General features: G+C 33.7%; 3 protein-coding genes and 1 long non-coding RNA gene across 8 annotated transcripts; 2 read left to right on the top strand and 2 right to left on the bottom strand.

The window, feature by feature from the left end:
• Nucleotides 1-8,601: 8,601 nt before the first annotated feature.
• Nucleotides 8,602-10,119, bottom strand: LOC105953868 (F-box protein At3g59150). Its single transcript, XM_012977549.2, has one exon. The coding sequence runs from the start codon at nucleotides 10,117-10,119 to the stop codon at nucleotides 8,602-8,604; it is 1,518 nt and encodes a 505-aa protein (XP_012833003.2).
• A 7,421-nt stretch (nucleotides 10,120-17,540) lies between these two features.
• On the top strand, nucleotides 17,541-19,890 carry LOC105953998 (endochitinase EP3). Of its 2 annotated transcripts, XR_016032298.1 has the most exons (3): nucleotides 17,541-18,002; nucleotides 19,268-19,806; nucleotides 19,842-19,890. XR_016032298.1 is itself a non-coding variant. In XM_012977670.2 (2 exons), the coding sequence occupies exons 1-2, from the start codon at nucleotides 17,591-17,593 to the stop codon at nucleotides 19,678-19,680; spliced, it is 825 nt and encodes a 274-aa protein (XP_012833124.2). In that variant the 5' UTR covers nucleotides 17,541-17,590; the 3' UTR covers nucleotides 19,681-19,890. The 2 variants fall into 2 exon arrangements, 1 of the variants encoding a protein (XP_012833124.2); XM_012977670.2 differs by having other exon boundaries at nucleotides 19,268-19,890.
• Nucleotides 19,891-21,966: 2,076 nt separating this feature from the next.
• On the top strand, nucleotides 21,967-68,398 carry LOC105953999 (AT-hook motif nuclear-localized protein 2). 4 transcript variants are annotated; one of them, XM_088820993.1, is made up of 8 exons: nucleotides 21,967-22,135; nucleotides 22,935-23,040; nucleotides 23,535-23,580; nucleotides 23,691-23,798; nucleotides 26,359-26,452; nucleotides 59,098-59,238; nucleotides 67,503-67,655; nucleotides 68,154-68,398. In XM_088820993.1, the coding sequence occupies exons 4-8, from the start codon at nucleotides 23,731-23,733 to the stop codon at nucleotides 68,241-68,243; spliced, it is 546 nt and encodes a 181-aa protein (XP_088677119.1). In that variant the 5' UTR covers nucleotides 21,967-22,135; nucleotides 22,935-23,040; nucleotides 23,535-23,580; nucleotides 23,691-23,730; the 3' UTR covers nucleotides 68,244-68,398. The 4 variants fall into 4 exon arrangements, with proteins under 4 accessions (XP_088677119.1, XP_012833125.1, XP_088677117.1 ...); XM_012977671.2 differs by lacking the exons at nucleotides 23,535-23,580; nucleotides 59,098-59,238; nucleotides 67,503-67,655; nucleotides 68,154-68,398 and adding exons at nucleotides 26,762-26,914; nucleotides 27,435-27,659 and having other exon boundaries at nucleotides 23,691-25,300; nucleotides 26,359-26,505; XM_088820991.1 differs by lacking the exons at nucleotides 21,967-22,135; nucleotides 22,935-23,040; nucleotides 23,535-23,580; nucleotides 23,691-23,798; nucleotides 59,098-59,238 and adding an exon at nucleotides 23,815-25,300 and having other exon boundaries at nucleotides 26,359-26,505.
• LOC105954001 (uncharacterized) lies at nucleotides 49,588-54,209 on the bottom strand. Its single transcript, XR_016032297.1, has 3 exons — nucleotides 53,777-54,209; nucleotides 50,154-51,994; nucleotides 49,588-49,856 (listed from the first exon to the last, which is right to left on the bottom strand). It is a non-coding gene; the product is annotated as an uncharacterized LOC105954001 (long non-coding RNA).
• Nucleotides 68,399-72,089: the final 3,691 nt, after the last annotated feature.

Genomic DNA, 72,089 nt, shown 5'->3' with positions numbered 1-72,089 from the left:
GATTTAGGCCTTCTTTGAACCGTTTGAGCCTTTCAAGCCTACCCTTTTTGTCAAATTTATCCTTAGAACCTTGATTTGAGCCTCGGAGAAAAGGTGTTCTTTCTTTTAGCCAATATGTAGAAGGAAGAAAAGTGGAGATTCTTGAATAATTATCCCTTGGAGGTCGATCGAAAATTCTTATAAGATCTTTCTTCTTCTTCGAAAAAAAAAAAAAAAAAAAAAAAAAAAAAAAAAAAAAAAAAAAAAAAAAAGATATATATATGTGCATCTTTATATATATATCTAAATTCCTCGATTCGAAAAACAAACAAACCAAAAAAAAAAAAAAAAAAAAAAAAAAAAAAAAAAAAGAGAAAAAGAAGAAGAAGAATAGATTAGAAGGGAGAAATAAGGACTAGTGGATGAATTGTGTTGAAAACTCGAGTCATTGCCTCAAGGCAAAAGTGTTGACGTGTGAATTTTGGAGAATCGAGTTTATTAAAGTCCCTAGAGGTGAATTCATTGTTTCAAACGCCTATCTCTCAAATTTTGGCGTAATCACCTCAATTCAAGAAAATTAGCCACACATTCCCATATTACCTACCTCGGACCAAATAGCCTAACAATTGAAAGCCACAAAGTCCCAATGATCCCAAGAGCTTATTGTTCAATATTAGTTGAGTAGAATAATTTGGTGAGTATTTGGAGTCAAATATATGCATGTAAGTATAAATTCTTTCTTTCTTTAACTTGCAAATATTGGATACTTGAAGCAATTGTATGATTTGTGGTTTTTGGTAATAATGAGTGACTAAGTGCCGTTGAATGTTAAGCTTGCGAATACCTATGAATTGTCATCATAATTGCAAGTTCTGAAAACGCGAAGTTGACCCATCGATCTATGTAATGAGATGTATGGTTTTGTTTTGTGTTCTTAATTTGATTTTACTTGAGGACAAGCAAAAGTTCAAGTTTGGGGGTGTGTTAAGTGTATATTTATACACTTAATTGTACCTTTTAATTGGAGTTTTTGATGTGTTTTTACGATAATTGGTGCTTAATATGGTTATTATTTGTATTTTAGGTGCAAATTGAAGAATTGGCAACTTTTGGGGTGAAAACTGCAAATTCAGAGAAAAAGTGGGCCAAAAGTGAAATAATCAGAATTCTGAAGAAGAGAAGGCCGCGCGGCCGTGCGGGTTTTAGATCTTAATCTCACACGGCCGTCCGGATGGGCGTAGGGGCGCAGTGAAGGAAGTTTAATTACACAAGGAAACCCGCCCTATTATATTTTTGCACCCTATTTAAAGGCCACAAGCACACAATTAGACCTATCTTGGATCTTTTTTTACCTTTTATCTTTTATCTTTAGCTTTTATTTTTCATCTCTCGACACGCAATCAAGGAGCACAAGAACGAAGACGAAGACTTGACGAATCTTCATCCTAGTTCTCCTCTTTTATTGTTATTTATAGTTTTATGATTTTTCGTATTTTTATTATGTTTTTCGTAACGAACATGCGTAGCTAAGTTTTTAATCTAGGATTTTGTTGGAACCCTATGTGGGGATTGCGAACCCTTTTTCTTGAGATTATGCAATTATGATTTTATGATTATTTCTTCTACTTGTTATGATTGTTAGTGCATGAACTTGATCAATTTACGTGCTTTATCTGTGATTATTGGGATTGACTCGACAGAGCTATTTTGATAATTAGACGGTAAGTAGAAGAACCTTCGAGTAGTTTTCACCGGATGAGTGTGTCAATTGCATGTGGTGTCGTAGACATACAGATATCACCTTAGGTAGCCATTTACGAGACTTGTTAGTTAATGCTTTACTCATAATTGGTTTGCATAGACATATAGTGAATCGCTTATGAATAATAGACTCATAATACACGCGACAGCGGGTTATGAGTAAATTAGTGTCTCGGGTTAATAATCATGAATCATATATTTCATAATTGAGGGGTTTTGGGTGAGCAATTCTTGCATAGGGGGAAGATAAAATCCTAGGTCCGTTTTAATTGATATTTTCCCGTGTTATTTGCTTTCTTAATTAGTTTAGTTGTTTAATTAATTTAATTTGACAAACTTGCGTAGGCTGGATAAAAATCATAATTGTTAGAATTTGGTACTTAGGATTAGGTAATTTGCGTATTCCCTGTGGGATCGACATCCGACTCTCACGAGTCCACTTTATTACTTGTTTGCGATACGTGCACTTGCGTGTGGGTATTTAGCACCCAACAAGTTTTTGGCGCCGTTGCCGGGGAATACGGCTAAATTATCTATTTATCCTAATATTAAATTTGAGCAATTTTTCTTACTTCAGCCGTTTTATTTATTTTATTTAATTATTTTCTTTGCTTATTTTATTTTTATTATTTTTGTTTAGGTACTTTTTATGCGAATGGAAGAAGAGAATAATCGTAGGGGAGATGACCAAGGGCGCCTACCGAATGCGGCAGGAAATATCGTCAACGAGCAAGAGCAACTTCAGCTAATTAATCCACCACATCGTCAACGAGCATTGCATGAGTACACCGTTCCAACACTCAATGGGTTCCAATCGAGCATCCAGCAGCCTCCCATTGAAGCCAACAATTTCGAATTTCGAGCGGGACTCCTTACTATGCTCCAAAACAATGGGTTGTTCAGCGGATTAGCTCATGAAGATCCGCATCTCCACTTGGTCAATTTTCTCGAAACGTGTGATTCGCACAAGATGAACGGAGTATCACCCGAAGCACTGCAACTCCGCCTGTTCAAGCACTCTTTACAAGGAGCAGCCCGAGAATGGTTGCAAACTCGTGCACCGCACTCCATCTCCTCTTGGCCCCAGCTAGCACAACTCTTCATGAATACATACAACTCCCCAAGCAAAACTGAGAGAATCCGGAGAGAAATACAAAACTTCATACAAGAAGCCGGTGAAGCATTATTCGAGACGTGGGAGCGATTCAAACAATTAATTCGGAGATGCCCGAATCACGGTCTTCAAGAGTGGCGGCAACTGCAAATATTTTATGATGGATTGCAAGATAATTCGAGAACAGTGCTCGATTCAGCAGCGGGCGGTATGTACATGAGCTTAACATATGACGAAGCTTACGAGCTTTTGGAGCGGATCGCAAGGAACAAATACATGCGTGCATCGGACCGGTCAAATAGCGGAGCCAATAAGACGGGAGGAATTTTAGAGTTAGACGGAGTCACCGCAATCACCGCCCAGTTAGAAAAGCTATCAAAGCAAGTTGCAGCTTTGCAGACCCAGCAAGTCCATGCAATCCAAGGTCCCGACCGGTGCTTAGCAGAAACGGAGTCTTTTCATGAGTCTTACCCGCATTAAGATATTCTCAAATATTACATTCGAGCTCCGGTCGATCATTACATAGATTCTCCCCACATTAAGATATCTTATAACCACCAAATAATTTATTCACTGCTAAATAAATTAAATGGTTTCTTTTCATGAGTCTTACCCGCTTAACTTATTTGAGTATGCCGGATACGAAATCCACCTGGCCAGGACTTGGCATAAACAAATCATATAAGCTACTCAAGGGTTATTATCAATCTCATATTTCAGAGATGTGGATTCCTTTCGATAATTAATTTCCACGTATTAATTCTTAATGTCTCTACCCAACGCACCGGGGGCCATTTGACTCAATATAGGAATCTCTCCCATTGTGACATCAAAGTAGAGATCATCAATTAAATATGTACGTTAATTATCTAGGGATTAAGAGAGTAAGTAATCTATTGTCAACTAGAAATAATATAGTTTCATTTTGAACAGTGATGAAACAATTATTTCACTTTGTCCGGTTCAACACATGCCGGGTGTGCTAGCACAATAAGCCAAAACAATAACTACAAAAGTTATTCGCTGTTTACTGTGATCAAGACTAATCACTTAAATATTGTGCTACAATCTTTTACCAATGGTTAGTCCATTTCCATCTAGATTGTGAACGTTTATCTTTATATTCTAAACGAACTTTCAAAATGATCATTATGTGCGCCGTAGCACACCAGTTCGAATACTATTAGAATATTAGACTTATGCTTTTAATTAATTGACAAACAATCAATTAAATGCATTGAATACCCTAGTGCAGATTCTCATAAAATGATAATAAACTATTTTATTAATTTAATAATAAAATTATGTAGTTAAAAGCGAGACTTTTAGTCTACTATCCTAACAATCGTGATTTCACGCGAACAGGGATGTTTTACTCGCGTGATTTCACGCGAGCAAAACATCCATGTTCGCGTGAAATCACGCGAGTACCTTAATTAAAAAAAATTAAAAAAATTACTCCGTGATTTCACGCGAACAGGGATGTTTTGCTCGCGTGAAATCACGCGAGTAAAACATCTCTGTTCGCGTGATTTCACGCGAGCAAAACATCCCTGTTCGCGTGAAATCACGCGAGTAATTTTTTTTTAAATTAATAATAAATTAAATCTGAATAAAAAAAATTGTACTCGCGTTGTTTTACGCGAACATGGAGCTTTTGCTCGCGTAGAATTACACGAGTACATGGTCTCTGTTCGCGTAAAACAACGCGAGTACAATTTCTTTTTTTTTTTTTAATTCCAATTTAATTTATTCAACATATTTAAAATACAAAATAGAAAATAGAGTAATTTTATGACACAATAAAAATAGAAAATCGGATCAAAATAGAAAATTGAGTAATCGTTTAAATCAGTAAAAATAGAAAAACAAGTAATTGTTCCACACAATCAAAATAGAAAAACGAGTAACAATCATCCTAGTACAAAACCAATGAAAATAGAAAACAATAGTGAAATGAAATACAACTGTCATAACCATCCTACTGAATAACCCTCGACCCCCTACCCCTAGTCCTCGGCCCCCCACGACCCCTTCCCCTCCCGGGTACAAGATTGAGATACTGAGCATGGGGCATCATCAAATCAAGTAATTGTGGTTGGATTGACACAAATTGTTCTGCCGCATCGAGCCCATTTTGTCCGTACACGATCGGAAATAGGAGACGAACTATCTCGTTCGCAAACGGCTGATCTAGTGGGGGGGGCAACAACGGGCTGAACTGAAGCTGACGCTCTTGAGGGGTTGCACAAATACTGGTGCGTACGTTTCACATACCACTTCATATAGTTCGGATGAACTGTTTCAGGAGGCCACGCTTCCTCGTAGTTCGATAAGTTAATGAAGTTGGCGTTTTCATTCTCCCACATGCCGCCGAGTGCGTGAAATGTGACCTTGTAGCCCTTAGCATACATACCGCGGTGGTGGGGCTCAGCAGATTCGATAATGCGAAACGGGATCGTCTGGACTACCATATTGCCGTATAACACGGTCTGGCATGTACGGCTCCACTATCTCCATGAACTGTATAGTGCCGTAATACATACTACGAGGAATCTGGTAATGTGCATCAGCCTCGTATGGTGTCCACTGAACCTATACAAGTTTGGCACAAGTTAGAAAAAACATATTACGAACACATGCTCTATCGAAATTATAAACTAACTTACATCTCTTTCTGACATTTCGTCCAGCATCTTCCGGTAATATTGCAATTTCTGCCTACAATTACCGCCAGAGACCCACTTTCTGCACCGAGGCTCGAACTCTCTATATGTCGGGGAAACCTCTGGTCGAAAGCAAGGGAAATACTCAAATATCCAACACTGCAAAAAAAAAAGCAATAGAAAAAACAAGTCCCAATACGTATTAAAAACACCAAATATTGTACAAAAAATAAATAATTAAACAAAAAGTTAGAAGATAGTAATATAATTACCAGAAGGAGAATCGGGCACCCACAAAGTTCGTTCATTCCAGCGCGAGTAGCAATACCCAATTGTCGGTACATGTATGCTAAGCAAGCTACAACCCACGAATACTGGCCGACTCCATCGATATCATTCGTATAATGTATCCACCACGGCTTCATCATTGAAGATGTTTTGTCTACAAACAAAACCGACCTGAGTAGAAACATCAGATATCCTTGCATCTTCTTCTCGTCCGTGGCAGTGGCTCGCTCAAGAGCTCTTGCACCTTTGTCCAATTAATTCCCTTATTTCTAAACATATCAGTCGTAGTCATCACCCCGAGCCCCAACAGAGATGCAAGACTTTGGGCACACTCTAATGCTTGGGAAACTTCTGTCACTAACGGTCCGTCCACTCGCAACCCCATGATGAAAGCAGCGTCGTGGAGCGTGATCGTCATCTCTCCCCACGGCATGTGGAAGCTGTTCGTCTCCGGCTGCCACCTCTCAACGAACGCTAACATTAATTGTTGATTCATATTGGGGAGCCAACAATGTCGTAAGTGGTAAAGCCCGGTTGCCTCCAACCTGCTAATCATCATGTCATCGTGCGGGCCGAGGTAGGTTTCCAGTGCTCTATTTCTTGACTCGACCTGTCCAGTAGCACGACGTTCCTAATTAATTGCATTTATTAGATAACGAAAAACACAAATTATAAAAATATATAAAACACGTATTAAAAACAAACTTACATGTCCATCCCAAATATATATTGCTATATGTGACTTGAACCAACGCATAAACTCCAAATTTTCCGGCCCTCCCTCGCACGGACCCTCTAAATACGGCGGACCATCCAAAACTGTAAAATTTATGCCACGACCACCTTTACGTGTCGGCTCCCCGCCATCATGATCATCATTGCCGTCATCATTATCCATCATCTCTTCATCATCATTAGCCAACATCTCCTCGTCATCATCGGAGGCGTAACTGAGTACGAACATGACCGACTTGAAGATTATTAGAAGGCCCGACTCCGGCTGCAGTAGCTTCTTCCCTCGCTCTCTTTGCTTCTTCTCTTGCCGTCGCTTTCCTTCTACGATCGGATGCAAGAATTCCCCGATCTCCAATACGATCCGGATCATCCGGATTGTTCGACTTCCGACCCAAAGCTTTCATTAAGCTCTTACCTTTTCCCGTAACTTGACTCATTAAACTTTTTCCTCTACCTCCGGCCATCTACAATTTAACAAAAAAAGTTAATTAGTATTTAATTTAAAACAAATTAAAAAAAAATTAAAAAAAAAATTAAAAAAAAAATTAAAAAAAAATAAAAAAAAATATAGTTACTCGTGTGAAAACACGCGAGGAGACCAATTTTACTCGCGTGCAGGCACACGAGTAAAATAGATCTCCTCGCGTTTTTTCACACGAGCAACCAAAAAAAAAAAACAAAATTAAGCTCGTGTGATTTTACACGAGCTCGATGAACTCAGCTCGTGTGGTTTCACACGAGCACAAACTCCTTGTTCGCATAATAATACACGAACTCAATTTTTTTTAATTTTTTTCAATCAAAAACATACGAATTTAAATTAAAAAAAAAAAAAATTACGTTCATCTACTCGTGTGGTTCTACACGAGTAACTCCACTGTACTCGTGTAGAATCACACGAGTAAAACAAAATGATTCGTTTTAAAAAAAAAATCAATAATCGTAATCTACGTAACGAAACAATCAAAAATATGTAGGAATTACCTCCGATCTGTTATTGTCTCGGTCGGGATCTGAAATCGAAGTTCGAAAGCTTGAGAGAGTTTTTGTGGAAATTTACCTTTTGATTTTTCAAGAATGGTAAAAAAAGTTTCTGCACGATTAAATGGTGCCTGGATGACATCATCGAAAAATTAAGTGAAATCTCTATTTTACCCTTTTGACCAAAGTTAACTATACCGATCTTTTCGGGGAACTGAAAAATGCCCTTATAGTTTATTTCAGTTAGAGACACCTCAATTATATTGTCAATCAAATTCTATGTTTATCAACAAACGAAGGCTAAACCGTTGGGCAAAACCGTTGGGCAAAATGACACTTTCGAATAAACCAACAAAGAGAAAGAAAGACGAAGCAGAGTTTCGAAATCAACTGCATACATGATTTTGCACGTCGGCCGTGCAATGTCTGAGTCATTCAATATTACATGATACTCGAATTCGATGATTTTTATTTTTTCTTTCTACAAAGGTTAGAATTTTATTTTATTTTATTTTCTGAATAAGAAAATGCAAAAAATATATCTAATGAGTTTGATTATATGTAAGATTTCATGGCTAGCTAAGAAATCTGCCACTGCATGTTGTTCTTTATCATTAAGATGCATACAGGGGCCGCCCCAGGATCAAAAGTTGGGGGGGGGCGGCTAAATTTTCGGGCTTCTGGGCGCTGCCCTGAAAAATAAAAATTTAGGTTCTTAAAACACTGCAAAAAGAAGTTTATATAATGTACTAATTGTCCAGTTTGGACGAACGATGGATTCTACATTCTTTCTCTTCGAATCATCTTTACCAAATAATTTCCGACCGTAAAATATTAGTGCCTTGATTTCCGAAAACGTAAATGTTTCTTAATCACGGGACGAATGTTAAACCGTTCGTGCATTAAAACAATATCTATCAAAATTCAAAAGTGATTCAAAATGCATAAAAACTGGAATATAAAGACAAACAAATTAAAGCGATTTGTCAAAAATTCTAACAAGGTTGTCGCGCGTGGTGGGTACGCGCGGTAGATCGACTGTCTCGATTTCTTTCAAGTATCTTTCACTAGGCGTAATTATCTCCATTTCAATGCAAAGCGAATAAGATTATATTCCGCTTCTTCATAGTTTGGCAATTCGGACAGACTTGTCGGGTTCCATTCTTTCCGATTCTTGTCATAAATCTCCAAGCCCACTTCCTCCAAATCTCGAAACAACAGCTCCGAAAATTGATCTAATTGGTTTCCGCTTTCCCTCTTCATTAGAATATTCTCCACACACTTGATAACATTAATATGAATTCTGAGGTGGAACGGACCTACGTTTTTTGGACGGCAGATACTAAACGCGCCATTTAAAAGAGACGAAAAAGTGGACGATGAATAAAACCGGAACCCCAACCTCTCCACCACAATGGGTTTTTCACAACCGACAATGTTTTGAATTACGCCCTCGTTGTTCGTGGAATTTTCAAAAATAACCAAAACAATTTTGGATTCGCTCAACGACTCGAGCAATTCTCTTAGCTTTCGGAACCACAAAGACGAAGCGCCACTATTCGAACACAGATGTATCATCGAACACCACTCTCTAGAACTAGTTGTCGCGAACGAGACGGACGGGATAAAGTCTCCTAGGTATCTAAAATGGACTATGTTTGGGGCGTCGATAAATAGCTTGATTTCTTTCAGTTCGTAACAATAGTACATAGTCAACTCTTTCAGGCTCGGGAATTTACACGAGGACAAGTGGTCCAATTTCGATGTCACACGGAATAGATACAATTCATTGAGATTACGGAAATCTGCTCCTCTGTCGAACCGAAGGTTACCGTGCGTAATTTTGACAGTTTCGAGAGACGGCGGATGGATCTCGATGCTACAATCACCCTCCGAGGGTTTCGTAACAAAAGAAAAGTTCTTGAGGTTACGGAGATTCGTAATCTTAACGTTTCGTAACCCTTTGCACGAATCGAGGGACATAGTTTCAATATCCACAAAAGGAAAACTCGAGATCGCCTTGTGAAAAACTCCGTCCTCGGTGTTGACTTTTTTTACATGAAGTTTTTTCAGATGCTTAGAGAATACTATCCTTTCGTATTCCTTTTCGTCGTCGTCCGATGACGTGCGTATTTCCACATGCAAATCCTCGAGCGATCGGGCTTCAAAGACTACGGGAGGCAGATAGTGGATAACACCATCCTCCACACAATTAGAAAGACGAAACTTCTTCATCCCTAAAAATACTAGCGTTCGAATCCATTTTTCGAGAATGTAATAAGATTGGTAATTCAAATAGCCTTTCGATATACAGAGATGGAATTCATCCACGCACAACTTTTGATCGTAGTATCGTTCCAAACTCGCGTCGATAAGGCGTATAAATTCGTCGTCGTTACCTTTGAAGGCGGCGTCCGAGAAACTAAGAACGGGACGAGTGCACCAAATGTAACGCCAGGGTTTCGACAAGACGGATGTTCGGACAGCCTCTTCTTGTGTGAGGAAATACATAATTCTGTGTAGGATGTCTTTCGGCAACTCGGATATCCTGTCCACTGAGTCGGAACTCGTGTGTTCGCCTTTTGCCTTTTTCATGGTAAACGATTCACAAATATTTTTTCCACCTTAATAAAACCCTAGCGAATGGGTTAATGTAATTTGAAGGTTTTGTTGATGGGTTCAAGTTATGATATATTGATATATTTCCGATTAATTAGTTTTGATTATTTTAAATTTCCTTTTTTTTAGGATTTCTTATGATTCACATTAGATTCCGTCTTGTATTTATATTCTAACTTATTATATGAAAGTTTTCCTTTGTTAAAAAAAAAAAAAAAAAACGGGTAACTAATTGTTGACCAAATGTTTTCTACAGAAAAATATATAATATCGATAATGCCACCAAGTCAAAGATTTTTTTTTTAAATCATAAATATTTCCAAAACCCACCTTAGGTATGGTCGAATTTCAAAATAACCCCTCAAATATCCATAATTACTAAATTAAAAAAAACCCATAAGTTTGTTTCAATCTAACAATTTCTCCTTTTTTTTGGTTGCAAATTTCGATCTCATATATTTTTCTCGGACAAATTTTAAATGATATTCCTGCAAATTTCAAATGGCTTTTTGATAACATTTATAACATCATTATTTATGTATTTCAAATTATAGGTGAATTAAAATATGTTATTATCGAATTCCGCTGAAAAAATGCTTATGAATTAGTTAGGGAAAATACGGAAAACCCCCTCAAGACGGCGATCCCCGTAGGTGGGTTTCTTCATAAAGGTCCGTATGTGAATTGGATTTGAACTATATTATTTAGAGAGGGTAAATTACAACCACCCCTTGATGTATGGTCAAATTACAAAAAACTCCCTCATGTTTGGATAATTATAATTACCCCTCAACTATGAATCTTCTTACACGTCCACCCTTATTGTTTCAAATTCAACATAATCTTCCAGATTTCAGGGAATATTCTCTAGTTTGTACTCGCCTTGTGCAAAAATACAGTTTCTGATGCATCACAATCTGATATATACAACCCAAAAAACAGATTTTTCAAAATTAAAATTTGATTGAAATCAATTTCCGTGTATAATATAAGGACCAAAGTGTAATTATCCTTAAATGGGATTTGCACTCTATCTATATATAATATAAAAAGAGGATCTATGCCCTATATGAATGACATGTGGCAAATGTTGATGTCATTTGTTCAAATTGCTTAGTTGGAACTCAATTGCTTATGTGTATTAGTCAATTGCTTAATTGGCATTTGTTATTTTGGTATATATTTAAGTTGTTTCCTATTTAACATTTGCACACTCATTTAAATTTTACCACATGTACATATTAATTCTTTCATAAATTTAATATTTTTATATTCTTCCATTTAATGTTAATTTCATGCATATATACCCATTTATATTTTTATATAATCCCATTTAATGTTTTATGAGTTATTTAATTACTCAACCTAATTTATATATTCTTTCTTTAATTTTATATGTAAAAAATTCGATAAATATTATTTTACTTAATTAATTTTCCAAAAATGTAATATTTTGATTGTTTTTTATTTACATTTGTAATTTAATGAATTATGTCAATAAATTTATTAATTTAAATATAAATGTGAATAATTTGTGAAATATTTAGTTATTTGAACAATTTATGAAATTCGTAGTGTGTTTGAATAATTTATGAAATTGCAGTGTATTTGAATAATTTGAAAAAATATAATAATTTTTTTTCTTTTAAACATTTTGTAATACCCGATAAAATTTGAATAAATTATATTTGAATACTTTATAAAATTTATATTTTTATCTTTACATTACAATTCAATGTTTTAAAAAAAGTTATTAATATAAACATAATATTTTTACAAATCTTTAATAATTCAAATGAATCTATCAATAAATTAATTTATCAAGATATATGAAAATGATTAAATATAGCTTATATCATTGATTAATATATATTATATCAATCATATTTTATCAAGTAATTAAAAGTCGATTGTTCCATAAATTTCGATATCATATTAATTTGCATTTATCCTTGGAAATATAGTATATTATAGACTTAGGTGTTTACAAATTCGAATTTAAATTAATATATTAATTTTAATATATTATGAAATTGTATTTTTTTATTTTGAAAATTAAAATTAAAAAATGTGTGTATATTTCATATATTTTGAACATTATCTAAAATTCGAATATGCATTTAATTTTATGATTGACTTTCTATATTTAATCGGATTTTTTTGCTTTCATTTAAAAATCCGGATTTTTTAATATTTGGTAAGCTATGATTTAACAAATCAATTTTTATTTAAATTAAATAACTTTCCGTTAAATGTGCAACATATTTTTGAAAGATTACATTTTATTATTCAAAAAATTGGTGTAATTAATTATATCAATAATTAAAAGATTTCTTCACCTAATTAAATATGAATATTTAGTTAATTGCATAACTTATTTTTTACAATTAATATTTATTTCCTTATTAATATATTATTTACTTTTATATGTATCAAAAAATAAGTATAAATATCACTAAGTCCAACTCATTCTATCTCATTCATCACCTCCACAATTTCAATCATACATCTCTCTCTCTCTCTCTCTCCCCTCTTTTTTGTTAATTCGTAAATTTCTTTTTGTAAATTGTTTGTGTAACATCGGATTTAGTTTATTCGATTCACGTAATTTTGTTGTATATTTTTGTATATTTTGAAATTCTTTAGTATATAATATTCATATTTACATATATTGTATATTATTATGTGTTCGTTTGATTTTTTTCCCCATAATTATGTTGATTTTATTGTTTTTAATATAGTTAGTTAATTGTTAAAAAAAAATAATTTATGTTTGCATACATCTCACATCACTCATTTAACTCATGGATATATTTTTCTATGTTTTTTATTTTTATTTACAGGGACAAAAACTAAAGTACAATGATCTTTCTTCCGCCGGTTGCATAAAGGGCATCATTCTGCAAGAATGATGTTAGTCGAGGAGCACATGTAACAATTAAATTATTATTTTTTAAATATGAGTTTATATATTTGTCTATAACAAGTGTATTAAATTTGTTTTTAATATATTTTTTTTAGATTTAGTGTTTTTTTTTCCTCCCGTGGTAGAACATCTTAAAATGCCTTGGAGTGCCTCTACAAAAGCTATGTACAAGAAAACAATGTGAAGAATTTGATTTAAGACAAAAAAACTTGAAAGTTTATTTATATGTACGAATATATAAGAATGCATTTGATTACTCTTTTTATTGATGTATTTATTATATAGAAAGAAATGCATTTGATTACTATGATTTCTTTTATTCTATTTTTCTTCATGTTTTACTATTTTTTTTCATTGATTTCCTTCTTAATAAAGAAATCAGTTATTTTATTTAATAAAAAATGAATTTACTTTAATCCTTAAATAACTGAATTATTTTATTTTTGATAGAATAGCTAAATTATTTTGTCGATTCCAATCAAAATTTAATTTTCGAGGATATTTCCAAAAATTTCTTTTCTGAAAATCACTATTATAATATCAATATTATTATATATTTTATATTTGAAGTGCCAAAAAAATTGAAATTTTTCGATTCGTGTTTATTCCTATGTTTGAACTTACTTTGTGCTTATTTTGATCCGAACCGTCCGATTTCCACCCTTATGTTTGAACTTACTTCCATCATTATTTTATTATTGATTTCATCAATTTTATATAATACTATAGATATCTATTTATGATATTAATTTTTTTTCATTGAAGTGTTTCTAAATATATATTTTTATTCAATAAGAAGAATCGCATTACATAGTAACTCCTTTTTAATTTTCTATGTATTAACACTTATTGTGTTATATGAGAATCCCTAATTTAAAAAGCATGTTCATTTGAATTTTGAATAGATTGGTTCTTATATACTAAAACCTCGATTTCTTTTGAAAAAACTAAAATTTTGATTTGACAATTTGCATCTTTATAAAAGTTCAACTAAAAATTAATTCGTGATGCCATTCTTAATGATTTATTGTATTTCGATAGTGCAAAGTGCTATTAATTTTTTCAATGTAAGTTGTCAAAATATTATATTTAACGGGTGGAAAGTATATATATATATATATATATATATATATATATATATATATATATATATATATATATATATATATATATATACATACATATTCGATGATTATTAGGTAGTTTTTGCAATATTTAAATGAAATGAATTACGATTTTATATAATTATTATTTAAATAAGTTAATAATTTATAATAGACTACATCATTACTATTACCATTACTATTACTAATACTAATACTAATACTAATACCAAGTTTGTAAAAAGTGGTAATCGGGTCGGAGGCGGTCAGGCACCGACTCACGATTAATCGGTGCGGCGGTGATTAATCGGTGATAAATCGGAAATTAATCGGTTTTCAAATTTAATATAATATATTTCTAGATATTATTTATAAATACTCAAAACATATATAAAAAAATATTTAAACATGGTCATATCTTCATCATGTATATATCCTAATAATATAATAAAAATTTAATAATAATAAGATCATAATACATAAATATCCTTATAAAAATATAAATAAAAAAAGCAATTTTTTTGAATATACATTTACTCTTGAACATTCCTAGCATACATCATTAGTTCTTTAACAATAACAGTTAACATAAACAAAATAAAGCATAAACTCATTTTTTTTATTAGAATCCCAACTTTTATTTTGAATTATATATATATATATATATATATATATATATATATATATATATATATATATATATATATATATATATATATATATATATATATATATATATATATATATATATATATATATATATATATATATAAACCGATTTTTGATCAATTTTTGGTTGATTTTTGCCACTGAGTTTGACCCGCCTTAAAGGTTTTGACCGCCTCGGACCGCCTAGAGCCGTCTCACAGACAAAAAACCGAATTTTCAAATCGTTACACTAAAATCGTTAAGGTTTGGGATCGCCTCCACCTCGGAGACCGATTAATAGGCCGCCTCGGCCGATTTTTAGAGCACTGACTAATACTAATAGTATTACTATTACTGTTACTATTACTATTACTACTATATTACTATTACTTTTACTATTACTATTGGTATTTGTATTAGCACATTAGTATTGGTATGAGTAATATCATTAGCATTAACATATTAGGATTAGTCTTACTATTAGTATTAGGGTTTGGTTAAAATTAGTATCAAGACTATGATTAATATTAAGATTAAGATTTAGATTATAATTATTATGATTAGTATTAGTATCAGTATTAGTATTAATGTTAGTATTATTATTACGATTAGAATCAATAATAATATTAGAATTAGGAATACGGTTAAGATTAGAGTTATGATTAAGACTATAATTAGTTTAATATTAGTATTATTATTGGTATTAGAATAACGATTAGTATTATAATTGCAGTTAGTATTATGATTGGAGTTAATACTAACATAGATATTAGGATTATGATTAGCGTTATGATTATAATGAAGATTATTAAATTGATTAGAATTACGATACTTATTAGTATTAGTATTAGGATTATGATTATGATTGTGAATAAAATTAGTATACCGATCAATATTATGGTCATAACTAATATTAATATCAGTAATAATATGAGTAATAGTAATAGTAAGTATTAATATTAGTATTAGTATTAGTATTAGTATTAGTATTAGTATTAGTATTAGTAGTAGTATTAGTATTAGTATCCGTATCAGTATAAGTATCAGTATCAGTACCAATATGAGTATTAGTATTAGTATTAGTATTCGCATTAGCATTTTCATTTGCATTTGTAATTGTATTGGTATTGGTATTGATATTGGTATTGGTATTAGTATTAGTATTAGTATTAGTATTAGTATTAGTATTAGTATTAGTATTAGTATTAGTATTAGTATTAGTATTAGTATTAGTATTAGTATTAGTATTAGTATTAGTATTAGTATTAGTATTAGTATTAGTATTAGTATTAGTATTAGTATTAGTATTAGTATTAGTATTAGTATTAGTATGAGTATTAGTATGTGTGTGAGTATGAGTGTGAGTATGAGTACGAGTATGAGTGTGAGTATGAGTATGAGTACGAGTAATAGCATTAGCATCAGCATTACTATTAATATTAGTATTAGTATTAGTATTAGTATTAGTATTAGTATTAGTATTAGTATTAGTATTAGTATTAGTGTTTTTATTAGTATTAGTATTAGTATTAATATTAATATTAATATTAGTATTAGTATGAGTATGAGTGTGATTATGAGTATGAGTATGAGTATGAGTATGAGTATGAGTATGAATATGAGTGTGAGTATGAGAATAGCATTAGCATTAGCATTAATATTAATATTAGTATTAGTATTAGTATTAGTATTAGTATTAGTATTAGTATTAGTATTAGTATTAGTATTAGAGGTGGCATAAAAACATTCATTAAGCCTGAATAGGCGACTAATATTACTTGCAATGTGGTCTATAAGAATGTTTTTCACGGAATATGAATGTACATCATAAAAATTGTATGTTGTGATTCTAATACATATTTGTTTATATTATTTATAGGTATAATTATTTTTGCCGTGTTAAGTTTATTTCCACTTTATGATCATTATAATGTTGATTCCAATGAAGTTTTTTTTATTAAATCAAGGTAGTTTTGTATAAATTATATTTACTTCTTAATATTTTAGGTGGTTTGTGTTTCTGTAAGGTGTAATACTAATTGCATTTAAACTATGAAAAATATGCATTTTACTCGCAAAGTAGTAGATGAGTTATAGACGATGTCAATGCATGTGCTCAATAATTAAGTTTCATGTTAAGGATCTAAGTGTATTGGACGAGATAGTTGAGCCATTTGTGTTACATAATGTATCTTATTTTCTAAATCACAGTTTTCGTATTTTATATTTTCTTTTATCATTTATTTTGTTTATCTCGAGACTTAAATCAAATGGAATTGATATATCAACTATTGAAAGTTTTCGTTCGATTATTTTATCCAAAACACATATATATTTTTTTTATATTACCCCATGCATCGAATTAACATCCTTTTTTCATTCATAAATATGTCTGATTTACATCATCGACGTGTTTTAGTCATTACAAAAACATGAACTTAAAATTAATCTCCGTGCATCGCACGGGTGAGTTACTAGTTATTTAGAGAAGTCAGATCTGCAGTAGTCAATAAATTCATTAAAAATGTGTATTAAAATTTCAACAAAAAACTTAAAAGCCAAAGTCGTTGTTCTAGTTAAATATTTATCTTGACTAAGTCAAAGTCGTTGCAAACCTTTTAAATGGAGGAACAAACACGCTTCCCACGCAAAAACTTCCACCATCTCTTGATTTTTCTTCCCCACGCGCGCGACTATAAATACATCGAACACTTCTTTCATTTTCCACAAAAAAAGTAAACAATAATAATAATAAATAAAATAAATAAAAATGGCTATCGAGAGAAAATCTCTACTAGCTCTCACACTGACAGCAATATTTCTCGCCGCCGCCGCTCCGGCGGCGTTCGGCCAAAACTGCGGCTGCGCGTCGGACTTGTGCTGCAGCCAGTTCGGCTTCTGCGGCATCGGAAACGACTACTGCGGCAGAGGCTGCCAGTCGGGGCCGTGCTCCGCCGGACCGGCCAGCAACGGCGGCTCCGTCAGTAATATTGTGACGGACGCGTTCTTTAACGGGATCTCCGATCAGGCTGCCGGAAGCTGCGCCGGGAAGGGGTTCTACACGCGCTCGGCGTTTCTTGAGGCGGTCAACTCGTACACGGAGTTCGGCACGGTGGGTTCCGCTGACGACTCGAAGCGGGAGATTGCAGCCTTCTTTGCACATGTGACGCACGAAACTGGACGTAAGTTTCTCTAGTAGGCTTCTATATAGCGGTTATGTTTTTCAAACTAACAATTTGAGTATTTCTGTTGCACATTGCCCATTTATATATGTTATTTTTGTTGCACATTACCTCTTAAAAATATTATATTTTTGCACACTGCCCCTTTAAAATGTTATTTTTCTTGCACAATGTCCACTAAAATTTGGCTTATGGGGCAAAGTGCAATAAAAACAATATTTTGAAGGAGAATTATCAAGTTTTTGAATTTTTAGGGGGTAAAGTACGAATATAAGAAATTTGTAGGGGTGAAGTGCATTTTGTCCATCATTAAATTCAATAGGAAAATATTTTATTTTAATGCATTGATCAAGCTATAAGTGCTAGAGCCATCTTTGTCAAATTGACTATTTGGTGAAGGTTGATTTTGGCTAGTAGTTGTGCCCACTAGCTTAGTAGCATGTAGCAAAATTAAATCCATTTTTTTGGGTAAATTGCACTTACACCCATGTGGTATGCTAAAATAATATTAAAGTCTATGATATTCATAATTACAACCACACCCCTGAAACAATTATCAAAGGCAAGATTTCATGTCCTGGGGAGCGATATGCATTATATTTGTTTTCTAATGCTACCATAGATGAAATTTTTATAAACCATATATACAATATAATAAGGATTGAAGAAATGCTAGGGAGCCATGTCACCTCCTAGTTTTATGTTGTCTCCACCACTTCTTGAAATTAATAGTCTGTTAATACCCTAACTTATCCAATGAATTATTCTGTTGGGGTTTCTAATAATATTTCAGGGGTCATTGTTATTACCAGTACCATAGGAACCTTAAGTTATTTTAACATACCCAGGGATGTAGATGTAATTTACCCCTTTTATTTTAATTGAATGGTAAACTAATGGCAAACGCATTTAATACACCCTGCCCGTGTACGTACAATAACCCGTAATTCCTAAATAACATGAAAAATGTAAACAACAGTATGTTAATTAATCACGTGTGACGAACTTGAATTAGACGATGTTAATTTGAACTAGAAACAAATAATCATCGTGCAATGTTGTCACACCGAGTAGGTCACCTCTTAATTAAGCTAATTCTAGTTTTTGTTAAGAAAATACTATGGGTTGATTATTCTTCCAATTTGTATAACAAACTTAAATTAGTACAAATACATTCTGTATTAGTACTATTTCTTTTTAAATACAAAGTATCACATTTTCCTGAAATAGAACCTTGTAAATATGCTTATAAATATTTCATGCAGACATGTGCTTCATTGAAGAAATCGACGGCGCGTCAAAAGACTACTGCGACGAAACCAACACGCAATATCCATGCACGCCAAACAAGGGCTACTACGGACGAGGACCAATCCAACTATCGTGGAACTTCAATTACGGTCCAGCTGGCATTAGCATAGGCTTCGATGGTTTAAACAACCCGGAAATAGTAGCCACGGATAGAATTATATCTTTCAGAACTGCATTGTGGTATTGGATGAACAATTGCCACGACCGCATTATTTCGGGGCAAGGCTTCGGGTCTACTATTCGGGCCATAAACGGGCCGCTTGAATGTGATGGGGCGAACCCTGATACGGTTAGCGCTCGTGTTCAGTATTACACGCAGTATTGTGATCAGCTTGGAGTTGCTCCGGGTAATGATTTGAGGTGTTAGTATAGTGTGATTAGAATTCGTGATTGATGAGATTATTTATCTTCTTGGTTTTTTTAACTTGTTTCACGAATTAAATTATGGATTGTATCCAATAATAAATGATAATGAATAAAAGGAATAAATATAGTGATAAGTTGATTGTTTGTCGTCGTAGTAAATAGCTCGTTCATCATGTATACGGTTGTAGTAAATATTTATTTTTACTCGAAATAATTGATATATAACATTTTCATGGCATGTATAATTGATCTGAAATCCTAAATCCCACATTATTTTTACCAAATCATGCACATAACTAAAAATATTGCTCTCTCTAAAATCTTCTCTTCTCCTTCCCAATCCTTCTTCTGTTTCCATAACTTTTTCACAAAATCACACACTAAAAACATTCTTAGCATTCCAAGTTCGAATTTGACAAAAATCTTCACATATTCAAACTAAAATAAAGTTGGAATTTGAGGAAAAAAATCGAATTCATATGAATTTGAATATTTAAAAATGCTTAATGAAATTGAATAAATATTAAATAAATCAGAACTCATATTTTATGATGATTCACGTAAAAAAATAATAAATTTTGAGTGACATGGATAGACCATTTCAAAGAGAAGTTAGAGAAAATTTGAGTAGAGAGAGAATATTTTTTTAATTTATGCGCGGGATTTATTAAATCTTAGTGTAGGATTTAGCACGCCCCATAATTAATTAACAATGCCCTTGAAAATTGGAAAATATTGTTGATACGAATAATAAGACTAAGCGTTGGGCTTTGAATGAAGGAATAAAATGGCCGTAAATATGGAAATTAAAAAAATTGTATTTGAATCCGACTCATGTATCTTGATTTCTTATACTAAAAGGTGAAATTTTTCAACCCTGGGGGCCCTATCCCTGGCCTTATCCCCTGGCCTGATAGGATTTTTAAGGAGAAATGTAAATCATCATAACTCACGGCCAGTTATGATAGTGAATTTGGTTGTGATGCCCACAAGAAACCAATTTTCATTGGAATTGAAATTTTCACATTGTACATATCAGTACTCGGTCATAGGACCTTGCACTAATTTACGACTCCGAAACCCCATCCCCTAGCCTAACAAATATTTAATGAATAATGTAAAATCATGATGACTTAACGAACCGTTAGAATATATAGTTGAACTAGGCCCCAATGTCCACCAAAAAACCAACCATTGTTGGTGTTGAAATTTCCACAGTACAGCTATTAGTAATTATATTGATCCTAGAATATTTCACCAACTTATTACCATTAGAATCAGTTGAGTTATATCTGTGCAGACATTTATCTTGATTTCTCTTTTGAATATGAAATGGATGATGCATAAAGAACATCAATCTCTCCTTGACGACTATATTGATTGAGTTTGATGAAATGGTCTCTGGATTCCCAAAAGCGTGCAGACAGAAGTGATTTAAGGTTAAATACAAATTGCACCCCTATACTATTATCACCAATGTCATATATACATCTCTGTACTATAAAATGCAATAAAGTGGCCTCTGCCGTTAAACTATGTTGGAGAATCAGTCCATTTTCAAAGTTTACTGACTATTGCACTAGATGTTGGACAATTTCAGAAACAAATAGCCCTATTTGTGTATGAAAAGTGTCCATGTTTCTTTATCTCTTGTACTCAATTTACTCTCAATTTTTTTTTTCATGTTTCTTCCCTAATTTTATTTTCCACAACCTAAAAATTTCACCAAAATTTTCTAAAAAATAATTATATTCTGAAAATTATTTATAATTTCCTATTAAATTTATGAAATTTTGTAATTATGTTCCCAGGTCCTAGGCTAAACATATCACCCAAAATTGATGAGTTTCTTTTATTTGGGATAATATTTTAAAATTCTTTTTTGATTTTTGAAAAGATATTTTTTTTAACTTTCAGCCTAAAAATTCTCAATTTAAAATGTTTCCCGTAATTCTAATTCTCAAAATTCACGTATTTCAATTTTTACGTCCAAACTCTACAAGACATATTACTCTAAAACCACTTGTCAATACCACCAGAGTGGTTACGTAATAAAGTAAAAAAATTGGCCAAATAAAAAAAATAAAAAAATGCCTATTTATATCATATAAATGGAAGGGTAAACATAAACTAACAGTGTTAGGGATTTGACGGTTGCCCGTTAAATTGAGGGGCCATTTTGTCGTATTTTGTAGTACATGGGGTATAAGCGACACTGATAATAGTAATGGTGCAATTTGTATTTAACCCTAGGGATTTATTAGAAACAAGTGCGGCTCACCCCTTTTCTTCAAAACGACGCAGCTTCAATACAAAATTAAACCTAGATTCCCAAATCAAATAGCCCTAATTTATCACAAGATTCATATCTCAAACTCAATGCAAACATTTATAACGCTTAATCTCCCAATTTCCCAAAGTTACGTGGGTCTTCATCTCTATCATCGCACTCTGAGGTACGAATTTCTACTCTCTCTCTCTCTCTCGCGCGCGCGCGCTCTGCCATTCAAATCAAAGAGAATTAAACATTCAATTATTTGTTGATTTCTTTATGTGTTTTCTTTTTCCCAGTTTCATGAACGTTATACATATGAAAATGTAGTTTTTAATTGCAATGTAGAAATACTAGATACTGCCAGCGTGTTTTGAGTTGTGAATTTTACGAGTCATTACAGAAAATATAATTTTTTTTCCCTTTATTCAATGTTAATTATCTCTGGTTTATAATTTTCTGCTGCAAATGCAAATGAAATGATTAAATGGCTATAGTCTTTAATTTGCAGTGTGCTACTTAGTGCTTACATTTCGTTAATTAATTCATCGTAGGTAAAAATCACTGCCAAAATTTATACTCCATAAATTACTTTTAATTTGCAAGATCTAATTTTTTTTTTATTTTTTCTCAATGCAATAGGGATGTTTAAGCCAATTTATTCCGCATTCGTACTTGATTTCAGATCCCGGAATTTTGCATGAGCAATGTTGTTAACCGCAACAGAATCTGCGTTCGGTGAATTTAGTCAAATCCCATTGATTTCAATGGACTTTTATTGGGAATATTAATCTTCCAAATTTAGCTGAGAAGTTTCTCGCATGAAATTTAGTGGTCCTTTAGTTATTTTATTATTTGGAACGAGTGTGCTTTGATGATTGACTAGTTGATCTTTACAAAACATCAGTGTCAATGAACTTGGCGGGCCCCACCTCATTATACGATATATGGTATATTAATATGGCCACCTCATTATTTTTCAGATATGCGAATTTTCTGGTGCCGATTGAATGATGATAGAAACCGCGCATGCTTTGTTTGAAGTTCGAACGAGCACAAACTTCCCTTCTACATGATGAATCCACTGAGGTACGTACTTACATTCAGTCTTCTATTTATTCACTTCGTTGTTGCTTTAGTTGCTATCGTACGTTCTGCAGTGTTTACATATATCGAATTTTCGATTTAGATACTTAGCGTGCCGTTTGATACTCCCTTGTCTCAAATTTAATTTCGAAAAACCATTTTGGAATACCTGAAAAATTATCAGATGATTGCTATAAAACTTTTTAATTAAGATTGTAAGATTTGAAAACAACCAATGATGTAATCCTGTGTAATTCGCAGAAATCGAACCTTCATAATGAATTCATAACAATAAATATTCGTTTAGACATTTTTTTTCTTTCTAATCGTAAATGTAAAGCTACTCCTATTTTGGCACAAATATATAACCATTAGTAATAGTACCTTTTGCATGTTTTTCTTTTCTTTATCTATTCGCACGTAGAATCTGCATGATCGAAAATTTGTTTCGTTATTTGTCAGAATCATAAACAATTTCACTCTTTTTTTTTTCATAGGTTGTAACTGAGTTGGATCTTCAAGTAAAGTTTCTTTATGTGCTTGGTTAGATATTTTTTAGATCTAAATAAATCTCAATTAAATATTTATTTATGGATCATTGAACTTGTCAAATGAGACGAATACTGTTTTTATTATGAAAATTCTGATCCTAGGTGGAGTCGTACGCCTACACCATAGTCTGATTCTCCTCCCATGGCAAAATGCTGTTTGTCTCGAAGAATAAGGCAGATACATAGAAGTATGAGTTATAATATACGATGGTACGTATCTGAATTTATCTTGTACATTTTCATAAGATTGTCTTCATAAAAGTTTAACTTTTTTATGCATGCAATATTTTAGACTAAAAGAATGCGTTTATTCATCGTCACTTTGTAGATGCCAAATAGAAAATCGTCTCTTTATTTTTGTGGAAATTAGTACAATTCTTGTTGTACCTCGTTTTATTATTTATAACTATTAGCTGCCATAAGTAAAAATAACTAGTGCTGCAATGAATGTTAACAAACTGATTTTCGTTATGATCTATATATATTCGTACACTAAACAAATCATTAGATGCATACCCTAAAGAATTCTTACTATATAATTATCATATATATAATAATGATTTTTTTTAATTGATTAATTGCTTCCTATTGTAGAATGCATCGGTCACCAATAAATGCTGATTGTTGGATTTTAGCTATAAGATTTTTGATACACGATGCCCAAATTTATGAATTTTCCGGATTTAAAAGCAATCAGATTTCAAATCTGATGTATGTTTCCAATGAAGCAAAAGAAGGTCAAGGTCAAAAAGGAAAATAAAAATGGTAATGAAGGAAAAATAATATGTAAAAAGAAGTTTATTAGAGATTAAATAAATGGAGTTGTAAAGAATTTTATTCGACTTATAAGAGAAGTACTTGTAAGGATGCTGCATGGGGTCTTGAAATAGAAGATGCCAAATATGTACATAAACACGCGCGTAATTGTTTAGTATATATGGTTGAGGGTTTTGGATTCGTAAATATATATGTATGTACATGTACAACTATATACGTACGATATGTATATGCGTATACATGCCTGATTTAGCCATCCAAAACTCTGTTTCACATTATTCTTGAAGAATTTTGTCAAAATTAAAATGAAGCTTCAATTAGAGTTCGTCTGCTTTTCATCATGTAAAACATTTAATTTTATATTATTTGCCAACTTTTATGTATTTGTTATTTTGTTTATAATTCAAGTAATGTTTTAAATGCTGTAGCTAGTCATGGAAATAATTAAAAAACACACGAAATTATTTACGAAATCCATCTTTTCGGATTTCGTAATAACTATCTCTTGACTTTCCTCCCATTTCAGTCTAGATTTTGCAAAACCATTCATCGATTCTATTCTCGTATTTGCTAAATCTATAATTAATTTCTTAATATGTTGTCAACCAAGACAAGAACTTTATCTATTTAACCTCGTTTTCATTTCGATTATTTCTCACCCTCTCAACATCTTCAAGCCCTTGCATCTACAATTTTCTTTTTTCATTTTGTCCGGAATATTTTCTATAAAATTTAAAATGTCACATGTACGTGGGAGTAAAAGAAATCCATCAGCAGAGGAGCGTCCCGTAATTTTGGCACTTGAATATAGAAAATTCGATGCATCGAGCTCCGTTCGTCGACCTTCTATACCTCGACCGAGGATTCCTAAACACCCCTTTACTTCGTTCGCTGCTCAGTTGTCGCCTTTCATTGTTACTATAAAGACTGGAGAGGTTGCTTCCTTTATTAATTTTCTGACTCCTTTTCGTTTATTTTGTGTGTGTTTTTTTTACAACAAAAAATCTCTGCTAAAGTTGGTTGATTGCTCGAAAATGAATGTGACCAAGACATAATTCATGTTTATCACCGTTTTCTACTAAAGTATAAAAATGATTGGCTTTTATTAAAATTATAGAATTCTATTTTATTCAACTATTTGCATGTTTATCTGTGTCTTGTTATCTCCCCATTCGTGTGCTTATTGGTTTCATTTGTCCACATATTCTGATTTTTTATTTTTGATTTTTTATTTTTGATTTTTGATTTTTGTTTTTTTTGTTTTTTTGATTTTTGATTTTTGATTTTTGATTTTTGATTTTTGATTTTTGTTTTTTTGATTTTTGATTTTTGATTTTTAATTTTTGATTTTTGAATTTTTGTATACAAGGTAGGGTACTTTTGCTTCTCTGTGTGGATTTAATTATCTGTATTATTGTGAGACCTTATGATTTTATTAGCTTTTATAGTAAGTGAATAAATAGGAGTCCTTTTGGATACGGCTGCATTTATTTGACTCTACCATATTTTGTGTGAATAGATCTATCTTATCATAATTAAATCGACTAGGCGTCACAAATTAGGGCACAAAACCAATAAAAGGTAACACTCGTATACAACTATGTGACAGACCGGAAGTTGGAATTTTGTCAAAACCAATAAAAGAAATTGATTTTGTCAAATTATATGTTAATGTGGTGTTACTTTTATCCGTTTTTGCACAACATCGTGATAGATTAATTTCAACCTTAAATTTCAGGGTCTTAACTTCACAGAAGATTTATAATATAGTAAGTTATAATTGAACTCCGAGAGAAGAAAAATTGTGATAAAAGAAATAAAAATAAGACTAATTACGTGGATGGAAGTACGGGAAAAAGAAGAAATCGAACACCACTATGATCGTTCAGTTGACGTATAAGTAGTTAACTTGTTACAGTAATCTGATGTTCGATTTGCTTTTACAACTCTTCTTTTTGTGTATAAATTTCTTTTATTTCTTTTCTGCTTTTAGGACATTGGAAAAAGGATACGAGATTTCTTTCAAGAGCGTATCCACCCAAGGTGTGGCGCTTTGTCGGTCGAGGGATGTATATACACTGTATCAGGTGACATATCGAACCCGAGAATCGATATAAAAGGCGTAGCAACGTATTTTGAGGTAAACATACTTACTTGGGATTGAGTCGAGTGTTTATTTTATTACTTGTTTGACGGAATAGTATAGCAGAATTTTACTCGAATCGAACTAATAATATGATTAAATTTTGTCATTTAGTGGTAATTTATGCAGATTTAGTAACTCCTCCGTGCAAATAATATTAGTGTGTTTTATCATATCTAAACGAATAATTAAATTATATAGTTTTTTTTGTTATACATTAACTTACGAAACCAATTTATTGTTATACTTGCAGGGTAATTTTTCCATAGCAACCCTCACAGGCCGTTTCGTAATATCAAATAACGGACGTGTACAGCTGGACTATTTGAAAGTCGGCTTTCAACCAGACGATGTGCTCGTCTGCGGTACTACGATTGGGCCTCTGATAGCCGGCTGTGCTGTTCAGGTTAGCTTCTCTCGTACAACACGATGTTCTTAATTAAGATAAAATCAAACGATTCGTCCTCCATTAGAATAACGAATTATCACTATATTCGTGTACAACATTTTATTTTATTTTTTCATTTCTTTTTATCCAAATAATCCAATTAATCGTCATTTAGTGGGGGTTATTGTGCAGAGTTAGCAACAACTCTGTGCAATTAATATTTGTGCATTTTATGTGAGACCAAATAATCGTAGAATAGTTGTTATTTATGTTCGAACCGTATTTTTATTCCATTTTTCTTGCTGTTTTTGCTATATTTGATCACTAATTATGTTACAGTATATTTTCTATTAATTGAGAAAATAGAAAAAAGAAAAAGAAAAAGAAGGATGCATTATCCAACATTTGAATGTCATTCCAAAAGATTTTTTTTTTCATTTTTCTTTGAAATATATTTAATTCAATTGCAGGTATAACTCGCATTGATTTTTTTTTTTTTTGCGCAGCCGTAACCCAACTAATGTACATTTAAATGCAGGTCACTCTGGGTTATGCCAGGTTGGATAAAGGAGAAACGAGCACCGCTCCTCTTCAGTCACCACAGTGCACCTCTGAGGGCTTTGCCGTAAATGAAAATGCCCTTGTAATAATTTGAAATGTTACCGAGGGTTTTAGATTGGTTGGCTATCTACATTAGTAGATTGTGATAGCATTACATGATTTCGATTTCGGGACTCGAATTTGAGTATTAGTTTTTCCATAATATCGAAACCTTTTTTTTTTCCGTTTCACATAAGCTGCATAAGTGTAAATTTTTGCCAGCATTAGTGCATGTTTCTTCGAACCTTATTATGTAATGTGATCTTTGCATTAGAAAGACTAATGAATCAAATAGTGAAAATGGCTATATACTCTTTTGGATGATTATCGGTCATATATAAGGTTTTATTCGACATATTTTATGTCGACATTTATCAGTTTTATCGAACAATTACTGGATTGTGAGTGCATTACATGAACACTAGAACACATAGACTTCTACTGTAAACACTAAATACCATCTCTTCTAATGAGGGTTGATAGACAACAATAATTTATATAAGGGAAAATTATGCTCTTCGTCCCTTAGGTTTACATAGATTTCATATTTGGTCCTGTTAGTCCACAAAAAAAACATATTTAGTCTCTTCTGTTTCATTAATTCAACACATATGGTTATTTTCCATTATTTACCATTAATCCGTCAATTAAATTGGAAGCGACAAAATGATGAAGCTAAAATATAGCTCACCCAGGGTGGTGTAGAAAATGAGCTGGGAGAGCAAAGCAGATCAGTAGCTTGACAACTTGATGATCCTGAGGTACCTGCGATCATAGAACACATGAACTAAGCCGGGGGTTGATCCGGCGGAAACCCCTCCGACGCTCAAGTCAGACGTGCTGATCATAGAAATAGTCCAGAGAATACGCGTTTTTGTATTGCTCAGTTAATAGGACGTACCTTAAGGAATGAGTTCAAACATTTATTTATAGCTTAGTTGAGATTGTCGGGCCCAAACCTTACTTGAAGGTGATTGGGCCTTGGTGATAATGGTCTTCGATATTGGGCTCGTGGCCCAGTAGGTAAATAATTTGTAGGCCCATTGGGTTGGGCCAATTAGGCATATCATATGGCATTGAACTCAATATATTGGAGATATTAATATTAAATGATACATTTCACTAATAGCTTAAGCTTTTGGTTGAGATGGTCATTCAACATGGTATCAGAGTCAGGCCAAATGAAAGGTCCTGAGTTTGAATCCCACAGCCACCCATTTAAAAATATTTCAAGTGCAAGGCTTCAAATGTAATTCGCCTGCACTTGAGGGGGCGTATTGGAGATATTATGTACGCCATCCCAAAGTAGTTTCGGAAGCTGAAAACCAATGATTAAGAGCTGCAAAAATGAAAAAAAAAAGTTTAATTTTCGGCATTTTTCGCTACCAACTTTGAAACTTCAAACATCGTAAATAATCGGAGTTTATAACTTACTTTTTTTCATGTGTTTATCATTCTTCGTGTCTTTATCATTGTTCCCTCTCCATTTCCTTTCGGGCAAAGAATAATCTTCCTACATTTAGCGAAATAAAGTAGTGTGTAACAAACAATATAATTTGAAAGGATACCATAAAAATAGTTGCAAGTTAATAAGGGTTTATTGCAATTAGTACCCTGTATTATGTTGAATTACTAAAAGAACTGCCTCATGTTATTCTTTTGTCAAGAACCCCCCTATGATTCAACTTTTTTTAAGCACACAAACCCTAAACATAAGTACCAATTGCTAATAAAAATCAGAGGGGAGTTTTTGTCGATAAAATAACATGAGGTGATTTTGTAGTAATTTCGTTATAACGCAGGGGACACTAATTGCAATAAACTCTAATTAATAACACTAAAAATCGTTACCGTTTCTGGCCTCCAGCAATTGCAGAATTCCATGTTTCTTCCAATTTGGAGAAATCTGAAATCTTCAAATCATGCTTGTAACGAATATCGACATTCTCCAAAGATAAACATTCAACGGCCACTTGTCTTTCGATGACAAAAACCTCAGCACCAAACACACACGTATCATTAACTAGATATCCGTTTGATGGATCAGACAGAATTTCCTTCGAAATAAATTTGAAAGGCTCCATTCAAATTTCATTGCTCGGAAACGTCTTGTTATTCCTAACAAATAGTATTTTATATATATGTATAAAATACACCTTGGCAATTTAATAAACTAATCTATAGGACAAAAATTACTAATTTACCAGGAAAAAAAAAAGAAAAAACAAAAGGAAAGATAAAGATAAGGGAAAATTACAATTTTTATCGCTCATAAAAGTCACATTTGGTCATTTCCGTCAATGAACCGTTAGTTCGTCGGTTAAGGTAATAATGGGCACACACTCAATTCCGTTAGTACTAAATGAAAGTTGACGAAAATTACTAAAGGTGTTGAATTTTTGAAACATGAGGGACTAAATCTATTTTATTATGAGCAAAGATGACCAAATATGAAATCGAGTTAAACTAAAGTGACGAAAAGTATTTTTCCCTAAAGATAATATATACAGTAGAACATCGCTAAATTAATAGTCATAAATTAACAACCTCTTTTAAATAATTGATTCTTTTGGTCCCGGCTCGGTAAAAACCTACTGAATTATTAGTTCGATAATTTAATATTTTGATAAACTAATAGAATTCTGCTAGTCCCGACTATATTAATTTATAGAAGTTTAACTGTAACTAGTGAATAAAGATAGTGACCTGAAATCTTATTAAAGAGAAAGATGTTGAAAACAACATTGACTCCCCAGTTTGTAGGCAGAGAGCTTGTATCCGCCATATATAGCCAAGTTTACAGATATATAATCACTATCTTTTCCATTAAAATTTAATAAACTTCATGTACAAATTCAAACATCCTCCATTACTTCTTCCTTTATTTGGTTTAAGAGAGAGAGAGAGAGAGCGCGCGAGAGAGTACCACTTGTATTCTCCAGCCAAAAATTCGTTTGTTTCGTATTTCATAATTCCATACTTGTCGACAAGGAGAAGGATTCGATCTTGATCAGAAAATGCATGTCATTCCCTATAATTTTTTTATTTTCGCACTTTACTCCTTCAAAATTTAAGAAAGTAGATCAAACAAATTGCATGTTACACTTGATGCACATTGCCCCAATAGCAAAATTCCAATGGATTATTAATCGGAACTGAGTGTTTTTTCTTTTTCATGCTGACCCTTAAAAATATTATTTTTTCACACATTGCCCCTTTAAAATGTTACTTTTGTTGCACCATATATGCCCACCGAAAATTAACTTTGGGATAAAGTGCAAACAAAACAATATTTCGAGGGGGTTATCTCTTTTCTCAAATTTTATGGGGGAAAGTGACAAAATGAAAAATTTATAGGGGTGAGGGGGTGAAGTGTATTTTGTCCATATATATATAAGAGAGACACACACAAAGACAAAAATACACTGATCGGTAAAAATATATATTGTACCATGTAATTTAAGAATTACTTTTATGCATTATTAATTTATCTAGTATACGGGGCTTCTTAATATTTTCGAATGTGTATTATCTTATAAATTTAGCGAATTGTTAATTTAGCATATTTTCCCCGAGTCGGGACTGGAAAAATTTATTATTTTAGCGAGGTTATTAATTTATTAAGTACTAATTTATCGAGGTTCTTCTGTATATCAAATTTTTGGTTAATGTGAAAAACAGGAGTATCTTAATGTGGAATTCCTCATGTTTATTTCAGATTTATATATTTGTTGATCAGCCATGTCAATCGATTCCCATCTTCGTAGAATTTGGGGTAAGGTTTTGGGAATTAGAAGATGGAAAACTGGGGGTTTTGTAGAAGAGGAATTAATGATTTGTTATATGGAGATAAGAGAGAGATAGAGGAGAGATAATGAGGTGTCGTCCAACTCATCTTCCAGCTCGATTTTGACTGCCAAATGGAAGTCACGTGACGATTCTGTCCAACTTAATTGGGAAAGTTAACGGCCGGACCATAAGTGTCCAAAAATGATAAGTTTGAGGACTAAATTCGTAGCGGCAAAACTTTGAGGACCAGAATCGTTTTAGGTAGCATGTTGTGAATATTTTCTAGGAGGAGTCCAAATTTTGCATGATATTTGAAGCAGGGGCAAGAATTTTTGAGCGATTTAGGGATGAAAGCATTGAAACATAAATTCACAGTCTCATTACGTGAAGAATACAATATGCAAGTTTTGACTTCATAATAGCCTCTTTTTGGGAGCTTAATAAATCAAAATCATCTGGTGAATTTATAATATTATACATTTTTTTTTGTAGTAATTGTAAATTTAGATATTTATTAAAAACATTATAACTTTATTTTACTTCGATAAACGTACAATTGCAACTAAAAAAAAAATCATAAAACATTTAACTAGACACGTGCAACGCAACGCAAGTGCATCTTCCTAGTATGCATAAAATAGAGAAATAAGATCGCGTACTGTTGGCAGAGATGCTAGGATTTATGCTTGTTCTGCAGTACAATTGTTTATATATTTTCCAATTTCGCAAATATGAATTTGATTAGGGATATAACTGACCGATCTTGCTATTGTCTAAGGACTATTTGGTAATTTCAATTTGTAACTGGATCGTAAATTTTCTTGGATTCTCCAATCTTACCTCCTTATGCGGGATCCACAATCTATTAAACACCGGATCTGAACCCAGGCTGGGGATCCATCTCGGATCCAGATATTATGTATCAATCTTCTCAATTCCAAGAAACCAAAATAACACTTAAAGGATTCTAGAAGATCTTGTAGAATCCTCCTTGTATATATTTGGTAGGAAATCATAGGAGATACTCTTAGCCATTAGATCAAGATGACCACCAACGATTCTTGAGAAGGTAGAGTTATATAAATAGGGGTAACACTATTCATTTTAATCACCCAAGAATCCAAACAATAAAGTATTCTATAGCAATCTCCAACACTTGTTCTTTCTTAAGAACTTGCATACACCTCTGTGCACTTTTGAGTGAGGTTGTCTTAGCTTTTTTGCAAGGGGCGAAGTTCGAATAGGCGCGATGGGCATTGATTAGTGATTAAGTGCCGTACACTACTTTGATCGAGATTCAAGTCCGTGACACCAGACAGTACTATATTAAACAAATAATTAGCCCAAAACACAATGACATAATTATCATCCCTAGTATGAACAAAATATTCAAAATAAAAAATAAAATCGAACTAGATTATGGTGTGCGAGCCCACCATGATTATGGTGTGCGAGCCCAACATCTGGTGGCACACGATCCTTTAGCGGTGGTCATACAGTGTGACAAACGCTTGCCTCACAAGCGTCGTGAAAAAATATTGTAAGCCATTTAGGTCATAATTTATCAAAAAAAAAAAAGAATAAAAAAGTAATAAAAAACAAAAAATAATATAATAAAAAAATTCAAGACAACGAGAAAATATAGTCCACAACCCCAACCACAATTGTTTTTTTTAATTTTTTTAATAATTATTTAAATTGGGAGGGTTTTTTTTTTTTCAAACTTAGATCAAACGGTGTTAAGGTCAAATGTGTGAAAACTAACTGCGAGAGCCACATTGAGACAATTTTTCAAATACGGGGGGCAAATCGATGAAATTGAGAGCAGAAGGGGTTAAAGTGATATCGAGCCAAAGTACAAGGGGGCAAATCGATGCAATTGAGAGTAAAAGCAGGTAAAGTGATATCGCGCCAAAGTACAAGGGGGCAACTCGATGCAATTGAGAGTAAAAGGAGGTAAAGTGATATCAAGGAAAAGTACAAGGGGAGAAAGTGGAATTTACCCTTATATTTATGAAGTCACTCAAATTAAACAAAACAAATCATTAAATAGTTGAAAAATATAAAATATATTTTACTCGTATACGACGTCACACACCCACCAGACCGCGTAGTCTGCGCCACTGGAAACAATTTGGCCATCATCCGTTTTAAGACACGAGCAATTAACATGAACATATTATCATAAAAGCATATTCGTCGCCTCTCACAACTCTTGCAACATGATTCTCATACGATGACACATAGGTATGAGTGTTAGGTATTTAGCCCCAACAAGTTTTTGGCGCCGTTGCCGGGCAATACGGCTAAATTATCTATTTATTCTAATATCAAATTTGAGCAATTTTTCTTACTTCAGCCATTTAATTTTTTTTTTTTTTTTATTTTTAATTTTGATTTTTTTTTTTTTTTTTTTTACATGTCTGGTTACAATGTTGGGGCACCTCAAACAGGATATGAATGGCTTCCATCTGACGAATGTCTCCCAAACACCTATGATATGCCTCCGTTTTGTTCCGCATGTGGTGGAAATCATTATTCCGATCAATGTTGGGGATCACCAAAAGCGACAAATTTCATCGAAATTACCAACGGAGGTTATTGGAACACTTACATCAACAACACATACGAGCAAAGCTTTCAAGACCAAGATTTGAACGAGTTTCAACATAGAGAGCCACAATTTGATGATTTTCAAAATTATTATCCAATGCAACAGCAGCAGACCACTGATGAACAAGTTGATTTGGTATCCCTCATTGCCGAATTCACGAAGTCCACTCAAGCATCATTTCGAAACATGGAGATAAAACTGGAAGAGATGACGCTCAAATTAAAATCTGAATCTCTTGAAAATATTCCAGACAAAATCGGCAATAGCTATATCAAAGAAAATTCGGGTGAAGCCTGCGGTGAGAAAAATCTTCTATGTCCGGAAAATAGTGTCGATGTGAGAGAAATAGAAATTACGAAGAAACTTGAGCATGATGAATCTGAGAAGGCAATCGAGCTAAACCACGAAGATGCCTCAGAACAAGAGAAGAAGGAGATGAATGTAATGATTGAAGATATTCTAGTTGTGGCCTCTGTCGTTGATCTAAATGTGGATTTGAAGGCATCAATAAAGGTTGATGAGAAGACGAATGTGTTTGATGTGGAGGTTATACGCGGATGTGAGGTTTTTGTGTACCGATTTGAGGGAGCGGGTGATGAAGATCCCATCTTAGCTTCGTACCGATTGATTACAACCAAGAAAGACTACAAGCTAAGGTGGACCTTGATATATTGCAATGCTATCCATGTCTTGGTTGCAATTGAAGTGATAGAGCTCATGGATGGATGCGCAATCTACAAAGCTTTGGATTGGACATAACAGTTTTAAGAAGCAAAGTCTGGCTGAAGACTTAAAACTTAGCGCTTCTTGGGAGGCAACCCAAGCATTTATCGATTTTCGTATTTTTATTTATTTTTATTTTTCTTAGGATTTTAGCATGCGCAAACTAATTTTTTTTATTTTTAGGTCGAAAATCAAACACTAAGGGATTGGACGTTAAATGTGGATTAAACGAACATCAAAGAGTGCATCCCGGAGAAGGACCTTCCGACTAATCAGGTGTATTCTATCCTTGAACTTTGTTCTAATTGCATTGAGGAAAAAAATTTAAGTTTGGGGCTGGAAAATTACTTGTTTTTATGTGCTTTAACTTTTTAGTTTGCATGCCTTAGGATTTTTTTTTTCGTTTATTTATTGTTTTCTTAAAAAAGAATTGCTTGAGTCGAATGCATCGATGAGTTATAATAATGAGAGATGATCAATGTTTGATGATGAGATTGCTTGTTTTGTGTGATAATGATTAGATATTTATTTAGCTTTCGATTCAACGGAACTTATAAATGAATTATTGCTAGGAATCACACTTTGTGCATTGTTTTGGTTGAATGTTTTGTATTTTAAATTTGGAGTTAATTTGTGTTAGATCATGCTATGTTCGGTTTTAGACCTCACCTTAGGAAATTTATGATACGAAGTATTGAGTAGTGAGTGATTTGGGATATGATTTGGGCATTCTTTGATCCGTTTGAGCCTTTCAAGCCGACCTTTTTATCGAAATTTTCCTTAAAACCTTGATTTGAGCCTCGGAGAAAAGGTGTTCTTTCTTTTATCCAATGTGTATAAGGTAGAATAGATGGAGATTCTTGAAAAATTACCCCTTGGAGCTCGCTTGAAATTTTTTATAAAGTCCTTATTCTCCTTCCCCGAAAAAAAAAAGAAAAAAGAAAAAAAAAGTGAGAGAGAGAGAAAAAAAATAGAGAAAAAAAAGAAGAAAAATATATGTGTGTCTATATATATATAAAAAAAGAAAAAGAAAAGAGAAGAAGAAGAAGAAGAAGAAGAGACTAGAAGGGAGAACTAAGGACTAGTTGTGGAATTATTTTGAAAGCTCGATCCACTGTCTTAAGAGCAAAAGTGGAGACTTTTGAACTCTTAAGAATCGAGTTTAGTAAAGTCCTTAGAGGTGAATTCATTGTGTCAAACGCATATCTTTGAAATTTTGGTGTAATCACCTCAATTCAAGAAGAATAGCCACATATACCCATATTTCCTACCTCGAACCAAAAAGCCTAACAATTGAAAGCCAAAAAGCCCCAATGATCCCAATAGCTTAAAGTTCGATATTAGTAGAGTAATATATTTTGGTGAGTATTTGGAGTCAAACATATACATGTAAGCATAACTTTTTTCTATCTTTAATTTACAAATATTGGATGCTTGAAGCAATTGCATGATTTGTGGTTTTTGGCTATGGTAAGTGACTATGTGCTTTTGAATTTCGAGCTTGCGAATGCCTAAGAATTTTCATTATAATTACAAGTTGTGAAAACGTGAAGTTGGTCATTAATCTATGTGATGAGATGCGGTAGTTGAGTTTTTTGCTTACGATTAGATTTTGCTTGAGGACAAGCAAAAGTTCAAGTTTGGGGGTGTGTTGAGTTTAGATATTACACTCAATACGTTTACTTTACGTGGATCTTTTGTTTAGATTTAATTATATTTGTGCTTTAATTGATCGATTTTGTGTTTTATAGGTAAAAAACGAGAATTAGGTGTCCATGAAGGAAAAAAGATCAAAAAGAAAGGAAAAAAGTTGCAAATAAGGAAACAAATCAAATTGGAAGAAGGAATCCCGCCACAACTTTGACAGTGTCCACCATTTCGAGCATATCTCTCTCATACGAACTCCGAATTAGGTAATTTTGACGGCATTGGAAAGCTAATTTCAAGGGCTACAACTCTTATTTACACAATATTCCAAAATTAGGACTCCAACATGGCACAAATCGACGAACAAATCCTGGTGGGGGAAAGTGACGGAAATTGATTCCTATTAGGTTTCCACTACTTCCTTATCAAGAAAAGCCTATAAAAGCAACAAATCTCTACACCATAAGGACGAAATTTTACACCACAAAACACGAAGAACGAAGATCAACGAAGACTCAAGCATAGTTTTTTCTTATTTATTTTATTTATTCTATTTTGCTTATCATAAGAATTACGAGTAGCTAAGTTTTTAATTTCCGAGTCACTTTCCCCCACCAGGATTTGTTCGTCGATTTGTGCCATGTTGGAGTCCGAATTTTGGAATATTGTGTAAATAAGAATTGTAGCCCTTGAAATTAGCTTTCCAATGCTGTCAAAATCACCTAATTCGGAGTTCGTATGAGAGAGATATGCTCGAAATGGTGGACACTGTCAAAGCTGTGGCGGGATTCCTTCTTCCAATTTGATTTGTTTCCTTATTTGCAACTTTTTTCCTTTCTTTTTGATCTTTTTTCCTTCATGGACACCTAATTCTCGTTTTTTACCTATAAAACACAAAATCGATCAATTAAAGCACAAATATAATTAAATCTAAACAAAAGATCCACGTAAAGTAAACGTATTGAGTGTAATATCTACACTCAACAATGAGCCATTGCAATTTCGATTATCTTGAACTTAATAGATGCTTGCAATTTTATTGATCGCAGTAATTTGACTTACGAAACTTTTAATAGATTCTTTTTTTTTCAGATCTGAAAATTGTATTTTCAGATTTGAACAGCTGCAGTAACATGACTATTGTCATAGTCGAATATGACTATAGTCATATTTATGTATTGTTTGAATATGATTGTAGTCATATTCGAATATGACTATGGTTAAATACGACGGTAGTCATATTCGAATATGTTATATTTTCTCGTTTTGAAGTTGACTTCTAATAACTAGATTCAAATTGTGATTTTTTTTGTAGATGTTGATTGGATTGTTTACGTAAACATAAGGAACCTTCGTTGTTTTATATAATTTGGTGAACATAACTATACCACACTATATAATCGGAATTGTTAAGTTGAAAAAGTGAAAAACTGCAATATAAAAAATAATATGACTACAGTTAATATACTCACATATAGTCATATTCAACTATAGTCATATTCGGCTTTTTAAATCTGTCGAGAAAAGAACTTCAATTTTTTGTTTAAAAAATATTAAAAAAAAATTAAAAATATATTTTATTAAAAAATATTAAAAAATAAAAATAAATAAATAATGGCTAAATAAAATTCGAAAATAATAAAAAATAAGAAATAAAAAAATTATTTTTTTTATTTGGTAGCAAATTTTTAGGGATTTGGAAGCAGATTTTAAGGAAGGAATTAGATTTATTGTTATGGAAAGTGAGAAAAAAGGAATAATTGATAATAATTATGTTAATTGACATAAGGGTAGAATTGGGAATAAAATTTCTAGGGGTTATCACAAAGAAAGATTTAAGGGGTGGACATATCACCATTTCTTATCTATATGAGGGGTTTATTGCTAATGACTCCATATATTTTACTCGTATACGATGTCACACACCTACCAAGCCGCGTAGTCTGCGCCACTGGAAACAATTTGGCCATCATCCGTTTTAAGACACGAGCAATTAACATGAACATATTATCATAAAAGCATATTCGTCGCCTCTCACAACTCTTGCAACATGATTCTCATACGATGACACATAGGTATGAGCCATTGCAATTTCGATTATCTTGAACTTAATAGATGCTTGCAATTTCTTGATCGTAGTAATTTGACTTACGAAACTTTTAATAGGTGCATGCAGTTTTGATAGGGACCGTTGTGATATGATTTGTTGTATAATAATTCTAAAGACAATTAATTGCATTTATAAAAAATATTTTTTCCACATGTTTGTTATATATTAGCAAGTCTCACGTGCATTGCACGCGATTACACGTGATTTTACTTAATATATTATTTAGGATTAATTAATAAAAGTTACATATTATATTGACAAAAAAATATTTTTAAATAACATCAAATAAGTACATAACTTCATGTTCTACTTATGTAAGCGTATGATGAAAGGGAAAATTACAGTTTATGTCCCTAAACTTTACCACTAAAACGATTTATGTCCTCAAATATTTCAATCTACGAAATATGTCCTCAAACTTGCCACTTTTGATCATTTTATGTTCTGCCGTTAACGTCGGCAGCTAACTTCTACGGAAATAGCACGCGTGGCTCACGTGACTTTAACGGAAATAGAAAATTATAACCCCTTATAATTTTTATTAGCGTATATTATTATTATTATTATTATTATCATTATTATTATTATTATTTATTATAGTTACCTTATACATTAGGTTACCTTGTATATTGGATTACCTTGTGTAGTAGGTTAGGGTTTCCTACATGTAACTATATATATTCTCAATATACGTAAGAGATATCATTCTCTCTTCTCTCCAAATATTCTCCTTCTATCATGGTATCAAGCCAAAAACCCTAGCCGCCTTTTCTCTCCTTCTTCAAATTTTTTTCTCGTTCTGCCTTCTTCAATTTTTTTTTTCTCTTCACGTTCTGCCTTCTTCTCTTCAACCATGGCCACCGAAACACCAACACCGCCCATGATTTCTAACCCTTTTCACCTTGCTCATGCTATATCTAACATCAAAGCCCTTATTCCTGTAACCCTGGATATTAAAAATCCGAACTATCAAAAGTGGAGCCACTTCTTCACCATCACCGCAGGTCGCTTCTGCCTCACCGATCTGCTTCTCGGAAACAAAAAGCCCGACAACATCTCCGCCGATGAATGGCAACGTGCGGATTACCTCCTCCAATCTTGGATCTATGGCACCATAACCGAGGACCTCTCAAGCATGGTTCTCTCCAAAACCGCAATGGCCCATGATCTGTGGAAGGCCCTCGCCTCTCTCTTTACAGACAACGAAGACTATCGGGCCATCCAACTCGAAGAACAGTTCAAGTCCCTCAAGTAAGGATCTCTTTCGATCCATGATTATTGTCAACTTCTCAAAACCACTGCCGACAACTTGGCAGACGTCGGCAACCCCGTGTCAGACAAGCAACTCGTCCTCCAAACCCTCCACGGCTTACCAAAACATTACGGGACCATTGTCAATCTAATCTCCTTCCAAACTCCGCTGCCATCTTTTCTCCAAACACGTTCACTACTCCAGATGGAAGAACATCGCATTGCTGAACCGGAACAGACCCCTACTGTTCTCTACGCATCTCGCCCCAACAGTTCCAACAGTTGGCCCAACACTTCCAGCAATTATCGAGGTGGTGGTTCTTGGCGCAATCAGCGAGGTGGCGGTCGCACAAATCGTCGTGGCGGTCGTGGTCAGTCACGACATCCGATGCACCACTACGGTTACAATCAATTTCACTACCAATCGCAACCTTGGCGGGCCCCTTATACGCCTCAGACATCTTCATCGATTATTGGACCCCCCCCCAAGCTCTCCTGGTCCTTATCATGCTCCTACAGCTCATGCTTATTTCGTTGGACAGCAAGATCCCCAACAGCACGTGAACTGTTCCAACAGTTCGTCGAACAGTGGTCCCCTACAGCCAACAGATCTTGCCACTCATCTCAACACGTTGACTCTTCAGTCATCGAGCGAACCTCAGTGGTTTATGGACACGGGCGCCTCATCTCACATGGCACCTCACTCAGGTAACTTCCATTTTATTTTTAATCCTAGTAATAATTTTCCCAAGCATGTCATCGTTGGTAATGGCTCCACTGTTCCTATCCATAAAATTGGCCACACCATCCTACCCTCTACCCCATTTCGTCTAACCAATGTCTATGTTACTCCTCACATCATTAAGAACCTTGTGTCTGTCCGAAAATTCACTAGAGATAACTCTTGTTCAGTTGAATTTGACCCTTATGGCTTTTCTGTGAAGGACCTTCGGACCAGAACACTCATCCTCAGGTGCAATAGCTCCGGTGATTTATACCCTATTGGCGCCCCTTCTCCCAGCCCATCCGCAACCGCCCTCCTTGCTCACACCACGTCTGTCTCCTCTACTACATGGCATCGTCGTCTCGGTCACCCGGGAAACCCTGTCATGTCTCGTCTTTTTTCTTCCAATTTAATTTCTAGTACCAAAGACCCACGGGAGTCTCTTTGTAATGCTTGTCAATTAGGCAAACATTCTCGCTTACATTTCTTTACTACTCATTCTATTACCGTTGCACCTTTTGAAATTATTCATGCTGATCTATGGACCTCTCCTATTTCTAGTATTTCTGGTTTCAAATATTACCTCGTACTAATAGATGATTTCACCCACTATACATGGACTTTCCCCATACACTATAAATCCGATGTTTTCTCACTGTTCCAACAGTTTCACAAACTTATACAAACACAATTTCAGCACCCCATTAAAGCTTTACAATGCGATAATGGACGTGAATTAAAAAATACAGATTTTCAAACATATTTTGCCAAACACGGTATCTTACACCGTTTCTCATGTCCCCACTCTTCCCCTCAAAACGGACATGCCGAACGCATGATCCGCACCATCACAAACATGATCCGCTCACTTCTCTTTCAAGCTTCCCTTCCCCCCACCTATTGGGTCGAAACCCTTCATATGGCTACACACCTCATCAACATCCTTCCTACCAAATCCACACAAAATCGCACACCACATGAATCCCTATACAAATCAAAACCCACGTACTCTCACCTTCGTGTCTTCGGTTGTCTCTGTTATCCCAATCTAACCGCCACCACCCCTCACAAACTCGCCCCTCGCTCTACTCCTTGTGTCTACCTTGGTCACCCCTCATCGCACAAAGGCTATCGTTGCCTCGATCGGTCAACCGGTCGAATCATTATCTCCCGCCATGTGACCTTTGATGAAAGCCGTTTTCCATTCGCTGAACCCACCGACTCACCCCACAATTCCCCCACCTCTAATATGACCGAACCCCTGCACCCACTTCTCTTCCTTCCTCAGCCTACACAATTCCAACCAACTGTCTCACACAACTCTCCCAACAGTTCGTCCAACAACGATACACAACCACCTACGGTTACAACCAACTGTCCCAACAGTTCGTCCGACAGTCCTCCCTCAACTACACCCATGCCCCTCCACCCGACTGCATCTCCACACCTAGCAGAATCACAGCCTCCCACTCCCGCTTCCTCACCCCCACCCAACCATCCTATGTTGACACGCAGCAAGGCCGGTATTCACAAGCCCAAAATCCCCTTTTCTCTTACCGTGTCTACCGCATCCCAAACTCCCACTACATATCGCCATGCCCTCCTTGATCCAAACTGGCGTATGGCCATGCTTGAGGAATATACTGCTTTGATTAAAAATAACACATGGGATATTGTGCCCCGCCCCCCCCCTCTACTAATGTTATCAGTGGCAAGTGGTTATATAAGCAGAAATTGAAGGCTGATGGTTCATTGGAACGGTATAAAGCACGATGGGTTGTTCGCGGTTTTGATCAACGCCCTGGCATTGATTTCGATGAAACATTCAGTCCGGTGGTCAAACCAGCAACTGTTCGAACAGTTCTCAGCATTGCTCTCTCGCGATCATGGCCTATCCACCAACTTGACGTGAAAAATGCCTTCTTACATGGCAATCTCTCTGAAACTGTCTACTGCGAGCAACCTCCCGGATTCGTCGATCCATCTCGCCCCACTCACGTGTGTCGTCTCAACAAAGCACTCTACGGCCTCAAGCAGGCACCACGTGCTTGGTACAAGCGTTTTGCATCTCACATTACTAGCATGGGGTTCAGAGAATGCAAGTCCGACACTTCACTCTTTGTGTACTGCCGCAACAGTTCCCGCGATTGTCGCAACAGTTCACGCGACTGTCGCAACAGTTCATGCGCCTACCTTCTGTTGTATGTCGATGACATTGTACTCACGGCCTCCACACCTGAATTGCTACGTTCTATCATCGCTGCCCTTACTCAAGAGTTCGCAATGAAGGATCTTGGCGATCTTCACTACTTTCTCGGCATCTCAGTCACTCGCTCGTCGAATGGGCTGTTTCTCTCTCAACGCAAGTACGCTGACGAGATACTAGAGCGTGCACACATGGCCTCCTGCAACCCTTGTCTTACGCCGGCTGACACCAAGAGCAAGCTGTCCTCGACCACTGGACCCCCCGTTGCTGACCCCACTCTTTATCGCAGCCTTGCCGGTGCACTGCAATACCTCACGTTTACTCGTCCTGACATCTGCTATGCTGTGCAACAAATATGCCTATTCATGCATGATCCGAGGGAACCTCATATGGCTGCTCTCAAGCGTATCCTTCGCTACATCCGTGGGACCCTCGATCACGGCCTTCAGCTCTCCCCCAATCCGGACCTCTCCCTTATCGCCTACTCCGACGCCGATTGGGGTGGCTGCCCTGACACTCGTCGTTCGACATCGGGCTATTGTGTTTTCCTCGGCAACAACCTCATCTCTTGGTCCTCCAAACGACAGGTCACTACTTCTCGATCAAGTGCGGAGGCCGAATACCGAGCTGTCGCAAATGCCGTTGCCGAAACGACTTGGTTACGCAACCTACTTTCCGAATTGCTCTGCCCACTTCCGAAAGCCACCATTGTCTACTGTGACAACGTTAGTGCCGTCTACCTATCCAGCAATCCCATTCAACACTCTCGTACGAAACATGTGGAGATCGATATACACTTTGTCCGAGACAAAGTTGCTTTGGGACACGTTCGAGTTCTTCACGTCCCATCCGCCTACCAGTTTGCTGATATCTTCACGAAAGGTCTCCCCACTCAACTGTTCCAACAGTTTGTTTCCAGTCTCCACGTTCTCTCCTTTCCCGTTTCGACTGCGGGGGTGTATTAGCGTATATTATTATTATTATTATTATCATTATTATTATTATTATTTATTATAGTTACCTTATACATTAGGTTACCTTGTATATTGGATTACCTTGTGTAGTAGGTTAGGGTTTCCTACATGTAACTATATATATTCTCAATATACGTAAGAGATATCATTCTCTCTTCTCTCCAAATATTCTCCTTCTATCAATTTTCTATTTTGGCATTTTCCCCCTAAAAGTTTAGAAGAAGAGATAAACCCCCCTAGAAATATTGATTTGGTTGCACTTTGCCCCAAAAGTCAATTTTCGGTGGGCATTGTGCAACAAAAATAACATTTTAAAGGGGCAAAATGTAAAAAGAGTGTTTTGAAGGGACAACGTACAACAAAAATCACATTTAAAGGGCAATGTGCAAAAAAAAACCACACTCAATTCCGATTAATAATCCATCGGAATTTTATTATCGAGGCAATGTGCAACAAGTAACATTTTGAAGGGGGACATTCACTTTTTTAAATTTTGAGGGGGTAAAGTGCGAGAATTAAAAATTTATAGGGGGTGACATGCAATTTGCCCTTTTTTTCTCTCTCTCAACGCAATAGGGATGTTTAAGCCAATAGGAATATTGACACAACAGAATCTGCGTTCAGTGAATTTAGTCAATCCCATTAGTTCCAATGGACTTTAATTGGGAATATTAATCTTCCAAATTTAGCTGAGAAGTTTTTTGCACGAAATTTAGTGGTCCTTTAATTAGTTTATTATTTGGAACGAGTGTGCTTTGATGCTCGGCTAGTTGATCTTTACAAAACATCAGTGTCAATGAACTGGGCGGGCCACACCTCATTATACGAGCTATGGTATATTAATGCCCGCATGGGTGTAGCTTAACTGGTTCCGGAGGTGGTAAGTTGGTGCAAGGTCCTAGGATCGAATCCTGGCAGCCGCAGTGTGGGAATTTCAACTCCAATGAGTTGGTTCCTTGTGGGCACCAGGTCCGGGTCCGCTACCTTAACGGACCGTTGAGTTACCATGATTCACATTCCTCCATCAATCCTTGTCGGGCCAAGGGATGGGGGCCCTGGGGGCGAGGGATTTCGCCTTTTGGTGCAAGCTATGGTATATTAAGATAACCACCTCATTATTTTACAGATATGCTAATTTTCTTGTGCCCATTGAATGATGATAGAAAACGTGCATGCTTCGTTCGAAGTTCGAACGAGCACTAAGTTCCCTTCTACATGATGAATCCGCTGAGGTACGTATGTACATTCAGTCTTCTATTTATTCACTTCGTTGTTGCAATTTAGTTGCTATCGTTCTGCAGTGTTTACATATATTGAATTTTCGATTTAGATACTTAGCGTGCCATTTGATATTCCATTGTCTCAAATATAACTTCGAAAAACCATTTTGGAGTACCTGAAAAAATTATCAGATAATTGCTGTTAAGATTCTTAAATAAGACTGTAAGGTTTGTAGAAATCGAACCTTCATAATGAATTCCTAACAATAAAATATTCGTTTAGACATTTTTTTTCTTCTTCTAATCGTACAATAAATATGTTATCTTTTCATACAAAATACATATAACCATTAGTAATAGTACCTTTTGGTAATTGGTACTTCAAATGTCGTAAAAAACAAAAGTGATAATTGGTTAACTATGCTGACGTAGGATAAAAGATGTTTTACATGTTTTTCTTTTCTTTATCTATTTTTTTTTTTATTTTGGAATATTTTATTTACATGCCGCACGTAGAATCTGCATGATCGAAAAATTGTTTCTTTATTTGTCAGAATCATAAACAATTTCACTTTTTTTTCATAGGTTGTAATTGAGTTGGATCTTCAGGTAAAGTTTATTTATGTGCTTGGTTAAATACTTTTTAGATCGGAATAATTACAGTTTTGGCCGCCCAAGTTTGCACGTTTTTCACTTTTGGTCCCCCATTTACCGCCGTCAACAAAATACACACTAATGTTGTCACATTTGAACACATTTAGTCCCTCCTTCTGTTTGACCGTCAAGAAGTAACGGTCAACTGTAGAATTAGATCTGAATTTAGGATTTTTCATCGATAAAAAATGCACTCAGACCCCTGCATTCTTTTAAAATATTCTAAAAACCCCTAAAATTTTATTCAACCCTAATTTAACCTCAATTTCATCATTTAATAATTTTGACAAACGACCCCAATTTTTAACACCATTACGCTGACCGTTGACCGCCGTTGATTTTTTTTTACTTTTTCTTCGGCATTGACTTTTTTTATTTAATATTGATTTTGATGTTGTTCACCAACACTGTATTCTCAGTTAACAATGTTGACTTTTTTTATTTTTCTTGATTTTTTATGAACTTTTTCCTGTGACGTTTTTTTCCGAACAACACAATCACTACAAGAAAATGTAAAATAGGCAACGATTTCTACATCGACGAAATTAATTTTGTTGCCAATGGTTATATTTTAGCAACGAAATATGGTATTTGTTGCTAAAGATTAACATTTTTGTAACAAGATATTTTTGTTGCCTTTGAATCTCATAGGCAACGAAATATATTGTTGTGAATAGTATTATATATATTTTTCAACGAATTTCATGTAAGACAACAACTTGTTTTGTTGCAAAAGAGTATTTCTTTTTGCTACGATATAAAATTGTAGTAAATACATTTACAACGGCAATAAATTTATGTTGTCACTAGTATGTGACGAAAGACTACAAAATCTTTTGTAAATGCTCCAAGAGATTTGACAACAAAATATAATCGTTGCAAATTTAAAAACCAACTTTTTTTCTTGATTTTAATTTACTGTATATGTTATTAAATCAATACATATATATACATATTATATATAATAAAATATTATAAAAAAAATCTTATTTGTTTATATTATAACTCATGCATATTTTTATATTTAATTAAATCAAGTGCTTATATGTTTTAAAAATTTATTATATACACATTTATTAATAAGAGAGAATTCATAATAGATGTTATATTCAGAATTGAATTCTATTGTAAATTTTACTTTTTTGAACATAAAAGACATATAATATTATTTATTTATATAATTTATTTGACATTAGTTATATAACTATTTTAATCATTTTACCTTATCTATTTAGTTTTTATAAATTTATTTGAAGTCTATTTACATAAATGTACTATTGCCCTAGCGGTTGGAGGGCTCTTTAACTTTGAAATCAACCAGGGTTCAAATCCTTAATTTGTCATGCTTACATATAATGATATTTATCAAGCGGGTCCAGTTGGGCCAGCCCTGAGTTCGATCCAATAGTTCTGATTCCGAACAGGGTCGGATGTGATGGATGTGGGTTGGGGCCCTGAGTTCGATCCCAATAGTTCTGATTCCGAACAGGGTCGGATGTGATGGATGTGGGTTGGGTTGGGTCAATCGATGGGGGGGTCGGATGGATACGAAACCGGACCAGTGGTATATTGTGTTGTCTATTTACATTTCTTTTGCAATGAAATAAATTCGTTGCGTATACTAAATACATTGGCGACGAAATAAATTTGTTGTCTATAATGAATGTATTGGCAACGAATTATAGTTTGCAACGGAACAAATTCATTTTGGATAATAAACGTATTAGCAACGATATATTTTGGGTGACGAAATAGATTCGTTGGCTATAATAATGTATGCACAACGATTTTTTTATTTTCGTTGCCATGAACTTTCTGCAACGCGGATTTGAAAACGAACATGGCAACAAACAAAATTCGTTGCGAATTATACTGGCAACGAAATTTTGCTCAGCAACAACAAAATATTTCGTTGTCAAATATAAAATTTCTTGTAGTGAATTACTGTATAACACAATAATAATATTATATTAATATCTAGTATCGTAATATTAAAATTACAAACTTCCAACAAAGTTTTTATCTAAAATTCAAGGGCCTAAATACAATTTAAAAAAAATTCTAAAATCCATAATTTTTTCCCCTCAATTTTTTCTTCGTGGAACCGTCATTACATCCCAAATTTCTTCCCAAAAAAATATGAAAAATATGAATTAGGCATGTACGGAGTAATTTGGAATGAGATAACCACTCTAGTACAACGGTTTTTGGGGCTAACACCGGCCGTTAATTTTCATCTTTTTTTTTTGTCTTAAATTTCTTCCGTTATTGAGATGCGGTGAGTTTTTCCTTTTTTCTTTATTTTGACTTTTTTTTATGATATTATTTTCTTGCCGATTATCTGCTTTGAATTTTTTTAAATTATATTTTCCATTACTCAACAATTTAAATAAAAAAAAATCAAGAAAAAAAATGTCAGCGCTGTTAACCCGACATTCAAACATCGGTCAACAGCGGCAAAAAAAATCAATCGAAAAAAGAGTCAACTGAGTTAAAACAAAAGTCAACGTCGGATTATCCAATTTTGAAAAATCGGATTCATTGGTTAAAATTGGTTAATTGATGAAATTTGGATTAAATTATGGTTGGATAATTTTTTAGAGGTTTTTAGAGTATTTTGAAAGAATACAGGGGTCTTATTGCAAATTTCTCAAAGAAAAACCCCAAATTCAACCGTTGACCGATACTACTCAACGGTCAAACAAACGGAGGGACCAAATGTGTTATAATGTGACAACATTAATGTGTATTCTGTTGACGGCGGTAAATGAGGGACCAAAAGTGAAAAACGTGCAAACTTGTGGGACCAAAACTGTAATTATCCCTTTTAGATCTAAATAAATCTCCATTAAATCTTTATTTACGGATCATTGAATTTGTCAAATGGGACGAATACTGTTTTTATTATGACAATTTGATCCCAGGTGGAGTCGTATGTCAGAGTGATGTTTGTCTCGAAGAATAAGGCGGATACATAGACGTATGAGTTATATTTTTGGATTTATCTTAAATATGTAAAAATAAAAAGGGCTTATTGTAATGACCCTTGTATAATTGGGGAGTTTTGTCAAATTTTTCTAATTAATTAATACAGTAATATTATTGTTTCAGACGGTTAAATTACTGTTGGAGACAGTAATTTAGAACACAAGACAGTAATATTAATTAAAATAATTTTTTTCAAGAAAAAACAAAATTTCAAAAATGAAAAGTCAATTAACAGTTAAATTACTGTCTCCAACATTTAAATAACTGCTGGAGACAGTAATTTAGCAACGAAGACAGTAATATTAATTAAAATATTAAAAAGAAAAAGTCAATTAAGAGTTAAATTATTGTCTCCGACTATTAAATAACTGCTGAAGACAGTAATTTAGCAGCCAAGACAGTAATATTAATTAAAATATTTGTTTAAGAAGAAAAAAAGGTCAATTAAAAGTTGAAATACTGTCCCGGACAGTTAAATAACTGCTGGAGACAGTAATTTAGCAGCCAAGACAGTAATATTTATTTTAATATATGTTTTTAAGAAAACTCAAAAAAAAAAAAGGTCAACGCCGGAGACCTGACGGTAAACGGTGCTTGACCTACCGAAAAAAATTTCGGAAAAAAAAAGTTTAAAAAAAAAAAAAGTCAATGCCAGAGACCGGCGGTCTCCGTTGGTGGCGGGTCAAAATTGGTTATTTGGTGAAATTGGACTAAATTAGGGTGTAAATCATGAAATTGAAGTTGAATTGAGTTTCAATGAATTGGGGGTAATTTTGGTATATACAAAAGAGTTTTCCTTATTTGCAAATAAGTTTGAATGAACTGAAAATATTTAAAAGACAAAAACGTTGGATGTCCATTTTTAATTAAGTGCCATTGTCAGGGTGGACCTATTTGCCATTTGCCCTTTGTTTTATTGTAATTATTATATATATATATATATATATATATATATATATATATATATATATATATATATATATATATATATATATATATATATATATATATACTAGTCTCGAAGCACCGCACAAGGTGCGGTGTCGGTGCCCAGTTAATTTCTTCATAAGGTATAAATTTTGATTTCTTTCGAACTCTTGAATATTTGCTTGAGGGAGCAATACCTCAATCTTTTCTTCGTAGCATCAATTTATGTTAGATTATTGTTATATGGTATGGAATGCAATATTAAAACCGGCAAAGTATGGCTAAATTTGTTCCATATCTTATAGAGGAAGGACAACTGTCATGTCAAGAATTCATGAATTGAGAAAAATAACGAGGTAAAACAGCTTCACAAGGCGGAAATGAAAATTTCCACATACGGCGAAAACAAATGTACAAGGGCATCAAAATCCATACAATAACACCTTAAAATTTTAAAAACCTCCCGACGTACGCTTGGCAGCACCGATGATGCACTCTTGACGTGGCCAATTGAGCATGCACCCATGCCAACCCTGTTTCACAATTTAAGCAAATAAACGCAAGACACGAGAAAGCAGACAAATAAATGTGACATGTACGCTCAAATAAGCGGGCAAACGATTCAACGAAATACATGCGAACACCTAAATAACTAACAATTGAAAGGTAAATTACAAAATAGCTAAAAACTGAAAGTGAGAACCAAAACATATGCTCCCCAACGCACCTATCAAGATTATTTATTTCAATTTCAGTAGCAATTCAAACAGTAGAAAACATAAAATAAATTCGTTGAAGCAATTTAATAAAGGATATTTCATTTCATTTACCCAGAATTGAGGGAAGGGAAACTTTATTTTCCTCCTTTCTTGCTGAACTCCCATAATGGATGTATCAAGCTCCATCAGATGATTACACTCTCGTGCACAAATAACAGAGATTTCACTATTTATATAGAATGTCGATGAATCAATCTCCTGCAAAATGCCTACTTTATTCTCATGCACTTGTACAGTAAGTACCTCACCAAACTTCTGAAACGTGTGCTTCTTCAAGTACATTCTCTCAACTTTTTCTCTACCTTTTAATCCTATTTATTGCCTTGCTTTTGAATTCTCGAGCAAGAATTGAAGATTGTTCGCAAGAATTCGGACCCCCCGGCCTACCTAAAGGATGAAGATCGGTTATATTGTGTAATTGTGTTCAACAATCTCTCTTGTTCCTCCAGAATCAGTTCCGAGCACCTGTATCACCAAAAACACTCGCCCCTTCATAGACAGCTCATGGAAGATCCAGTCATGGCGAGTGGAGCTCCAGTCATAGACAGCTCATGGAAGATCAAAACAAACTTTCTTGACCAAACTAAACGAGCAAAAGCTCCCTTCCTATATCACAAGTACCCGACACTCCACTCCAAAATTGAGTCCTCTACAGATCCAAACGGGCCCACAAGAAATACGTAAGTCGTATTTTTCTTCGGTATTATTTCCTCTGTTTGCAAATCAACTTCACTTTCCACTTCGTCTGCAATCATCGTCTTTGGCTTACTACTGACTGGTCTCTTCCTACGTAGAGATCTCCTACTCCTCATCGAGGGCTTGTTTTTATCCAATGTAGTGTTCTTCCCAAGAACCACATCCACAATACTTTTACTCAACTGCCACAGAATCGACTTTAGCAATTAAGTCCCTCCTCCGATTCTTGATCTGCGGTTCGGATTTATCACCGCCCGATTCGCCGCTATAGCCACCGCTGAAGAGATCTTCCTTGTTGTCACCGTGTGCCCATTTCGACTGGAAATAGAATCCGGTGTAAGCCCAAACCAAAGGACAATGCGGTTACTTCTAAGACAGTGAGAGCTAAACACACCGCTACGTGCTTCTCTTCTAGGAGTTTGGCCCGAGTTTAATCTCCTGGAAGAAGGGGAACCCCTCGGACTTAATTTCCCCGACGATGATGACTTCAAGCCGCCGCCACCACCACCACCACCGCTGCCTCCCCCAGGCCTCAGTGGTGATAGCCTAACTAAAGTTTCTTCATCCATCTCAAAAAATTATCAATTACCAAGGCTTATATAATATTTCAACAAAATGAACCTATATACACAATCACCAAAGAAACCACCCCCAAAAGAATTCTTCAACTCAAAATCCAAGAAACACCGCTAGAGTTGGTTATTTCCTGCACCAGAAAATCAAAGATTTCTTTCAAAAAAATAAAAATTGAAAACATTTGCTACCTAAACGGCGCCGTTCTTTTATTTTCCTCCAATCCCATGGCAGCATTCTTTTCTTTTTGTTTAATTTCGGAAGCAGCTCGATTCCGAAAATCGTCGGTGTGGCCCCGTTTTCTCAATTTATTTTCGCTTTTCTTTCTTTTTTCATTCTCCAATCGGGAGGCAGCAGACTTGGGGAGAACATCTTCTCTCACCTCTATCGCCGGCGCCGCTTCTCTCAAAAGTTCCTGCACTACCGCCATGCGATAGCCGACCACGAGAGGCAATCGAGAGGGGTCACCGCTTCCGGCGTCGACGAGCATAAACACCGCCGCCTCTGCCGCCTACACGGACGACAACCTTTATGTAGTATGTGCATTCCCCCATTTTTCTGCCCCCAATTCAGTTTCCTTTTTTAAATTGAACATTTGATTGACCGTCGGAGCGGGGGAGTCCCTGTTAAAATATTAGATTTATTGTTTATTTAATTAAATGATTAATATTTAATATTAGTTTAGGAAAATAATTAGTCAAAATAGTATCCCGGGATTGTAGGATACTTAGTTAGTTGTTAGTAGTGGGTTAGTGTTCCCTAAAATTAGGATAAATTTGTTAATTAGTTTTCTATTTAAGTTGTAACACTCTGGTTATGTTAAATGAAAAACACCGTTTATCGGTTTTTCCAACATGGTATCAGAGCTTGGATCCTGACCTGTGATCCGGCTCTTTTATTGTGAAAGGGTTCACATATTCTTCGTTGGAGGAGACGTCTCGATACTTCTTTTTTCTAATTCCTAGTATGTGAAAGGTGCATTTAATTAAAAAAAAAAAAAAAAAAAAAAAAAAAAAAAAAAGAGTGAAAAGAGAAGAATCGAGAGAGTCACAATTTTTGTGAGTGAATAGAGAGAGTTTGCAGAAGCTTCCCCATATGAAGAACAAAGCAGAATGTTTGTAGGAGATGCTATTGAATCTTTCATACGTGAATGAAAGACCTAGGGAACTTATTCAAAGAAAAGTAACGTTCTTGAATATTGAGCAGCAGCTGCCTGCAAACCTCGATTTCTGCGGCGAACACTCGATTATCCAAGTGAGGCAGTCTTCTTAATTTCTATGGGGCAGAGGCAGGCTAGATTCGGCAACTACGAGGCCGTACACAATAGAGTCGTGGATGTTAAGATCCGTGCCAAAGACGTGAAGGATTGATGACGTTGGCGAGGGCAATACGAACCAGCCCATTTGTGACACCGTCGAGGTAGCCGAGGCCAAATTCGACACAGACGAGACGACACTCGGCTACGGAGAGCACGTTTGGAAAACTCGGCACGAAGATTAGAAGATTTGAGACAACACCAATCTTACAGTGGAAGAAGTTCCAAAGGAGGCTACGTCGAAGGTGAAAGTTGCAGCCCAGATCCGACAGAGATGAGGAGATGCAACTATTTTCGGCATAGGAAAGCATGTTCGGTGGTGCGGCTGGTTAGGCCTGGTAGAAAACCGTGGTGGCATGGCAGGCCATTCAAGAAAGTCTTGAAGGGTGACAAAAATCCCAAACACTTGATAGGAATGCTGAAGAGGTGAAGGAATGTTGAAATCTTGAAAGAAACTCTTGTTAAACAATGTGAAGATAAGTGAAGTCTTCAAGGCGATTTGGTACAACGAGAGGATTAATGTTGCCTTAAGAATGAGGTGAAATCAGCCGGAGCTGATGTGTCCATTTTTTAGTACGAGAATATGGTGGAATACTTCATTGAAGTAGAAGTGTTCGATTAGCAGCAGCTAATGTATTTCTTTCGTAAAAGAAATTAGGATTTCTCGTGTTTGATGGATGGAGTGTCAATCATGGAAGATTGACGGAGGCGTTCGAAAAAATTGGCGTTCGCCCGAGTTGGATTGTTTGAGGCATTGGTTCTCGTTGTGAGGAATTTGATATATATTCTTTCGCAAAAGAATATATCGAAGCAGAAGAATAAATCTCATTGTAAACTGTTTTCCGCGGGAATCCGTTTAAGAGAGGGTGTTAAAATATTAGATTTATTGTTTATTTAATTAAATGATTAATATTAGTTTAGGAAAATAATTAGTCAAAATAGTATCCCGGGATTGTAGGATACTTAGTTAGTTGTTAGTAGTGGGTTAGTGTTCCCTAAAATTAGGATAAATTTGTTAATTAGTTTTCTATTTAAGTTGTAACACTCTGGTTATGTTAAATGAAAAACACCGTTTATCGGTTTTTCCAACAGTCCCCGGTCACAGGGGATCACAAACCGGTTCCGCGTAGGTGGAAGAAGAGGCGGCGTTGATTTCCGGCGACGTTGGAATGACCGAGCCTCTCTTGCGGCGCGTTGGCGGCGGCTGTGCAGGAGCCTATGACGGCGGCAGAATAGTCAGAGAGAGATGTGAGGGGAGATGTCGTCCGAATGGGGGAGAAGAAATAGTTATTGATGAGGGGAGGGCAGGTCAATAATTGTAGGCGGAGAAGAATTAGAGAAGATAAAAGAAAATCCAAAAAAAAATTAGCAGGTCGATCGTGCATTTGCTGAAAGAAAAAGAAAAAGAAAAGAAAGGGGAGATATGATTTGTGGGAATTGATGGAACGACGTCGTTCCAGATTAAAAGTGGCAAAATAAAAAGCGGAAAAAAATAGGGGGGCCAAGAAAGGGGGTTATCAACATATATATATACTTAATATATATATATATATATATATATATATATATATATATATATATATATATATATATATATATATATAATTAAGTAAGAGCAACTCCAATAGTAAACATCAAAATTGGATTATCAAGTACTCATTTGATAATTAAGATAATATTTTAATATCCATCTACATTTTGTCTACTCGAACCATAATTATCAAAATTAATAATCAATTGGAAGTTTTTTAGTGGTTTTATTTGTAATTACCACGTGTTATTTTTTGATTGGATGTTTATGTAGTTATTTTTTGATAATTCAATTTTTCAGGATGTATTTTTTCATACAAAGAGGTAGAATATCAAAATATTTGTCCATTTTGATACTCCCGTTGGAGTAGAAAATTTTAATTTTAGGATATCAAAAAGGTAGTTTATGGGTTTGATAATCCATTTGATAGTCCTTTGGAGTTGTTGCTCTAATTCCCCACAAACTATAATCAAACATTGTTCTTTTTTTGAAACTGACGCAGAACAGAAGCACAAAAGGAATTAATTACTACGAATTAATTTTATAGAACACGATAACTCTGGAATCCACCAGATAATTGAGAGAAAACTCAGAAATCTTATTAATAATTAAAGATGCTGAAAAATAAACCCTAGAGCAACTATTTATACTAAAGAAAACGAAAAACCCGAATCAAACTAGGAAAACGAGACAATTGTCAAAAAAGGCAAAAAAACAAAATAACTTCTAAACCTAGTAGAATACCGAAAATTTGAAACATGTCAACTTGCGGATTTCTAATCCGAATTTTCTAGCATTAATTATGAATTATTTTGAAGGCCCAAACGATCTCGAAACACCAAAATCCAGCGCACGTTAAATCAATATTAAATTACGAAAAACTCATTCATGTTTGGGTAATTACAACCACCCTACTTATGTATTGTCTTACACGTCTAATCTTACGGTGTCAAATTTACTTCCTGAAAAATGGTTTTTTTCGGTAGAGACTACATATGTGAAGGGTGTAGTTATAATTGTTTAAATATAAGGGACTTTTTCGTAATTTGACCTTACCTCAGGGGTTGACCGTAATTTGCCCTTATTAGAAACAAGTGCAGTTCCCCCTTTAAAACGAGGTAGCTTTTAAGTACAAAACTAAACCTAAATTCCCAAATCAAATAGCCCTAATTCATCACAAGATTCATATCTCAAACTAAATGCAAACATTTAGAAAATAAAATGTAATGAATTCCCAAAGTTACGAATGGGTCTTCATCTCTATCAATCGGACTCTGAGGTACGAATTTCTACTCTCTCTCTCTCTCTCTCTCTCTCTACCATTCAAGTCAAAGCGAATTAAAAATTCAATTATTTGTTGATTTCTTTTTCCCAGTTTCATGTACGTTATACATATGAAAAATGAAATGTTTATTGTAATGTAGAAATAGTAGATACTACTAACGGGTTTTGAGTTGTGATTTTTACGAGTCGTTACAGAAAATATAATTTATCTTTTTCCTTTATTCAGAAAATCTATGCTGAACTAAATTTCCGATTGAATGATGATATAAAAGTCCGTGCTTTGTTTGAACGAGCACTAAGTTCTATTTATTCACTCTGTTTTTGCTTTAGTTGCTATCGTTCTGCAGTTTACATATATCGAATTTTCGATTTATATACTTAGGGGCCGTTGATATGAACGAGTGTGATCAAACAGAAACATGATTAATTTTATAAAAAAATTGTACGTTAATACTTTTATTTGCATGTAGCTTTATTTTGATATATTTTGCAAACAAACTTATGTATTTTATCCAGGCTACATGTTTTCAGAAATATATACTATCCGAAAAGAGGTGAGAAGTAGAATCTTACGTAACATAATTTTGAGCACGCTGTGGCTAAACTTCGCTTTTAATTTCTCCCCTTTTCTTTTTATAATTATATATTGTTTCTAACCCGCTCTCTGTATAATATATTAGAATATAAAACGTATATGATCACTTTGGAATATTTGATTTACATGCAGCACATATATTCTGCACGATCGAAAAATTGTTTTTTCATTTGTCAGAGTCATAATCAATTTCACTTTTTAGATCTAAATAAATCTCAATTTAATCTTTATTTACGGATCGTTGAACTTGTCAAATGAGATGAATACTGTTTTTATTACAACAGTTATGATCCGATTCTCCTCCCATCGCAAATTGCTGTTTGTCTCGAAGAATAAGGCGGATACATAGAAGTATGAGTTATAATATACGATGGTACGTATCTGAATTTATCTTGTACATTTTCATAAGATTGTCTTCAAGTAGTGTCTAAAATTTAACTTTTTTATGTATGCAACATTTTAAATTAAAAGAATGCGTTTATTCATCGTCACTTTCTAGATGCCAAATAGAAAATCGTCTCTTTATTTTTTTGGAAATCAGTACAATTCTTGTTGTACCTCGTTTTATTATTTACTAGCATTTTTCCCCGTGCGATGCACGGTATCGAATTTTAAAATTGAAAAAAAATAATCAATTTAACAAATTGAATTTCTATCTTTATTTTTTATGATTTGGGATATATTGATGAAAAACAGGAGGTTGAAGTATTTTTCACGATTCATCAGTTTGATAATTGTTAAAAATATAGTTAAAATTAGTAAAAAAAAAAAAAATTAAAAATAACTAATTACAGAAATGTAATTAGGGTTTTTTAGGGTTGCCCAGCGTTTCTTTCTTTTATATATAAGATAACTGTTAGCTGCCATAAGTAAAAATAACTAGTGCTGCTCGACTCATTTGACGAAATGAATGTTAACGACTGGTTTTCATTATGATCTATATACATATTCGTCCACAATAAACACGTATACCAAAACAAATATTAGATGCATGCTCTAAAGAATTCTTATTATAATTATTATATATAATAATGATTTTTTGTAATTGATTAATTGCTCCCTATTGTAGAATGCATTGGTCACCAATAAATGCTGATAATAAATGCTGATTTTTGGATTTTAGCTATAAGATTTTTGATATATGGTGCCCAATTTTATGAATTTTCAAGCAATCGGATTTATATGTTTCCAGTCAAGCAAAAGAAGGTCAAAAAAGGAAAATGAAAAATAGTAATGAAGGAAAAATAATATGTAAAAAGAAGAATAAATAAATGGTAGAATATCTGGATTTGTGAAGAATTTTATTACAACTTATACGAGAAGTACTCGTAACGATGCTGCATGGGGTCTTGAAATAGAAGATGACAAATATGTACATAAACACGCGCGTAATTGTTTAGTATTTAGGGTTTAGGGTTTTTGATTCGTAAAATATATGTATGTACGTGTACAACTATATACGTACCGTACGATATGTATATGCGTATACATGCCTAATTTAGCCATCCCAAACTCCGTTTCCACATTATTCTCGAACAAGTTTGTCGAAATTAAAATGAAGCTTCAATTAGAGTTCGTCTGCTTTTCATCATGTAAAATATTTTAATTTTATATTATTTGCCAACTTTTATGTATTTGTTATTTTGTTTATAATTCAAATAATGTTTTAAATGCTGTAGCTAGTCATGGAAATAATTCAAAAACACACACGAAATTATTTACCAAATTCATCTTTTCAGATTTCGTAATAACTATCTCTTGACTTTCCTCCCATTTCAGTCTAGATTTTGCAAAACCATTCCTCGATTCTATTCTCGTATTTGCTAAATCTATAATTAATTTCTTATTATGTTGTCAACCAAGACAAGAACTTCATCTATTTAACCTCGTTTTCATTTCGATTATTTCTCACTCTCTCAACATCTTCAAGCCCTTCATTGCATCTACGATTTTTTTTTTCGTTTTTTTCGAAATATTTTGTATAAAATTTAAAATGTCACATGTACGTGGGAGTAAAACAAATCCATCAGTGGACGAGCGCCCCGTAATTTTGGCACTTGAATATCCAAAATTCAATGCATCGAGCTCCGTTCGTCGACCTTCTATACCTCGACCGAGGATTCCTAAACACCCCATTACTTCGTTCGCTGCCGAGCTTTCCCCTTTCATTGTTACTATAAAGACTGGAGAGGTTGCTTCCTTTATTAATTTTCTGTCTCCTTTTCGTGTTTTTTTTTATAGCAAAAACTCTCTGCAAAAGTTGGTTGATTGCTCGCAAATGAATGTGGCCAAGACAAAGTTCATGTTTATTACCGTTTTCTACTAAAATATAAAAATGATTCGCTTTTTTTTTTTTTTTTTTTTTTTTCTATTTTTCATTTTTCATTTTTCATTTTTGATTTTTGATTTTTGATTTTTGCTTCTCTGTGTTGATTTGATTATCTGGATTGTGAGACCTTTCGATTTTATTTGAATTGAAACTTGAATGTTTTATCTAACTTCTATAGTAATTGAATAAATAGGAGTCCTTTTCGATACGGCTGCATTTATTTGATTGTACGATATTTTGTCCGAAGAGATCTATCTTATCATAGTTAAATCGACTAGACGTCACAAATTAGGGAACAAAACCAATAAAAGGTACAAATACGTGACAGATCGGAAGTTGGAATTTGTTTTTCTAGGATGCAATAAATATTCGAAGTTAAGTTCCTTCCCTAAAGGACCATATATGGTTGCATGTTCACGTAAACACGTCCGACAAAAATTTAAAACGACATTCTTTAAATGTCTAGGATTTTGACGTCACGTCTTCGTATATTTTTTTATTTTTATTGAGTTAATAAATCTCTATATTCCGCCACAATCTGATATTTTGATCGGATTTTAAAATTATGATAATTTCCTAAACGTGCAACTTTAGTGCAATTTACACGATATCTTGTTTTATTTTTATTTTTTGAATTTTTTTTTTTTTTTTTTTTTTTTTTTGTGGTTTTAGGACATTGGGAGAAGGATACGAGATTCGTTCGAAGAGCGTAACGGTGGAGGTTTGTCAGTGGAAGGATGTATATATACTGTATCAGGCGATATATCGAATCCTAGAATACATATAAACGGCTCCTCACCAACTGTATTTGAGGTAATTCATTCTTTCCTACCATATCTCTGTACATAGTAGAGTCGATCGTACGTATTCGTTTCTTCCTGTAATAGTTTTCCCGCTGCATAATGTACGAAATAATATAGCAGAATATGATTAACTTTAGCTATTTAGCTTGAAGCAATAAACAATGCAGTGTATTAGATTTCGTCATTTAGTGGGGAATTCGTGCAGATTTTAGTAACTTCTCTGTGCAGATAATTTTTAACCAATTTATCATTTCTAAAAAAACAATTAAATTATGTACCTTTTTTTTTTTTTTTTTGTGTACGATATAATTATCGAAAAAGGCATGAAAAATATGTTATCATCTGTATAATACATCAACTTACGAAGAACAATTTATTGTTATACTTGCAGGGTAATTTTTCCATAGCGACCCTCACAGGCCGTTTCGTAATATCTAATAACGGACCTGTACAGCTGGACTATTTGAAGGTCAGCTTTCAACCACAGGATGTGCTTGTCTGTGGTACTACGATTGGGCCTTTGATAGCTGGTTGTGCTGTTCAGGTTAGCTTTTTCTCGTACAATAGTTCTTCGCGATGTTCTTAATTAGGATAAAATCAAACGATTCGTCCTCCATTTAGAATAACGAATTTTCACTATGTATTTATTTTATTTTTCATTTCTTTTTGTCCGAATAATCGTCATTTAGTGGGGAAATTGTGCAAATTTAGCAACAATTCTGTGCAATTAATATTTGTGCATTTTATGTGAGACCAAATAATCGTACAATAGTTGTTATTTATGTTCGAACCGTATTTTTATTCAATTTTTCTTGCTAGTTTTAGCCATATTTGATCACTAATTATGTTACAGTATATTTTCTATTAATTGAGAAAATAGAAGAAAAAAAAGAATGCATTATCCAACATTTAAATGTCTTTCCAAAAGATTTTTTTTTTTTTGTTTTCTCTCATTTTTCTTTGAAATATATTTAATTCAATTGAAGGTATAACTAAATGAGAATTCGATGCTATGATTTTGTTTTTGCGTAGCCGTAACCCAACTAATGTTAATTTTAATGCAGGTCACTCTAGGTTATGCCAGGTTGGATAACGGAGAAACGAGCACCGCTCCTCTTCAGTCACCATAGCGCACCTCTGAGGGCGTTGCCGTAAACGAAAATGCCCTTGTAATAATTTGAATTGATTTGAAATGTAATCGAGGGTTTTAGATTGGTTGGCTATCTACATTCGGGATGCAGACTATATTCGTCTGGATGACTATTCGACATATTTTACTCCGACATTTATCCGTTTTATAGAACAATTAGTAGATTGTGACAGCATTACATGATTTCGATTTCTTGACTCGTAAATTTGGTTGAAGTCACATGTGATGCTGTGTTCAACAAACTGTATACATTACTATACATTACTATACATTACTATAGTAACATGTAGTTACATATGCGTATATTTGTGTGTTTTTTATTTGTATTTTATTGGTTTTGAGATGATTTATAATATAAATATTGAAATTTGTAAATTTTTGTTGTTTGGGTTTATGAATTTTTTTTTGTATTAGCCAGTATTCGTGTGTGTATATAATTGATCGACTAAAAATATGGGCTAAAAAAAAGAACATAACTATGAATTACTATAGGTACTATTAGGGCTGGGACTGGGTTGGTTTTTATCCACCAATCGACCCATTACCGACCATATTTTTAGACGGATAATCAATTTTTAACCGACCCATTGCATCGGGTTGAAAATTTTAACCAACCCATCTATAATGGGTCGGTTGGTGGTTTCTAATATTATCAAAAGTTGGTTGACCGATAATTATCGGTCATCCAACTATACTATTAAAATTTTATTAAAAATATAAAATAAAGTCCGCCTTTTCCTAAGTGGTTATTGAAATTATCAAAATAATTAGTATTTTAAATTTTAAAACAATCAACAAAGGAAAAAAATTGACTTAAATCTTCGACGAGTTTCTTTATGCCCAACCTTAAACAAAAACCGCAAAACTCCACTAAATATCTTGTGCATGTTTGAAATTACTTTGAATTTCCTAATTATATTTTTTCGTTATATTGTTATTAATTATTTTAAACTGATAAATGATGATGGCACCGTGGCATCACGCAAAATGTGATATTTTTACTCTAAAATTTGAATTTTTTTTAAGTGAACTAGGTGGCGGGTATAAACCATCAACCGACCCATTCCGGAACCAAATATTCGGTTGCCAACCATCAACCGACCCACAAAGGTTGGGTCGGCAACGGTTTTCAAATTTGAGCAAAAATGGTTTGACGGATGGGTCGGTTTATAGGCTGGTAATCGACCGACCCAACCCAGTCCCAGCCCTAGGTACTATAGTTACATGTAGTTATTTTCAGTACTGTAAACATATTGTTTTGAAAATTAAAAAAAAAAATTAAAAAAAAAAATTAAAAAAAAATAAAAAAAAATATAATTTTTTTTAATTAAAAAAAATTTAAAAAATTAAAAAAATAAATATATATATATATTTAACAAACAGATTTATAAAAAAAAAAGGAAAATAATAATAAATAAATCAGCGAAAATGATAAATGCAGGACCATTAATGCTGAATGCAGTTTGGCCGAAAATTGCACAAAAGGGTAGTATAGTACTTTCGCTTCCCCAGGGGGTATGTCAAAGGATGATTTGGGTTTGGGTTTATCCCTAGTTTATTTGGTGGCTAGGGGGTATGTAAAATAACTCCATCGAACAATTAGTGGATTGTGAGTACATTACATGATTTGACGGGAAAACGCTCGTGTGGAGCACGTGAGCATGCTAAAATAACTCCTTAATTCTATTTTTGATCGATCTAGCCTCAAATTCCATTTATTACTGCAATTTTGTCCAAAAAAAAAAACATAAAATCTCTATTAAATCGATGAATGTGGAGCTCGAATCGTGGTTAACTTCAATAAAACTCGTTAGATTGAATTTCACTAATTTTGCTTGACTTCATTAACGGCTAAAATAAGAAGCTTGGTAGTATACGAGTGTCTTAGTATAAATAATTATAACGGATTGTTTATAGCACGTTTACACTCGTAATTGGAGTAGTTTGAAATCGACACAACCGTTTAAACTGCCTCATCATAGTAGATGAGTTTAGGGTTGTGTGTTAGTTTGGTTGGTTAAAAACCAGCCATAAAACCAACCCAACTCATCCAATCAACTTTGGTAAATATTAGAAATCATTATCGACCCAATTTATATAGATTTACAGTTTAAAACCACATGGTGTGTTTCACCTGGTGTAAGATCTCTTCCAGCTAACATTTCTTTCTCAGCATTGCCAACTACCAAAAACGTTAACCGATTTAATAGAAACAAGTGCAACTCCCTCTTTTCTTCAAAACGACGCAGCTTCAATACAAAATTAAACCTAAAATCCCAAATCAAACAGCCCTAATTCATCACAAGATTCATATCTCAAACTCAATGCAAACCAACCATTTAGAAAATAAAATGTAATGAATTCCCAAAGTTACGAATGAGTCTTCATCTCTATCAATCGGACTCTGAGGTACGAATTTCTACTCTCTACCATTCAAATCAAAGCACTGCCCACTGGTTCGAGGGGTGCGGCGAGGCGGATTATAAATTCAATTCTTTGTTGATTTCTTTCTGTGTTTTCTTTTTTCCTAGTTTCATGCACGTTATACATATGAAAAAAATAATTTTTATTTGCAATGTAGAAATACTAGATAATCCGAGAGGGTTTTGAGTTGTGATTTTTATTTATTTTTCCTTTATTCAATGTTAATTATCTCTGGTTTATAGTTTTCTGCTGCAAATGCAAATGCAAATGCAAATGCAAATGAAATGATTAGGCTATAGTCTTTATTTTAATTTGCAGTGTGATACTTAGTGCGTACATTTCGTTAATTAATTCATCGTAGGTAAAATCATAGCTTAATTTATACTCCATAAATTACTTTTGCAAGATTGATTTATTTATTTTTTTCCGATTTTTCTCAATGCAACGGGAATGTTTAAGACAATTTATTCCGGATTCGTACCTGATTTCAGATCACGAAATTTTGCATGAGCGACGTTGTTAACTGCAACAAAAGTCTGCGTTCGGTGAATTTAGTCATTCCCATTAGTTTCAGTGGACTAATTGGGAATATTAATCTTCCATATTTAGCTGAGAGGACTTTAATCAAAAGACTTCCTATAAACAAGGGAAAATTATTTTGTAACGTAAACTGAATAAACATGTCTTTATCAAGTTCTAGCTACATTCTCGAGTAAGTGCCTTTTTCATCAACCCCAATTAACGTAAAAAATAAAATAAAACGACTGATCTTTAAAGATGCTATGGTTGACAGCTAGATTAATTTAAAAAAAAAAAAGAAGAATTTGTGCCAATGAACACCTCATTATACAATCGATCGTATATTAATATGGCCACCTCATTATTTTGGGTAATATCTATGTGCAGATCTTTTATAAGATCTATGCTGAATTAAGTCGCCTTATATTTCAGATATGCTGATTTGTGTGCCGATTGAATGATGATATAAAAGTCCGTTCATTGTTTGAACGAGCACTAATTAAGTTCCCTTCCACCCGATGAATCCGTTGGCGTACATAAGTCTTCTATTTATTCACTCTGTTTTTGCTTTAGTTGCAAACGTTCTGCAGTTTACTTTTACTTGCATGTAGCTTTATTTTGTATATTTTGAAAACTTAAATAGTTGAATAGCTATGTGTTTATAATCATATTACTATATTTTATCCATGCTACATGTTTTCCGAATTATATACTTTCCGAAAAGAGGTGAAGTAGACTCTTACGTAACATAATTTTCGGCACGCGGTGGCTAAATTTCGCTTTTAATTTCTCCCTTTTTCTTTTTATAATTATATATTGTTTCTAACCCGCTCTCTGTATAATTATCAAACGTAAATGATTACCTTTTAGTGGTTATCGTATAACTGTAAAGGTACTTACCTACTTTCACTTATTTTTAAATATGGTAGATTTTGTTGACACAATAGATAATTTTGTATACCATTAAAACTTTATTTTCCTTTTCTTTATCTATCTAATTTTTTTTTTTTTTTTACTTTGGAATGTTTGATTTACATGCAGGACGTATAATTAATCTGCACGATCGAAAAATTGTTTCTTCATTTGTCAGAGTCGTAAACAATTTCACTTTTTATATCTAAGTAAATCTCAATTAAATATTTATTCACGGATCGTTGAACTTGTCAAATGAGATGAATACTGTTTTTATTACGACAGTTATGATCCCGAGTGGAGTCGTACGTCTACACCATAGTCCGATTCTCCGCCCATGGCAAAGTGCTGCTTGGCTCGAAGAATAAGGCGGATACATAGAAGTATGAGTTATAATATCCGATGGTACGTATCTGAATTTATTTTGTACATTTTCATTGTACTGTCTATTAGGTAACTTTTTAGACTAAAAGAATGCGTTTATTCATCATCACTTTCCAGATGCCAAATAGAAAATCATATCGTCTGTCTATTCTTGTTGTATGTTTTACCAACTCTATTTTAATACTTGCACCTTGGTTTGTTATTTATAACTGTTAGCTGCTGTAAGTTAAAATAACTAGTGCTTCTCGACCCCGTTTGTTCACGGATTTGAATTTTAATTCTCATAGAGTATGTCTTTAATGTTGAGTTTTATAAATTTTTATTTTAGTTTGTCAATTTCCAGGGCTTATTTGACAAAAAACTTTGGGCCATTCGATGAACTGAATGTTAACGACTGGTTTTCGTTATGATCTATATTCTTACACGTATACCAAAGCAAATCATTAGATGCATCGGTCACTAATAAATGATTATTATAATTATCATATATAATAATGATTTTTTTAATTGATTAATTACTTCCTATTGTCAAATGCATCGGTCACTAATAAATGCTGATAATAATGATTCTAATGAGGAATATGATTGTGGATTTTAGGTATAAGATTTTTGGTATATGATGCCCAAATTTATGAATTTTCTGGATTCAAGCAGTCCGATTTCAAGTCTGATGTATGCTTCCAATGAAGCAAAAGAAGGTCAAGGTCAAAAAGGAAAATAAAAATGGTAACGAAGGCAAACCAATATATGTAAAAAGAAGTTTATTAGAGACTAAATAAATGGAGCTGTGAAGAATTTTATTATAACTTATATGAGAAGTAACGATGCTGCATGGGATCATGAAATACAAGATGCCAAATATGTATATAAACATGCGCGTAATTGTTTAGTATTTAGGGTTTACGGTTTTGGATTCGTAAAATATATGTATGTACGTGTACAACTATATACGTACTATATGTATATGCGTATACATGCCTAATTTAGCCATCCAAAACTCCGTTTCACATTATTCTTGAAGAATTTTCTCGAAATTAAATTTAAGCTTCAATTAGAGTTCGTCTGCTTTTCATCATGCAAAACATTTAATTTTATATTATTTGCCAACTTTTATGTATTTGTTATTTTGTTTATAATTCAAATAATGTTTTAAATGCTGTAGCTAGTCATGGAAATAATTCAAAAACACACGAAATTATTTACGAAATCCATCTTTTCAGATTTCGTAATAACTATCTCTTGTTCCTCCCATTTCAGTCTAGATTTTGCAAAACCATTCCTCGATTCTATTCTCGTATTTGCTAAATCTGTAATTAATTTCTCAATATGTTGTCAACCAAGACAAGAACTTTATCTATTTAACCTCGTTTTCATTTCGATTATTTCTCACTCTTTCAACCTCTTCAAGCCCTTCCGAAATATTTTCTAAAATTATTTTGCATCTACAGTTTTTCTTCTTCGTTTTTTCTGAAATATTTTCTATAAATTTTAAAATGTCACATGTACGTGGGAGTAAAAAAAATCCATCAGTGGACTAGCGTCCCGTAATTTTGGCACTTGAATATACAAAATTCGATGCATCAAGCTCCGTTCGTCGACCTTCTATACCTCGACCAAGGATTCCTAAACACCCCTTCACTTCTCTTGCTGCTCAGTTGTCGCCTTTCATTGTTACTATAAAGACTGGAGAGGTTGCTTCCTTTCTTAATTTTCTGTCTCCTTTTCGTTCTTTTTCTTTTTTTTTTTTGTGTGTGTTTTTTTTTCTGATTTTCTTTTTCTATTTTTGATTTTTTTTTTATTTAATTTTTTTTTTTTGATTTTTGATTTTTGTATTTTTGTAGGGTACTTTTGCTTCTCTATGTTGATTTGATTATCTGCATTGTTAGACCTTTTGATTTTATTTGAATTCAAACTTGGATATTTTACCTAGCTTTTATAGTAAGTGAATAAATAGGAGTCCTTTTGGATACGGCTGCATTTATTTGACTCTACGATGTTTTGTCTGAAGAGATCTATCTTATCATAATTAAATCGATGAGTCGTCACAAATTAGGGCACAAAACCAATAAAAGTTAACACTCGTATACAAATACGTGACATATCGGAAGTTGGAATTTAGTTTTCTAAGATGAAAATTTAATGCGAAACAAATGGATTACCCCACGTGGTATAATTTATCTCTATAGGGTTGAGTTCGATGTCAATATTCGAAGCGAACTTGACACGATTTTAGAAGTTCGACTTGAATAAGATCCGCTTTAGTTTCTATCAATAGTTCATAATTATTGTCTCCTCGAGTTTTGGTAAATCATTCAAAAACAAATTGATTATGTGAAATTATATGTTAATGTGGCGTTACATACATATGTCCGTTTTCGTACAACCTTAAATTTCAGGGTCTTAACTTCACAGAGGATTTATAATGTACTAAGTTATAATTGAACTCCGAGAGAAATCGAACACCACTATGATATCTCATATTTTTATTTTTTTTCTGCTTATAGGACATTGGAAAACGGATACGAGATTCCTTTCAAGAGCGTATCCACCCAAGCTGTGGCGCTTTGTCGGTGGACGGATGTATATATACTGTATCAGGAGACATATCGAACCCGAGAGTCGATATACAAGGCTTAGCTACTTATTTTGAGGTAAACATATTGAGTCGAGTGTTTATTTCATTACTTATTAGACGAAATAGTATAGCAGAATTTGACTCGAATCGAACTAATATGATTAAATTTTGTCATTTAGTGGGGAATTAGTGCAGATTTAGTAACTTCTCCGTGCAAATAATATTTGTGCATTCGTAAAAGAATAATTAAATTATAAAGTTTTTTGTTTTACATCAACTTACGAAGAACAATTTATTGTTATACTTGCAGGGTAATTTTTCCATAGCGACCCTCCAAGGCCGTTTCGTAATATCTACAAACGGACGTGTACAGCTGGACTATTTGAAGGTCGGCTTTCAACCAGACGATGTGCTCGTCTGCGGTACTGCGATTGGACCTCTGATAGCCGGTTGTGCTGTTCAGGTTAGCTTTTTCTCTTACAATAGTTTTTCGTGATATTCTTAATTAAGATAAAATAAAACGATTAGTCCTCCATTAGAATAACGAAATTTCACTATGTTCTTGTACAACATTTTATTTTATTTTTCATTTCTTTTTGTCCAAATAATCCAAATAATCGTCATTTAGTGGGGGTTATTGTGCAGATTTAGCAGCAACTCTGTGCAATTAATATCGTACAATAGTTGTTATTTATGTTCGAACCGTATTTTTATTCTATTTTCATGTTGTTTTAGCCATATTTGATCACTAATTATGTTACAGTATATTTTCTATTAATTGAGAAAATAGAAAAAAAGAAAAAGAAAAAGGATGCATTATCCAACATTTGAATGTCATTTCAAAAGATTTTTTTTTTTTCATTTTTCTTTGAAATATATTTAATTCAATTGCAGGTATAACTCGCATTGATTTTTTTTTTTTTGCGTAGCCGTAACCCAACTAATGTTCATTTTAATGCAGGTCACTCTCGGTTACGCCAGGTTGGATAACGGAGAAACGAGCACCGCTGAGGGCTTTGCCGTAAACGAAGGTGCCCTTGTAACGAATTAATTCGAAATGTTATCGAGGGTTTTAGATTGGTTGGCTATCTACATTCGGGATGCAGACTATATTCGTCTGGATGACTATTCGACATATTTTACTTTGACATTTACCCGTTTTATAGAACAATTAGTAGATTTGGACAACATTACATGATTTCGATTTCGGGACTCGTAACTTTGAATATTAATTTTTTGATAATATCGAAACCTTTTTTTTTCCGCTTCACATAAGCTGCATAAATGTAAATTGACGTCGACATTTATCAGTTTTTATCGAACAATTAGTGGATTGTGAGTGCACTACATGATTTGACGGGAAACGATCGTGTGGAGCAGCACATGAGCATGCTAAAATAACTCCTTCAGCACACTCCTTAATTCTATTTTTGATCGATCTAGCCCCAAGTTCCATTTATTCCTACAATTTTGTCCAAAATAATAAAATCTCTACAAAATCGATGAACGTGGAGCTCGAATCGTGGTTAACTTCAATAAAACTCGTTAGATTGAATTTCACTAGTTTTGCTTGACTTCATTAACCGCTAAAATAAGAAGCTTATTAGTATACGATTTTCTTAGTAAAAACAATTATAACAGATTATTTATAGCACGTTTACACTCGTAATTGGAGTAGTTTGAAATCGACACAACCGTTAAAACCGCCCCATCATATATAGGAGATGAGTTATTAGCATTATTATTTAAAATAGGGAGAATTAGACTTTTGGTCTCTAATATTTGGTCTGATTTCACTTTTCGTCCCTGGTCCACTCAGTTCCACTGTAGCACACGTGACCCCAAATACGTCTAAATAAGGGCAAAATGATAGAGAATTACAATTTTGGTCCCTAATGTTTCGCCCAATGTCACTTTTAGTCCCTGTTATTCCAAGGTGGACAAAATACATCGGTTTTCGGCACTCACCACACCCGTGTAATGTCGAATTTCCAAAAAATATTCCATGTTAAAACATTAGCAAAGACCCCCTATAAAATTTCCTAACTAGCCAAACACTAATTGGAACATAATAACATAGAGTTCAACAATGAATGTAAATACAAGGTTGCTGAATACAATAACATATAAATTGTAAATATTTTAATGCATTGAAATTTCAAAAAAGACTGAAATATGATTCAAAACACTTTTAGATATAAATAGAATAAAACCGTAACGAAAACAAAATTGTTTAAAAACTATATTTTAATTAAATGACAAGGGTGATACTTTTGCAACAGCTTGGACATGGATTTCTATACTTAGAAGACAACAATCATTGACCAACAATGTTAGAGAATTCATCAATTTTCAAAATTAACCGACTATTGCACTATATGTTGAACAAGTTCAAACAAAAATACCCCTATGTTATGTATAAAAAGTGTGCCTCTTTCTTTCTCTCTTGTACTCAATTTACTCTCAATGTTTTTCATATTTCTTCCCTAATTTTATTCACAACCTAGTTTCACCAAAATTTTCTGAAAAAAAATTATATTCTGAAAATTATTTATAATTTCCTATTAAATTTATGAAATTTTGTAATTATGTTCCCAGGCTAATCATATCACCCAAAATTTATGAGTTTCTTTTATTTGGGATAATATTTTAAAATTCTTTTTAGATTTATGAAAAGATTTTTTTTTTTTGAACTTTCAGCCTAAAAATTCTCGATTTAAAATGTTTCCCGTAATTCTAATTCTCAAAATTCATGCATTTCAGTTTTTACGTCCAAACACTACAAGACATATTTTTTTCTAGAACCACTTGTCGATGCCACCTAAGTGTTATGTAATAAAGTAAAAAAAATGGCCAAATAATAAAATCAAAAAATTGCCTATTTATATAAATGGAAGGGTAAAACGGTAACTACGCTACATAAACTTAACATTGTTAGAGATTTTACGGTTAGCCCGTTAAGTTGACGGACCATTTTGTCGCATTTTGTAGTACAGGGGATATATACAATACTGGTAATAGTATAGGGGTGAAATGTGGAATTTGTAGTTAACCCCAGGGATTTATTAGAAACAAGTGCGCTCCCCACTTTTCTTCAAAAACGACGCAGCTTCAATACAAAATTAAACCTAAATTCCCAAATCAAACAGCCCTAATTCATCAAAAGATTCATATCTCAAACTCAATGCAAACCATTATTTAGAAAATTATGTAATGAATTCCCAAAGTTACGAATTTCTACTCTCTACCATTCAAATCAAAGCACTGCCCACTGGTTCGAGGGGTGCGGCGAGGCAGATTATAAATTCAATTATTTGTTGATTTTTTTCTGTGTTTTCTTTTTCCCAGTTTCATGCGCGTTATACATATGAAAATTTAATTTTTAATTGCAATGTAGAAATACTAGATACTACGAGTTGGTTTTGAGTTGCGATTTTAAGAGTCATTACAGAAAATATAATTTATTTTTTTCCTTTATTCAATGTTGATATCGAGGGTGCATTTTGCCAATCAAATGCTAATTGGAGGGTGCAATGTGCCAAATGTGTATATTTGAAGGGTGCAATGTGCCAATTACCCCATTAGGCTATAGTCTTTAATTTTTAATGTGAGGTATATAGTATATACTGTGTACTTAGTGCGTACTTTTCGTTCATGAATTCAGTGTAGATAAAATCATTGTTAATTTATACTCAAGATTTAATTACTTTTGCAAGATTTAATTTTTCTTTTTGATTCTCAATGTAATAGGGATGTTTTAGACAATTTATTCCGCATTTGTACCTGATTTCAGATCCCGGAATTTTGCATGAGCGACGTTGTTAACTGCAATAGAATCTGCATTCGGTGAATTTGGTCAATCCCGTTAGTTTAAGTGGTCGATCTTCCAAATTTAGCTGAGAGGACTTTAATCAAAGGACTTCCTATAAACGAGGGAAAATTATTTTGTAAGGTAAACATATCTTTATCACGTTCTATCTACATTCTCGAGTAAATGCCTTTTTCATCAACCCCAATTACCTCACCGTAAAAAATAAAAATAAAACGACTGTGCTTTAAAGATGCTACGGTACGGTTGACAATTCATATTAAAAATAAAAATAAAACAATAGTTTCCATTTCATTTGGAAAGATTGTGCTTCGAAGATGCTGTGGTTGACGGCTAGATTAATTTATTAAAAAAAAAAAGAATTTGTGCCAATGAACACCTCATTATACAATCGATGGTATATTAATACCTCATTATTTGGGGTAATATCTATGTGCAGACCTTATATAAAATCTATGCTCAATTAAGTCACCTTATATTTCAGATATGCTGATTTCTTGTGCCGATTGGATGATGAATAAAATTCCGTGCTTTGTTTGAATCCGTTGGCGTACATCAGTCTTCTATTTATTCACTCTGTTTTTGCTTTAGTTGCAAACGTTCTGCAATCTGCAGTTTACATACATTGAATTTTCGATTTAGATACTTAGCATGTCATTTGATTTTCCATTGTCGCAAAACATAACTTCCGAAGGAAAGTGATAATTGGTTAACTATGTTAGCATAGGGGCCGTTGATATGAACGAGTGTGAAACAGAAACATGGTTAATTTTATAAAACTTTACGGCATGTAGCTTTATCTTGATATATTTTGAAAACAAACTTATGTATTTTATCCATGCTACCGAAAAGATGTGAAGTAGAGACTCTTACGTAACATAATTTTGAGCACGCTGTGGCTCAGTTTCGCTTTTAATTTCTCCCCTTTTTCTTTTTATTCTATATTGTTTCTAACCCGCTCTGTATAATATATTAGAATATAAAACGTAAATGATTACTTTGGAATATTTGATTTACATGCAGCACGTATAATCTGCACGATCGAAAAATTGTTTCTTCATTTGTCAG

This window comes from Erythranthe guttata, chromosome 7, assembly GCF_056151865.1.
Source record: "Erythranthe guttata isolate IM_541 chromosome 7, IM_541, whole genome shotgun sequence".
Taxonomy (NCBI): Eukaryota; Viridiplantae; Streptophyta; class Magnoliopsida; order Lamiales; family Phrymaceae; genus Erythranthe; species Erythranthe guttata.
This window is presented reverse-complemented; position numbering and strand designations above follow the sequence as displayed.

Excerpts from the sequence above, each read along its gene's own strand:
- LOC105953868 (XM_012977549.2), bottom strand. The coding sequence starts at position 10,119 with ATGAAAAAGGCAAAAGGCGAACACACGAGTTCCGACTCAGTGGACAGG.
- LOC105953998 (XM_012977670.2), top strand. The coding sequence starts at position 17,591 with ATGGCTATCGAGAGAAAATCTCTACTAGCTCTCACACTGACAGCAATA. Across the intron at positions 18,003-19,267 it reads TGTGACGCACGAAACTGGAC|ACATGTGCTTCATTGAAGAA; the intron begins GTAAGTTTCTCT and ends TATTTCATGCAG.
- LOC105953999 (XM_012977671.2), top strand. The coding sequence starts at position 25,103 with ATGTCACATGTACGTGGGAGTAAAAGAAATCCATCAGCAGAGGAGCGT. Across the intron at positions 25,301-26,358 it reads TTACTATAAAGACTGGAGAG|GACATTGGAAAAAGGATACG; the intron begins GTTGCTTCCTTT and ends TTCTGCTTTTAG. Across the intron at positions 26,506-26,761 it reads GCGTAGCAACGTATTTTGAG|GGTAATTTTTCCATAGCAAC; the intron begins GTAAACATACTT and ends TTATACTTGCAG.